At 40.4% G+C, this 72,089-nt stretch overlaps 2 protein-coding genes and 1 pseudogene across 3 annotated transcripts; all 3 read right to left on the bottom strand.

Moving 5' to 3' along the window:
* Positions 1-6,580, bottom strand: part of LOC105499134 (melanoma-associated antigen B10-like) — a 7,512-nt pseudogene extending 932 nt beyond the window's left edge.
* Positions 6,581-22,410: 15,830 nt separating this feature from the next.
* On the bottom strand, positions 22,411-37,794 carry LOC105499120 (melanoma-associated antigen B10-like). Its single transcript, XM_011771585.2, has 7 exons — positions 37,723-37,794; positions 34,014-34,142; positions 32,998-33,112; positions 31,109-31,217; positions 30,399-30,590; positions 30,101-30,283; positions 22,411-23,896 (listed from the first exon to the last, which is right to left on the bottom strand). Exons 1-7 carry the CDS (start codon positions 37,792-37,794, stop codon positions 22,813-22,815), a joined length of 1,884 nt encoding a protein of 627 aa, XP_011769887.2. The 3' UTR covers positions 22,411-22,812.
* On the bottom strand, positions 37,343-57,555 carry LOC105499117 (MAGE family member B10). Of its 2 annotated transcripts, none has more exons than XM_071088806.1 (3): positions 57,477-57,555; positions 42,618-42,766; positions 37,343-39,046 (listed from the first exon to the last, which is right to left on the bottom strand). In XM_071088806.1, the coding sequence occupies exons 1-3, from the start codon at positions 57,525-57,527 to the stop codon at positions 37,954-37,956; spliced, it is 1,293 nt and encodes a 430-aa protein (XP_070944907.1). In that variant the 5' UTR covers positions 57,528-57,555; the 3' UTR covers positions 37,343-37,953. The 2 variants fall into 2 exon arrangements, with proteins under 2 accessions (XP_070944907.1, XP_070944908.1); XM_071088807.1 differs by lacking the exon at positions 57,477-57,555 and adding an exon at positions 50,287-50,368.
* Positions 57,556-72,089: the final 14,534 nt, after the last annotated feature.

Consider the following 72,089-nt stretch of genomic DNA (forward strand, 5'->3'; position numbering starts at 1 on the left):
CTCACTTGCCCTTTGATCCAAACCACTCCTATTTTCATTCATTTAACTCCTATCAAAATATAGCCTTCACTTAATTTTCCAAATTATAGTGAAATTAACCTAGTTAAAATGCCCTTCAAATGGACTCTCCAACCCAAGGCAAAAAGTGCCAGCACAATGGCCTCTGGGTATCCCACCTCCCTTGAGGGTATCACCCTTATTTCTCAGAAACTGGCTGGAGATGAAATACGTAGAACACCTAGTTTTTGCACTGGGACAATAGCACAGGGCATTTTCCATCCCTGCACTAGGTGGAGAACTAAAAGCCAAAAGCTAAAGGCAGTTCTCCATTCCAGACTGTGTCTTAACTCTGAGACACACCACCAAGGATCCTGCCCCTCTCACCACTCCCATACCCTCCTCTGATCCACCACCCAGCTTAATTTAAAACTATCTCCCATTGAGGGACTTAAGGTTTTCCAAAGTCCCAAATTGCCTTGCCTCAGCGTGTTTACACTTGACTACTCTCCTGTGGACCTCCCCTTTTCCAGCCCCCTCCACCATATATTTTTTTCACTTGTCTTTTATGTCTTACACGGTATCTCACTGTCTTCCTTATAGGATAGCGCTACTGACTCTAAAATTTCATGGACAGTGGCTTGGACTTCTTTTTCTTACCATCCCTGGTATTACCGTTGAGCTTTCCAAAGAGCAGATGTTCAACTAATGTTTGAGGAATAAAAAAGCTAGTGAACAAGAGGTCAAATTTATTAACTCTTTAATGCTTTCTACATTCTTGAATAAGCAAAGCAAATCTGGGTATATAACTTTTATTTTACAGAACAACAGAATAGAAGAAACAAGGAAATACAAGAGTTTACCACCTTTTACTTTTTTCTCTATTTCTTAATCCCAACTATTTTACTGCTGATTATTTCACATTTCTAAGGAAATGCCTATTTCCGTGTCATGTTTTTTCATTCCAGATCAGTAAATAAGATGAAAGATTTCTCAATTTGTTTTAACAGATTTAAAAAAAAGCCTCTTAACTCTAAAGTTTCATGAACAACATTAAATATGTAACCAATATTATTCATACAGCTAGATTCTAAAGCTAATTAACGTTTTTATAAAATAAATAACATTTGAAAACTTTCAACAAAAACAAAAGATAAGTGTACAAGTTACTCATGTAGAACAGGAATACAGATATGATATGTACTATGGTCCCTCTAACACTGCCTGGGCCTCCCACTACTTAAAAGATTGAGTGTTCTCTTCAAAGTGAGGAAAGTGCTTCATACTTCTCTAAGGGTGAAGCTGCTGGAATTGACCCTGTAACGTGCACTGGCCGGGGCACTAGTAGGAGGCATAGCTGCAAATCTGCCTCGGACTCTCTCTTCTTCATCTCACAAAGCTTCTTCATACAAAGATGGAAAGGAACTGGGGACAGTATCATGAATCTTGGCCAAAAACTCAAGGGCTCTCATCTTACCGGTTTCTGCATGGGCTCTGGGACCCCACAGAAATTCATACCACACAGGATTGCTGTTGAGTACCTGCTGGCGCTCCAGGTATCTTTCCTTTATGAAATCTTGGGTGATAAGCTTCTTGGGCTCCCCATAGAAATAGTGGTTCTTTCTGGCATCTATCCCCATTACCTTAAGCACCTGCAAGATATCTTCCTCAGTGGCACAGTTGCCCTTCATAAAGGTCACACATAGGATAGTCATCAGGAGGCCAGTCTTGGGCATGATCTCCTCATCACTCAGCCTTGCATCACAGGAGCGATTCAGTTTGTTGATAAGAGCATAGTAGTGCCTGGTTGGATCGACTTCCTTCACAACAATGCCAAAGGCCAGCACCATGAGCTCAGAGGCCTTCTTGAGGATCTCATGGAAGTGCGCCTTCTCCTTTTTGATGACATACTTTAGCATGTCATGCTTTGTTGTGGGCTCCTTCATGTTGTACTTGTGCAGCAGGAACTGCACCAACAACATTGCCTTCTGGTCTAGAGGGGTTGTGCTCAAAAGATCAGTGGTCGGTGGTGCCTGGGAGGTGCTTGTTTTTTCCTCATCTTGGCTCTCGGCACCTTCATCAAATTTTGTGCATGAAACACTTGCAGAAGTACTGGTAGTGGATGGGGCCCTCTGAGGGCCCGGAGATTTGCTACTTGGCCCAGTACCAGGGCAGCTCTGGCGATTAACACCATAAAGAGGAGGGGAGGAAGTGGAGGGCCTTTCTTCCTCCGAATCATGTCTCTCCTCTGAACAGCCTAGGCTGGCTTCCTCAGACTACGGGTCTCATCTTCCTGAGACCCTTGAGGTGGAAGTCAGAGGGTATCTCATGCTGATAGCTCTGCCCTGGGCCTCCCAGGAGTGAAAGTAGGGCTGGGGCTCAGCACAAGCTGGGCTCCTTGCCTCTGGGGTAGGTTGTCCTGTCAGATTTCCACCTTGGGTGTTGCGGGAGGGGAGGAGTAGGGAGTTTTCCTGGCTTTTTCATTAAAGGCTTTGTGGGAAATACCAACTCCGTGAAAGTTCTGGGTCATTTCCATACTGAAAACCTTGAGAATGGGTTAAAGTCTCAGGCTAGATACATATGGGGAAGCTGCATCACAAAACAGCATCCCAGTTTTGGGTAGTTATTAAGCACAGCTTCTAGAATCATGCTGTTTCAGCCAACCCAAACTTTTGTGCTGTCATGATATTACCATATGGTACTGGCACACAGGGTCTGAGGTGCCATCTCAGATTGCACTATTCAGTGAAGCAGTATAAATTCATTGTCTCAAGGCACACTGGGAAGAAGCAAGGGCCACACTTCAAAATATTTCATCCAACTAATTCTGTCATCTGCTTCTATTTCTGGCTACGGACCCTGTTTCCACTTGAGGGTATGCCCCCACTTGTTTCCCACACATAAGTAATGGTTCAACCCAATCTTATTGTCCCTCAAGAATTTCTCATTTTTGCTTCTTTGCTGTTGTTGATACTGTTCTCTCATTCTTTCTATAGTTTCTCCAGGGTTGATTTTGGAAAATATTAGCCAAATTCTGGTTGCCATCTTGAATGCTACATGTAAGATAGTGTATTGGTCTGCTCAGGTTACCATGACAAAATAACATAGACTGTGTGGCTTAAACAACATAATTTTTTTTAACCTAGAAATTTATTTACCTCCAGGTTCTGGAGGCTAGAAGTCCAAGATTAAGGTGTCCTCAGGGTTGGTTTCTGCTGTGGATTCTCTTCTTGGATAGCAGACAGCTGTCTTCTTCTTGTGTCCTCACATGGATTCTTCTCTATGTCCTTGCAAAAAGAGAACTTTGGTTTCTCTGCCTTTTCTTAAAAAACATTCTTTTTGGATTAGGGCCCCACCCTTATGACCTCATTTAAACTTAATTATCTCCCTAAAGGTCCTATTTCCAAAAAATGTCACATTGGGCATTAGGGCTTCAACATACAAATTTTGAGGAGGATACATTCAGTCCACAGCTGGCAGTGAATCTGTAAATAATTTAAGGAGGATTGGCATCTTTATAATATTCTTTTCCCCATAAGTGAACACAGGGCACTGATCTATTTATTTGGGATTTTTATAGTTGCCTCCAAAAAGATGGTGTACATTTTTGTTAGGTTTCTTTTTAGGCAAATTTGGATATTTGCTGCTATTATGGTTGAGATATTTTTCTATTATTTGTTCTTATTACTTATTGATTTTGTATGGCAAGGCTCCTGAGTTTGCCATAGTGACACATACAACAGCTTTCTGAAGTCTGTTTGTTGAGTATTTTGTGCACTGGTTCCTGTGGATTTTCTAATTAGAAGAACATATTGTCACCATTTATTATCTCTGTCCTTTCAATATTCATACCTTTTATTTTAGTATTTTTATTGCTCTGGTTATGTATTTCAGTTCACTTTAAAACAGTAGAGATGCTACCATACATTTGTGTCCTGGTCCCCATTTTAATGGGGATGCTTTTAACATTTCTCATTCCTGTAAGCTTTTTGTAGATTTTAGGAAATGGAAATCCTATTTTAATGTTATTTTGCTTTTTTTTTTTTTAACCATGAAACAGTGTTAAATATTTTTTTCCAAAGGCTTTTTCTGTACCCCAGGAAATGATCAAATGCCATTCTCCTCTAATCTATCAATGTAGATAAATCGCAATCAACCATTTTTTTAATGTTATATTATTTTTGCATTTCTTGGATACAATCTACTTATTCACTCTTACATTAAACATGTTATGAATGTATTTAGGATAGATGCCTATGTGTGAGTGAAACTGGCTCATGTGATCTCTTCTTGGGTTGTCCTTATTTAGTCTTTGTATTCAATAAAACTATACACCAAACAAAAGAACATGAAACAAAACAACATAAGCAATGATTACATGTTAAAAATGTTTAAATCCAAGTTAGACTTTAGATTAGTTAATCATATTATACCAATGTCATTTTCTGCATTTCCATAATTGGACTATTATTACGTAAGTTGATATCTTCAGAGGGAAGTGGGAGAAAGGTGCATAGTAACTCTCTGTACTATGGTTGCAATTTCCACTAGTCTAAAATAATATCAAAATAAAGAGTTTAAGGATTTTTGGTTTTAGCACCAACATACAAAGGGCTTAGGAGTTATCTCTTTCATCTTTACAACGAGAAATAGCTGGGAAAATTGAAAACCAATGACTTTCCTTGGACCCAACAGAGAACTGAGGTCAAAGGAATCACAGAGCAACTTGCTACCCTGAAATCTGAAGAGACAGGCACATTCAAATAATTACAGTTGTTTGCTTACCTGGAGCAGAAGCTACTGAAAGCCGTAACAGTGGAACCAATTAGTTCATTAGTAATATTGACAAATTGATATAGGCTGAATGAAGACTAGTGTGAGATTGCAAAAACATCTAGGAGTTGCTATCACAGAAGGGACCACACTAATGCAGCCTTTCTCCAGGAACTCCACCAGGTTCTCACAATGAGGACCTGAGAGAAATCCTCTGGTGGTTCTGGCAGGGGGAAGGAGAAGAATAACCATTATGTAATCTTTCCAGATCCTTCCATATTACAGACATCTATTCTCCAGAGTAACACAGAAGTCTTATCCCACCTAAAGGAATTAATTTCCACCCCACTATAGCTCCTTTCAGCCTTCCTGTCTTATTTAATAAAAAAAAAAACATAGTCAACATGGGACAAGGATTAAAAAAAAAAATAGATTGGTAATGATGCAGCCAGGAAAAGAAGCAAAGGGCTGGAATGGGTGGGTGGGGTGTTATACTCTTGGAAGAGGGACAGAAATGTTTGTGATCATTCCCCCTAAAAGCAGGATTACTAAAATAATAAGATTTAATGTTTTAAAAAATTATAGAACACTTTCTTTTTCCCACATCCTACCACCACAGAAACAAGCCTCTAATATAGTAACAGTGGATTACAGCTGAAATATCTGCATACAGCTGCTCTCTGAGGACCAATACAAAGAGAAACCCTAAAGCAAAGAGAGGATAAAAAAATCAAAGACACTAGAGGAATGTGAAGCCTCTAGTACCTGTACTGTAACAAACATTAAACACAAGCCAACTCCTAACCATGTTAATATCAATCATCACACTAAAAACATATGTTCCCTAGTACCTAACACTGACATATGTCTGGCTTTCAACAAAAAATTATAAAGCATACCAAAAAGCAAGGAAGAAAACAATCTAAAGAGACAAAGCAGGTATCAGAACCAGACTTGAACATGATACAGATGTTTAAATTATCAAACAAGAAAATTTAAATAGGTATGATTAGAATTTTGAGGGCTCTAATTGAAAAAACAGATAACATGCAAGACCAAACAGGGATTATGTTGGCAGAGAGATGGAGACTATAGGAAAGAATCAAAACTAAATGCTAGCAATCAAAAACACAATAAGAGAAATGCAGAATGCTATTAACAGGCTTATTAGTTAACATGGCACAGCTGAAGAAATAATTACTAAACTTGAAAATAGGTTAGTAAAAACCTCACCAAATGAAACACAAAGGGGGAATAAAAAGAATTAAAAATTAACAGGATATCCAAGAACCATGGGAAAATATAAAAAGGTATAAATACAGGTAATTAGAATGTCAGAAGGAAAATAAAGAAAGAATGGGGCAGAAAAAAATACTTGTCATGATAGTGTTGAAGGATTTTCTAACATTAGTGACAGACAACAAAGCATGGACGACCCAGTCAGCTCAGAGAACACCAAGCAAGATAAATAGCAACTCTAACAGATTATACCTAGGATATCATACTTTAACTGCAGAAAACAAAGACAGAAAAAATTATGAAGAAAGTGGACTGGAATTACTTTCCTACAGAAAACAAAGATTAAAATTATAGCAAAATTCTCATCAGAAGCCAGGCAAGCAAGAAGAGAATAACATGAAATCCTGAAATCCTTAAAGTGTTAAAAGAAATAAAAGTTCAAACCAAGAATTCTGTATCTAACATAATTATCTTTCAAAGGAGAAGAAAAAGTAAAGGCTTTCTTAGACAGACAAAAGCTGGAGCAATTCATTGCCAGCATACCTGCTCTGCAAGATGTTAACTTCGTCATGCAGAAGGAAACTGATATAGGCCAGAAATGTGGATGAACATAAATGAGCATCAGAGAAGGGATAAATGGGGGTAAAATGAAATATTTATTTTTTGTCATTCTTAACTTTAAAAATTATTGCTTTAAATCATTAATAGTAGCAATGTATGGGCTGATTATAGCATATGGATAAGTGAAATGAATGACAACAATGTTACAAGGGATGGAGGGAGAAATTGGAAACATACTGTTATAAGGAATGTATACTACATGTTAAACAGTGTAGTGTTATTTGAGTGTAGGCTTAAATTATTTAAAAATGTATATTGCAAACAGTAGGAAAACCACCGGAAAAATTTTAAGTATGAGGTGTTTATCAGGAGAAGAGATTAAATAAAGTCATATAAAATGCTCAAGTATAACCAGACAATGGAAAAAAAAAAAAAAGCAGATAGAAAAACGCCCCAGATGCAACAGACAGAAAACAGTTATAAAAGAATAGATTTTAAGGCTGGGTGTGGTGGCTCACGCCTGTAATCCTAACACTTTGGAAGGCTGAGGCAGGCAGATCACTTGACCTCAGGAGTTTGAGACCAGCCTGGGAAACATGGTAAAACCCTATCTCTACAAAAAATAGAAAAATTAGCTGGGAGTGGTAGTTTGCACCTGTAGTCCCAGCTACTTGTGGGGCTAAGGCAGGAGAATAACTTGAGTCCAGGAAGCAGAGGTTGCAGTGGGCCAAGATCACATCACTACACTCCAGCCTGGGTGATAGAGTGAGACCCTTTTAATACAACTATATTAATAATCACTTTAAATGTGAATGCTCTAAACACAATAGCTAAAAGGAAAAATGTGTCAGATTGGATACAAAAATATAAAAGATTCAACCATATGCTGTTGATAAATCTACTTTGTATATTCACACTCAGGTTAAAAGAAAAGGGGTAAGGAATTTTTAGGGCAGTGAAACTATTCTATATGATACGTTAATGGTGGATACATGACATTATGCATTTGTCAAAACCTGTAGGACTGTACAACACAAATAATGGATCCTAATGTAAATGATGGACTTTCGTTCATAATAATGTATCAATATTCATTCATTCATTATATCAAATGTGCCACACTAATGCAAGGTGTCAATAATAGGAAAAACTGTGTGTGACAGGGGAAGGGGTAAATAAATGGAAACCATATTTCTGGCTCAGTTTTTCTGTAAACCTAAAACTGCTCTAAATGTAAAATGTATAAGTTTTTAAAAAGCAAAGAAAATTCACATATATGTAAATAACCAGCTTACAGTATTTGAACTAAACTTGTACTATAATTGAACTAAAACACATTGGATTCACTAATTCCTTGTCTTATTTTTAGCACAGAGTCCCTGTACAATGGTTATCGCCCACAACCTAACAGCTCCAGATCATCTGCCACACCTTCCTTGTCCAACATTCAAGGGTTACCTTAGAACACCCAAGATCAGGCCAACAATTTAGAGGTGATGACTAGTGACATCTATTTAATGTTCCACAATGCTATCTCCTTCAAGAAAGTATCCAATGACCTCCTCACTTCAAAAAAGGGTCACCTGTAGAAAAGGAAGGGATTTTGAGATGATGTGATAGATTATGTTGTTAACAACATATCTCTCAACTGGCTGGTAGGTTCCCTTTATTCTCAGCTGATTTGAGTCTCAGAATGCTCAAGACCAAGGTGCAGGGAAGAAAAGGACAAGCCAGGAAATATACCAAGCTGAACATAAAACACAGCAAACTTGTCCCTTTAGCCAATGCATGGTACAGTCAGCCAGATGACTTTCTTTGATGTTGAAATTAACCTGCTAGGCAAATATGGTAGGTAGTTGGAAATGGGTCTTCAATTGTAGTCATTTCCAGCTAGATAAAGATCTTTAACGTTTTTGGATTAAGCAGTTAAGTTCTGTTGCTTATCCGGCTGTCAAGAAAAGAATGACAGACTTGTCATTCTGTTGCTACTGTTACTGTATGACTCTAATAAATAGAAAAACATTCATGTAGGCTATGGTATGAATTGATGTCTGTTCCACTGTTGTTCATGGTTTGTCTTGTAATGCATGCTTGTGAAACTTGATTTTAGCTTTAAAAAAATTTCTCATGTAGGAATACTACTTTGAAATTCAATAAAATATATTTTACAGTAAGTCAGTTTAAAAAAAGTAAGGGGATGGAGACAGACATACCATAACAACACTAATCAAATAAAAGCTAAAATAGCTACACAAATTTTAGACAAAACAGATTTCAAAACAAGGGAAATTATCAGGGACAAAGAGGGAAATTATGTAATGATAAAGGGGTCAGTTCCCCAAAAGGACACACTAAGTCTAAATGTGCATGCGTCTAACAGAGCATCAAAATACATGGAGCAAAAATTGATTGAAGTAAAAAGATATAGTATTACAGTATATTTAATACATTTTCAGTAATTTATAGACAGCAGACAGAAAATCAGCAAGGATATAGATGACATGAAGAGTACTAATAACCAACTTGACTTAACTGACATGATAGAGTATTCCAACCAACAGCAGCAGAATATACATTATTCTCAAGCTCACCTGTGACATTCACCAAGTAGACCACATTCTAGGCCATAAAACACACAGTAACAACTTTTTAAAAAATATATAAATTGCACAAAGTATGTTCTCAGATAACAGTATAATTATATCAGAAATCAATAACAGAAAGATAGCTGGAAAGTTCCCAAATATTTGTAAATTAAACAACGCACTTCTCCACAACTCAAAGGTCAAAGGAGTTTCAAAAGGAATTTAAAAATATTTTGAACTAAATAAAAATGAAAATCCAAATAACCAAATATTGTGGATTGCTGCTAACGTAGTTTTTTAGAGAAATTTAGAAGATCAAATTCATGTATCAGAAAAGAAGAGATATCTAAAGTAAATAACCTAAACTTCTACCATAGGAAACCATAAAAAAGAGAAGCAAATGAAAAATAAATAGAAGAAAGGGGATAACTTTTAAAAGAAGTAGAAGTAAAAGAAATAAAAATACAGATCAGAAATAAAACAAGAAAACAATAGAGAAAAGCAATAACATCATCAAAATAATCAAATAAACTATTGGCCTCTAGCCAGGATGATCAAGAAAGAGAGAGAAGACATAAACTACCAATATCAGGAATAAAAGGGGGTCATCACAACTCACAACTGATCTTATAAACATTGAAAAAGTAATAATGGAATACTACAAACAACTCTGCTTACGTATTTGATAACTTAAATGAAATGGGTCAGTCCCTTGAAAGACACAAACTACCCAAATTCACATGGGTTGAAATAAATAACCTGAACAGTATTGTATCTATTCAAGATATTTAATCAGTAGTTTAAAACTTTCTTTAAAAAGAATCACCAGATGCAGATGGTTTTCTTGGATGAATTCTACCAAGCATTTAAGGAAGAGAAAGTACCAATAATCCACAATATCTTCTAGTAAATACAAGAGACAAAATTCTCAGTTCTTTTTATGAGGCTATCATCACTCTAATACCAAAGCCAAATAAATACATTACTAGAAAAATAACAATACTCCAATATCACTCATGAATATAAAAATATCTTTCATAAAATATTAGGAAATAGAATACAGAAATATGTAAAAAGAATGAAACACATCATGACCAAGAAGGGCTCATTCCAGAATGCAAGACTGAGTCCATATTTGTAAATCAATCAATGTAATTCATATTAACAGATTGAATATAAAATAAATGTAATTACATCAATAGATGCAAAACAATAATTTGAAAAATTTAATACCAATTTATACTTAACACATCTAAAAATTAATAATAGAAGGGAACTCCCTTAATTTGATAAAGGGTATATAAGAGAACTTATCACTAACACCATACCTAATGATGAGAAAATGAATATTTTCCACCTAAGATTGGGAATGAGATGAGGTTGATTTTTCATTATTCCTATTCAATATAATAATAAAAGCTCTATTTAGCATAAGACAAGCAAAATAAGTAAATAAAAATTATACATATAGGAGAAGGATAAATAAAAATTGTCTTTTTTGCAGAGGAAATGATTGTCTATGTAGAAAACCCAAAGAATCTAAAAAAAACCCTTTCTGAAACAAGTAATTATAATCACTTTACCATTTACCAACAATAAAGAATTGGAATCAGAAATTAAAAAGCAAAAATACTTACAATGACACAAAAATACTTAGGTATAAGTCTAATAAGGTATGTACGGAATCCATATGCAGAAAACTACAAAACTCTGATTAAGGGAGATTTAAATAAATGGAGCAGTACTTTCTGTTCCTGGAATGGAAGACTCACTATTGTTAAGATGTCAATTATTTCTAACTTGATTTATAGACTCAATGCAATTCCAATAAAAATCTCAGCAAGTTTTTTGTAGACAGCGACATACTAACTCTGATATGGTGTAACAAAGATCTTAGAATAGCCAACACAATACTGAATAAGAGCAAAGTTTGAGTACTCATACTACGGTATTTAAAGGCTTAATATAAATCTATAGTAATCAAGACAGTGTAGTGTTAGTGAAAGAAAGAACAAATAGAATGGAGAATAGGATGCCCAGAAATAGGGTCACACAAATACAGCAAACTGATTTTTCACAAAGGTGCAAAGGAAAAGAAATGGAAAATGATCATTTTTTTCTCAGCAAATAGTGCTAGAACAGTTGGATATTCATAAGGAAAAAATTTAACTTAGACACTAAACTGAGACCTTACACAAAAAATTAACTCAAAATGGATTATAGTCCTAAAACAAAAAGCAAAACTCTAAAACTTCCAGAAGAAAACATAGGAGAAAATCTATATGACTTTGGGTTTGGGAATGAGTTTTATTAATATATACAATACCAAAAGCATAATTAATAAAAGAAAAAAACACTGATAAGTTGAACTCTATTAAAAAATTTTGCTTCATGAAAGACACTGTTAAGGGAATAAAAAGACAATACTGGGAGGAAATACTTGCAAATCACATAACTGATAAATGATTGGTATCCAGAATGCATAAAGAACTCTAAAACTTCAAAAATAATGAAACAAGCAACCAGTAGTGGGTTGAATGGTGATTTCAAACAGATATGTCTATCTCCTAACTCCTGGAACTTGTGAAAGTGACCTTCTTTGGAAAGTTTGCAACTGTAATTAGGTTAAGGATCTCAAGAAGACATTGTTTTTGATTTAGGTTGGACCATAAATCCAATGACAAGTGTCGTAGAAGAAAGGTCAAAGGAGATTTGAAACACAGACACACAGAAGGGAAGGCTATATGAAGATAAAGACAGATTGAAGTGATTGGTTTATAAGCCAGGAATGTGAAGAATTGCTGGGTAGCCATCAGAAGGTAGGAGAAAGGCATTAAATGGATTCTTTCTGAGAGCCTCCAGAAAGAATAAACATTTCTGACACCTTGATTTCAGACTTCCGGCCTCTGCATCTGTGGGAGAATAGATTTATTTCGTTGTAAGTCACTCAGTTTGTTATAGTTGTCCTAGGATATTGATACACAACCTTATTTTTTAAACAGGTAAAATATGTGAAAACATATTTCACAAAAGATTTTTCTATGGCAAACAGGCGTATGAAAGGATTCACAACATAAGTTTTCATTAAGGAAATACAAACTAAGACAATTATTTACTATACTAGTACACACATATTAGCAGGGCTAAAATATCATCTACGGGTGAGGATGATACTAGATCTTTCACACAATAATAGTAGGGATGCAAAATGGTGCAGCCACTTTGGAAACAGTTTGGCAATTTCTTATAAAATTAAACAGTCTTACACGGTCCGGCTGACCAAATATGTGAAAACTTAACATCAACACAAATAATTGCACAAAAATGTTTTTATCAGCATTATTCATAATTACCAGAACCCAAGATATCCTTCATAGGTGAATGAATAAACTGTGATACATGCATACAATGGAATACTATTCAGCAATAAAAAGCAAACAACTATAAATCCATACAATAACATAGATGAATCTTAAATGCATATTGGTAAGCGAAAGGAGCCAATCTGAAAATACTACATGTTGTAAGTTTTATGTGACATTCTAGGAAGACACAACTACAGAGACAATAACAGGTTCAGTAGCTTTCAAGGTATTGTGGGGAGTGGTTGAATAGATGAAGTACAGGGAATCTTTTATGATAGTGAAACTATTCTGTATGATACTGTAATGATGGATATGAGACGGATTGCATTTTTCAAAGCCTATGGAACATTATAATACAAAGAGTGAAAATTAATGTATACAAATAAAAATCAATTCAAAAATCTGGGTATATGAGCGTGGAATGCAGACTGCAACAAAAGAATCTAGCTGTATTAAAAGTGTATAAAATGATGTCACTGAAAATAATAGGGAAAAAGAAGTGCTGACCTAAGTAACTTTGAAAATGAGTGGAGACTGTAAGACTAAAGAAAAAGAAAGGAACTGTACAAAGACATTATAATTGTTTCTCACAAGGCCAACAATCTGAAATCAATATTCTAGTACTATATAAATAATTATGTATACAGATGCTGGACAGTGGGAGCCAATTTTGTTATGGAGGTAAGTAGAGGGGATGGCTAAAATGAATTATGTGATACTAGAATAGAGCTAGAAACATCAGTAAGAGTAATGTTCAGCTTAATATAGGTACAGATGGATAAATATCGAAATAATTACATCTATGTTCATATACGTTTAGTATACAGAATTTTTCCAATATCTAGCTGCTAAGAAGGCTTAGAAGTAAGACTGTAGTACCAATGAAACAGTTTGATCTAATAAAGTAACCTAATACTGGATTATAACCTGGAGTATAAGATAAAAATCCACAAGTTCATACTGATACAAATAAATGATTGAATGAATAAGTAAATCAAGGAGAATATGCAATTTTTTTTTTTTTTTGAGACAAAGTCTTGCTCTGTCGTCAGGCTGGACTGCAGTGGTGCGATCTCAGTTCACTGCAACCTCCACCTCCTGGGTTCAAGCGATTCTCCTGTCTCAGCCTCCCAAGTAGCTGGGAATACAGGCGCGTGCCACCACACCCAACTGATTTGTGTATTTTTAGTAGAGATGGGGTTTCACCATGTTGGCCAGGATGGTCTTGATCTCTTTACCTCGTGATCCGCCCCCCTCAGCATCCCAAAGTACTGGGATTACAGGTGTGAGCCACCTCACCTGCCCGCAAATCTTTTATAAAGAATTCCAGATAATTTGTGTGGATATTCCACCCTCAACGACAATAGGGGAAAGTGAATACTAAGTGTAAGAGAGCTCTGTCTTATCTTTGCAACTTTTCTCTAAATAGTGCAGCACAGCAACATGGCACAAGTATACATATGTAACAAACCTGCACGTTATGCACATGTACCCTAGAACTTAAAGTATAATAATAATAAAATAAATAAATAAATAAAAGGAACTCAAAAAAAAAACAATTTTAATTTTATTTTAAAGAAAGGGTTTAAACATTGCATGAATATTGCAACTTGTGGCACGTTTAACTAGTGTTCACCAGTGCCCAGTTCTTCCACTCTGCCCCCTCTCCTTGGGGGCCTCCCACGACTGACAGCAGGGGCAGAGTTCTGTGGAGTTTCCTGTTCTGACGTGGGAAGTTCCTTCGGACCTTACCCAGAATCCTTACCTTAACATGTGGCAGAGCCTGGACGCCTCCATTTGCTGACTCTCAGCTCCCAGAGTCCTCACTGAGGGAATTCAAAAGGTGCTAAATCAAATGATCCCTGTCTGGGGTCTAACAGGGCTGAAATCAGGGGTTGGACTCTGTGGGAGTCCCTCCAATTTGTGGTGGGTGGTTCCCTCAAACTTCACACAGAGTACTTATCTTGCCTAGAACAGGGCCTGGACTCCTCCATCTGCTGACCTAATGCCTCCTCACACATATCAAAGCCTTCACTGCCCTGAAGTGTCAGAGGCAAGGCAGAAGAAACGAGAAACTATTTCCTGTGTCCCCTGCTTAGTGCCTCCCAGAGCTGACAGAAGGGGTGATCCTCTAAGCTGACCCCCTCTGTTCTAGACGAGGAAGTACCTGTAGTACTCAGGTTTTGAAAGAACTACTGGACAGTGCTGTGGTCTCTCTGCTGAATTGAATCAGCCAGCCTTAGACAAAGGCTAACTCCCTGTCCTTCTCTTCATTGCCATCTCCCAACTCCCAATTGCAACAGGGTTTAGTTAAGGGGTCCCTGTACCTAACAATCATGCCTGGAGCTCCTGAGGCTGATGCCAGGGACTCAGAGATGGGGGGGTTTGGGGGGGCCTGTGGGTGGGGCAGTATGTTCCAGTGTTAAGTGGTTCCTACAGACCTTCCTCAGGGTCCTCATGTTTATTTCTGCTGAGGCTTTGAATTCTTCTCTTTGCTGACCTGAAGCTGATACCCTGGCCCAATGCTTTCACTTTACAGTAAAAGGTAATAAAATTTACTACAGATCTTTTGAAAATGTTGAGAACGCCTGGTAGATGTTTTTTACATTTTAATTCAATCAACTCAACAGAACTCTGCCCCTGCTGTCAGCTGTGGGAGGCCCCCAAGCAGAGGGGGCTGAGTGGGAGAACTGGGCACTGGTGAACACACATATCACCATCACCCCCAGTCAATTTGACGATAAACTGCATCATCTGCAGTAATTCCCCACCCATCCTGCAAGATGTTTATGCCTGGGGCCAGCCTCCTATCCTAGGCAGTATCTGGTGGCAACACAGACCCCTTAACGGAGCCACAGGACATTTACCCTGTAGCAGCAAATAACTCAGGAACCAAGGGAGACAGTCAGAGGTAGGGAGAGCATCAGGATCTTTTTCTCAAGACATATCCATATTGAAACCTTTATTTGCAGAGTCACTGAGGTATATAGCCTCAGGGAATTCCCCCTCCAATTTTCCACTGCTTGCAGCTACACTCTCTCTCCCATTATTCTGGTACTCCCTGGCCTGTTTCAACTGTCATTTGCCATCTTTCCCATACACATAGCACCAACCTCAATGGTGAAAGGGCACTGTGTACAAGAGAAGAAATGCCCTTCTTCAGCAGGAATCAAGACAGCTCACAGCTGCAGTACAATGGCAAAGAAGTACAGCCCACCAGAATAGTGAAGAGCTCTCCCAGTTTCCATCAAAAACATTATTCAGTGACACAGGGGAGCTAGCTATACTTTGCCTGGCAGTGAGTAGGGAGATTCTAAGTTAAGGTAAGGTATCAGGCATGCCTGTGGTGATGTTCCGCAATAGATCTTCCCACTCAGATCACTCAGATCACTCTACAACTTCAGATGGGTAAAAATGATTCAGAAATTCCTCAAACTGCTCGTGTGAGTTGTTCAGGACCCTCCAAGATTCCACACCTTTTCTTTTTCTGATTCGTTCTCAACGAAATGCTGAACTCTGCATACAGATCCTTGACTGTCAGTCTGCCCTAGGCTCCCTGAACTTGGTTTAGCATGTGGTCTCTCTCATGGACTCTGGAAATTATTGTCTCCCTCCTGATGTTTCTCACTTACTGAAAGTGCTCTCTCTGGACAATTTCCTGGGACTTAGTCATTCTGACCAAAACCGTGCTTCTCAAAGTAAAAGGAAATTTTCATTGACATTTCAGAATTTTAAAGCATGCCCAGAGGTATCCTGGTACAGAAGACATCACTGCAGAAACCCTGCTTTGTAAAGATAGGGGGTTGAATTAATTTTGGATTACCATAATTAGAAAACACGGAAATACAAAATAACAGTGAGAACGTATTTTCACCCAAGAGAATGAATAAATTTAAAATTGATCAAGTAAAATTCCTATGAGAGTATAAGATATTCACATACATTAATACGTGAGAATATAAATTGGTATAGCATTATCAGAATGGAATTTCAGCAATATTCGTAAAAGCTTACAATCATCACACTATTTCCACTTTAATTCAATTCTCAGTTTTCCATGTCTTTCCTACAAGAAAACACCCACATTTGCCCAATAATTTATGTTCAGTGATGTTGATATCAATGATATTAGTCATAGCAAAAAATGGAAGACAACTTACATGTCCATCAGGAGGAGAATTTTTAAATCAATTATGACACATACATATTTTAGAATTCTAGGAAGTAGTTAAAAGAATGAGACATATCTATAGGTGCTCTCACAGAATGACTCAGCATTTATTTCATTAAGTGACAAGTGCAAGAGGCAAAAGAATATGTACCTCATTGTCCAGGTATATTAAAAACATACAATGTATTTTTCTGGTATATCTATTTAAGGAAAAGCCCAAAATATATTTTAAAATAATATGCACAAGAACTTGAATTGTGGTTATTTCTGAGGAGGGTTGAATTTTGGAGGAATGAAGTAAGGAAAGGGGTTGTGATTTGTCCATATTGTCAGATTTTTTTGCATCATGAATGTATGCACTATTATTTTTGTAATTAAAATGTTTCAATAAGACAAAATAGAAATAGTATCTGTGTATTGTTCATATACGGTAACTGCAAAAGGATTTAATGGAAGAAGCCTAAAATCTGAAAGGCGTAGCACAACAAAAGTTTTTGTCTCATGCACTTAAAATCTGATGTGGGTTAACAGGGGGGCTCCACTGTTAGGCAACCCCGGGATGCAGGCTGTTTTTATTGTCCTTTCGCCAATGCACTACAATGTAGCAGCACTGTTTCTTTTTATACGTCAGTTGCAAGGGTAGTCAAATAACTCTTCTTAATTATAAGTGAACTTGGAATGTAGTCTTCCCCTCCCAGGAAGGACAGCACTTGCAAACTTTCCATAAACTTTCCATAAACAGTTACACAGGGGGTGATCAGCGAGGTGTAATTTTCACAATTTGTATAAAAGTCTTCTTCATTCATGGAGAAGTTTCTGAGAAGGTCAAAATTGCCCTGCAACTGGCTAAGTTTTTCTACTGCCTACTATGTAATAGATGTTACACTATTACACTATTACACTATTACACTATTACACTATTACACTATTACGTTAACTTTCTTTTCTATTTTTTTGAGACAGAGTCTTGCTCTGTTGCCCAGGCTGGAGTGCAGTGGCCTGATCTCGGCTCACTACAACCTCTGCTTCCCAGATTCGAGCGATTCTCTTCCCTCATCCTCCCAAGTAGCTGGGATTACAGGCACACAGCATCACACCCAGTTAATTTATGTATTTTTAGTAGAGGCAGGGTTTCTCCATGTTGGCCAGGCTGGTCTCGAACTCCTGACCTCAGGTGATCCGCCTGCCTCGTCTTCCCAAAGTGCTGGGATTAAAGGCGTGAGCCACCGTGCCCTGCCACAATTATGCTAACTTTCTAATGGACTCTTTAAGAATTGCCGGCAACTATGGTTTACCCTTCTTTATTCAATAGCACCATTCTCCACTTACAATAGTCGCAGTATACCGAGCATTTCTTTCTTCCTTTCACTACCTGATCAAAATCATAATTTCTGAGTGTCTTCTATCAATCACTTGATGAATATGCCTGAACACTTACACAGGTGTCTTTACACACAATGAAAACCAAGATTTTCCCTTGGGGTGGATGCAGACAAGAGTTAGCTGAAACGTGGAGATTATTTTTACATTTCTCATAAACTCTAGAAGGCTAGGGAAACATTTTCTACAGTGTTGGCAGACTGAATAATTGCTACAAAAGTATATACATGCACTTATCCCTGAAAACCATGTGTATGTCATGCTACGTGGCCAAAGGCATTTTGCAGATCTATTAAGATTATGAAACCACTTTTTATTTTATTTTTTAACTTTTATTTTAAGTTCAGGGATATAAGTGCAGATTTGTTACATAGGTAAACTTGTGTCAAGGGGGTTTGTTGTACAGATTATTTCATCACCCAGGTATTAAGTCTAGTACCCATTAATTACTTTTCCTGATCCTCTCCCTCCTCCCACCCTCCACTCTCCAAAGGCCCCAATGTGTATTGTTCTTCTTTATGTGTCCATGTGTTCTTATCATTTAGCTCCCACTTGTGAGAACATGTGGCATTTGGTTTTGTTCCTGTGTTACTTGGCTAAGGATAATGACCTCCAACTCCACCCATGTCCCTGCAAAGGATATTATCTCATTCTTTTTCATGGCTGCATAGTATTCCATGGTGTATATGTACCACATTTTCTTTATCCAATTTATCATTGATGGGCATTTAGGTTGATTCCATGTCTTTATTTTTGTGAATAGTGCTGCAATGAACATATACGTGCATGTGTCTTTATAATAGAATGATTTATATTCCTTTGGGAAACCACTATTAAATTAGGTAGATTATATTGAATTATCAAGGTGGGCTCAATCTAATGACATGGGCTCTTACACACAGAGGATGTTCTCCGGATAGAAGTAGAAAAGAGATACAGCAGAGGAGGAAGTTAGAAAGATTGCAAGTGTAGTAAGGATTCAACCTGCAATTGCTGACACAAGATAAATGCAAAGACTAGAGAAAGGTCTCAAGAAATTATGGTTGCTACAGACAAATGCAGTCAGAAAATAGGGCCTTTGTCTTACAAGTGCAGAAAATTGAAATATGCCAACAACCTGAATGAGTTCTAAAGGGGGTTCATCCCAGAACCTTACAACAAGAGTACAGGCTCTGAGAGTTTGGTATGGGCCTTGTGAAACCCAGAGCGGAGAAACCAGCAAAGCCAACCTGGATTTCTCACCCAGAGATGTGACATAATAAATGTATGTTGTTGTAAAATGCTAAATTTGCAATAATTTGTTACTGCATTGAGAGACATCTACCACAACTTCCTGGAAGGACTACAGGGTTTGTTAGAGTCCAGTCTTTTTAGATGGTTGCTAGACAGTGACTTCCTTGATCCTTCCTCATTTACCACTTCTATGGGGGGGGTTTGGGTTTTGGCCACTTAGTTAAGCTCATTCATCAGTGACTAGTCTCAAAGAGGTCACCAGATTAAATTCTCCTGTCTTTCTCATCCAATTTTCTGTTTAAAATCTTTAGCTTCAGAGTTGTATGCCAAGAACTAGCAGATTCTGTTTCAAATCTGACTCAACTCACAAGCAAATTCAGAAAAAATTTTGGTTGGAGTGGAAGCACCCAGAACAGATAAGCAGGTACATAACGTTCACTGCCTAAGTAAACAATTACATGGAAGGAGCTGTTGTTATCAGAGAAGTTGCAAGCTGAGTGATGTGGCAAACAGAGGACATCTGCAGGGAGTTGGAGTGCTCTAAGTCAGGAGAAAGGAAGGAAGGTTATTCTGGGTTTTCTTTCCCATAGGGAGCAGGGTGCAGCCTTCATGGAAGGAAGCAGGGAAGAGCTGGACAGCAGGTAAGGATCCAGATTTGGGCACAAGGACTCACAGGGGCTGACTCAAGGAAAGAACAGTGTAATTTGGGAAGTGCTGGATCTGGTCCCATGTGCCAGCACCTGGGCAAAATCAGCTCCCAAAGAACTCTAGAGCTAGGGGTGGATGGGCCCTATGAAATGAGGCCCACAGGCAGTCCCCAAAAGGTATTCAATTCTCGTTTTCTCCATTATTTATTACATCTGGATTTAGTACATTGACCCCAGGTTCCTTGTTTTCATTGCCCAGAGACACAGTGCAGTAGTGAGAAGAGAAACGAATTAAGAGACACAAGTCAGCTTAGTCAAGGAGGAGAGGGAACAATGTGGATTCTAGACTGATTCAGAATAGGGGTGTAGTCCCAGTATTATCACTTACAAGTCAGGGAAACTCAGGAAAAGTGCAGAGTTCTATGAGCCTCTTCATCTGTGAAGCTGGTTTGATAAACAGTCCTCTTGCTCCCTGGCTCACGTATTTGGCATCTCAGCATACCCTACTGTAAAGTAGGAATGTTGGGCCGGGCGTGGTGGCTCACACCTGTAATCCTAGCACTTTGGGAGGCTAAGGCGGGCGGACCACGAGGTCAGGAGATCGAGACCATCCTGGCTAACACGGTGAAACCCCGTCTCTACTAAAAATACAAAAAAAAAAAGAAAAAGAAAAAAGAAAAAAATTAGCCGGGTGTGGTGGCAGGCACCTGTAGCCCCAGCTACTCGGGAGGCCGAGGCAGGAGAATGGCGTGAACCCAGGAGGCAGAGCTTGCAGTGAGCCGAAATCATGCCACTGCACTCCAGCCTGGGTGACAGAGTGAGACTCTATCTCAAAAAAAAAAAAAAAAAAAAAAAAAGTAGGAATGTTGGAATGTATCTACCTTATGCAAGGCATCTGGCGCATTACCTTATATTGGGTTTTAATAAATTACAGTTATTATTATATTTATATTGACCCCCAAATCTACCAATTTTCCCTCTTTTTGTTTGCTTTGCTTTGTTTTATCCAGGAATTGTCAGATAATTTGCAGTCCACTAGCATACAACACAACAAATCAGCCAAAATGTTGCTTAAACTAAGTTATGCGCTATACAACTTTTTTGAGGACATGTTATTTATTGTTGATATGGAGGCGTCTTATCCAGTTTGATGCAACTCAGAACTCTTAGAAATTGTGTCAAGGTCTACCTCAGTCCCTCCCTTCCAACTGTCCTTCGCTCCAAACCACATGTATTTGCAATTATTTCACCCCCAAAAAATCTAGTTTTAGTTTATAGTTTGCCAAAGTATATACAAGATAACCTAGTTGAAATGCCCATTTAATGGATGGGCTGTCCCTCTCCCAAATCACTGCAGATTGCCAGCACAGTGGCTTCTGAGCTTCTTATATGAGTATCACCATTATTCCTGAGATACTCCCTTGTGGTAATAGGTATAAATCACATTTTCGTGCACCTTGTTAAATCATCTTTTTGTGCACTGCGTTCACCCACACTGAGGTAAGCATACAGGACGTCTTCCAATTGTGCACTAGGTGGAGATTTCTCTCTGGTTTATTTGTGACCTGAAGGTGACTACTAAAAGCAATTTTCCATTCCAGCCTTCTCAAGTCTGAGACACAGCATCTGAGGTGTTGGCCTCTGCCCACCACTCCCAGAGGTTCATCTGACCCACAACTCAGCTTAATTTAAAATTATGTCACATTGAAGGACTTGCAGTTTCCCAACCCCAACCTTTTGCCAGAGGGCATTTACACGCAGCTGCTCATCTGAAACCCCAAAGTCCTCACACCTTCTTTTGACTTCTCCTTTTGGTTAGATTGTCTTACTGCTATGGATGGAATTACTGTGCCCCCCCAAAATTCACATGTTGAACCCTAAATCCCCAATGTGATGGTATTTGGAGGTGGGGCCTTGGGGAGGTAATTAGGTTATGAGGGTGGAACCTTCATGAATTGAATTAGTGCTTTTATAAGGGGATGAAGAGACCACAGCTTTCTCTACCATGTGAGGATACAAGGAGAAGATTGTTAAGCATTGAGAGAGCCTTTACCGAGAACCTGACCTGGAAACTCGATCTCAGACTTCCAACTACCAGAACTATGGGAAATAAATGTTTGATCTTTAAGCCACCCAATCTATAATTTGTGATAGCAATCTGAACTAAGCCATTCACCGTCTTTCTTTCATGTTAGCTACTCCAAGGCTTTTCATTTCTATGGGTATAGATGATTCTTGTTTACCTTAGCATTGCAAGTACTAACACAAGCCATCCAGAGTAGATGCTCAGTTATTATTTGGGGGAAAAAATAAACCCCTGAGAAAGAGGTCTAATTTATTATGATTTAATTTCTCCTACATTCTTGAATAAACTAAATATATCCAGGTATGTATATACAAATGGGTTTTACAAAAAACAAAACAAAACAAAACAAAAAGACTAAAAGTGGTAACTGAAACCAACAATTTACAGTCTTTTATTTTTTCTCCACTTTTGATTCCAACTATTACAATTCTGTGTCCTTTCACATTTCCAAAAAAAAAAAAAACCAAATTTACTGTCATAATATCTTGTTTCAAACAAGTAAAATGGAATGTTTCTAATTTGTTTCACAAAATAATAAAACTCTTACATTCACAGCAATGTTTAAGTAATGTCATTCATAAACTTAGTTTCTAAAGTTACTCAAACCTTCTGATAATAGGAACAATATTTTGAAAAAACTATCCAGGAACTTATTACAGAACAAGAAAACAAACATGTTATACACTGTGTTGCCTCCAATCCCACCCTGACCTTCTACAGCTTAGAATGTGGACTTTTCCTTTCAACCACAAGGCAAAGAATGCCTTGAGTTCTACTAGGGGTGGGAGAATCTGCTAAGTATGGCCTGGGAACGTGCATTGGCCACAGCCTTAATGCGAGCCCTTGCTGCAAGTCTGGCTTGAGCTCGCTCTTCCTCATCTTTCAAAGCCTCTTCATACCAGGTTGGGAAGGCACTGGGGACAGTATCGTGGATCTTCGCTAAAAACTCTAGGACTTTCATCTTGGTGGTTTCTACATGAGCTCGTGGACCCCATAGAAACTGATAGCGTGGAGGATCACTGTTGGGCACTTGCTGATACTGCAGGTAATTTTCTCTCACAAAATCTTGAGTGATGATCTTCTTGGGCTCCCCAAAAATGAAGTGCCTCCTCCCCTCATATAACCCCATCACATTCAATACTTGCCAGATTTGTTCCTCAGTGGCACAATTACCATTTGTGAAGATCACACCCAGGATAGTCATCAGCAGGCCCGTCCGGGGCACACGTCTGTCATCACTCAACTTTGCATCATAGGTTGGTACCAGTTTGTTGATGAGGAAATAGATGTGCCTATCTGGATCCACTTCCTTCAAGTCAAGTCCAAAGACCATCTCCAGGTGATCTGAAACTTTCCGTAGGATCTCACTGAAGTATCTCCTGGGAATTTGGACTATATCCCTCAGCATAGCTGCCTTTATAATAAGCTCTTTCATTTGATACTTGTACAGAAGGTAATGCACCAAAATAAACACCTTCTCATCTACAGGGCTTCTGGTCATGTGCTCATTGGCAGCCAGGGCCTGTGAGGATCTTGGCCTTTCCTCCGTTTGGTTGTTGATGCTTTCATTAGATCTTAAATATGAAACAGCTGCAGCAGTAGTAGTGGTGGATGTGGCTCTCTGAGGCCCGTGGGGATTGCTGGTTGTCTTGGGAGCAGTTGAGCTCTGGATGGCACTACTGAAATGAGCAGAGGAAGAGGAGGAAAATTCTATTCCCACTCTTGCAGTGGCTTGAGCATCCATCAGAGGCTCTGGCTCTTCTCGAGCCTGACGGCGTTTCTCACGGGCACGAAGCTTACTCTTTTGACCCCGAGGCATGATGACTTTAGACACAGTAGACACAAGTGAGCTCTGTGACCTAGAGGAAAGAGGATGAGATGGTTGGGTCACTTCAACTGGGAGACACCTCCGTGACTTTATTGAAGGCCGCCTCAGCAGTTTTCCTTGAAGTCACTGCTCTAGGAATCCCATAATGCTCCTATTCCCTGATCTGCTTGTTCCCTAGGAACCCTGTGGAATTAACTAAGGTATGACTTAGGTTGTCACTACTTGCCAGATATGCCTGGGACCTACTGGGATTTAGAGAACTGGCTCTGTTCTGGGGCAGGAGGTCTTTCTCTCAGTTCACATTAAGGATCATTATCTCACTTCTGTTATGACCTGGGGTCCCTCTGATCTACTACTTTGATGCTGACCCCTCACTTCTGTGATCCCAGAAGGTGAATTCAGGGAAACCTCATCTGACCACAAGTGCCTGGAGACACAGAGACAGATGAAAGCACAGGCCAAGCTCTGTGGGACTCTCTATCCTGGGGTAATTAGTGTTCTCAGTCCTCACTTAGTGATTTCACCTTTGCTTTTGCTAAGGCCTGGGACTCCTCCCTCTGCTGACCTTAGAGTGATCTCCTCTGGGCAAAGCCTTCATATCCTTGAAAGCCCTAATGAGAATATTTGGCAGACCACAGCCTAATATATCTGCTCCAGGTTCACTCAGGTGTGAAGGTCTGAATAGGGCTCTGTGACCCCCTACTGTTCCGGGGTGGGTAGTCCTTTCAGTCCTTACTTAGTGTCCACACACAGACTTCTAGAAGACTATGGGTCTCTTCCCTCTAATGCCACCAAACTGCCCCTCTCAGACTAAAGACCTCATCTCCCTGATCACCCTCCCACCTAGCCCCTCACAAGTATAATGTGAGGGAGGGCCTTGCCCAAAGCCTCTCTGGGCTGACAGCAGGGGTGGGGCTTTGTGAAGTTCCCTTTGTTAGGGGTGGGTGGTTCCCTGAGACCTCACTCAATATTCTCACTTTAACCCCTAACAGGGTCTGGGAATCATCCTGCTACTGACTGGACATCACTCTGCTCCCATTCCAAGGCATTCACTTCCCTGAGACACCAGAGGCAGAAGTCAGGGTTCCTTGCATCAATCCACCTTCATTCACCTTAGCTTTTCAGGACTGAGAGTATGACGAGGGCTCTGTGAGACCCCTCTGTGCTCAGGGCTTCGGAGGTCCGCTCAGACCTCATTCAGGGTCTTCCCCTTCACTCCTATTAGAGCCTGGGAACTCGCCCTCTGCTGGTCTGAAGCCCGCATCCTGGTCCAATACCCTCACTGGCTCAGTCTCCTCTGGGGGGGGGGGGGGCATTTAGAAGGTACTCAGAGGTCGCTACATCCCACGATTCCTGTCTTTGCTCTATCAGAGCTGAAAGCAGGGGAATAACTCTCTGGGAGCGCCTCTAGTCTGGGGTGGGTGGTCCTCTCACACCTAACACCGGGTCTTTACCTTAATTCTAGACAGGGCTCAAAGCTCCTACCTCGACTGATATGAGTGATGCTACCCGCCCTCACCCCAACACTTCCCTCAAACACCGCAGGAGAAAGTCCGTGTGCCTCAGGTCCTTCCGCCCCCATCTGGGGCCTTCCCAAGGTCGACCGCAAGGGCTGGACTCTGCAAAGCCCCTCTGTTCTGAAAACCGGGCGGAAGAGGGGGACTCCCTTTATTCCCGTTCTTTCAGGGTCTTTGCCTTTACTCCTGCTACGGCCTGGGAACTCTCCCTCTGCTGGTCTGAAGCCCACCCTCTAGTCCAATACCCTCACTCGCCCAGTCTCCTCAGTCCGATACCCTTACCCGCCCAGTATCCTCAGTCCGATACCCTCACCCGCCCAGTCTCCTGAGTCAGACACCCTCACCCGCCCAGTCTCCTCAGTACCATACCCTCACCCGCCCAGTCTCCTCAGTCAGACACGCTCACGCGTCCAGTCTCCTCAGTCCGACATCCTCACCCGCCCAGTCTCCTCAGTCAGACACCCTCACCCGCCCAGTCTCCTCAGTCCGACACCCTCACCCGCCCAGTCTCCTCAGTCAGACACGCTCACCCGTCCAGTCTCCTCAGTCCGATACCCTCACCCGCCCAGTCTCCTCAGTCAGACACTCTCACCCGCCCAGTCTCCTCAGTCCGATACCCTCACCCGCCCAGTCTCCTCAGTCCGATACCCTCACCCGCCCAGTCTCCTCAGTCCGACATCTTCACCCGCCCAGTCTCCTCAGTCCCATACCCTCACCCGTCCAGTCGTCTCCTCAGTCCGATACCCTCACCCATCCAGTCTCATCAGCCAGACACCCTCACCCGTCCAGTCTCCTCAGTCGGACACCCTCACCCGCCCAGTCTCCTCAGTCCGATACCCTCACCCGCCCAGTCTCCTCAGTCCCATACCCTCACCCGCCCAGTCTCCTCAGTCCGATACCCTCACCCGCCCAGTCTCCTCAGCCAGACACCCTCACCCGCCCAGTCTCCTTAGTCCGATACCCTCACCCGTCCAGTCTCCTCAGTCAGACACGCTCCCGCGTCCAGTCTCCTCAGTCCGACATCCTCACCCGCCCAGTCTCCTCAGTCTGACATCCTCACCCGCCCAGTCTCCTCGTCAGTCAACCTCACCTGTCCAGTCTCCTCAGTCCGACACCCTCACCTGCCCAGTCTCCTCAGTCCGATACCCTTACCCGCCCAGTCTCCTCAGTCAGACACTCTCACCCGCCCAGTCTCCTCAGTCCGATACCCTCACCCACCCAGTCTCCTCAGTGCGATACCCTCACCCGCCCAGTCTCCTCAGTCCGATACCCTCACCCGCCCAGTCTCCTCAGTCAGACACCCTCACTCGCCCAGTCTCCTTAGTCAGACACGCTCACGCGTCCAGTCTCTTCAGTCCGACATCCTCACCCGCCCAGTCTCCTCAGTCCGATACCCTCACCCGCCCAGTCTCCTCAGTCCGATACCCTCACCGGCCCAGTCTCCTCAGTCAGACACGCTCACCCGTCCAGTCTCCTCAGTCCGACATCCTCACCCGCCATTCTCCTCAGTCAGACACCCACACCCGCCCAGTCTCCTCAGTCCGATACCCTCACCCGCCCAGTCTCCTCAGTCCGACATCCTCACCCGCCCAGTCTCCTCAGTCAAACACCCACACCCACCCAGTCTCCTCAGTCCGATACCCTCACCCGCCCAGTCTCCTCAGTCCGATACCCTCACCCGCCCAGTCTACTCAGTCCGATACCCTCACCCGCCCAGTCTCCTCAGTCCGATACCCTCACCCGCCCAGTCTCCTCAGTCCGATACCCTCAACCGACCAGTCTCCTCAGTCAGACACCCTCACCTGCCCCGTCTCCTCAGTCCGAAACCCTCACCCGCCCAGTCTCCTCAGTCAGACACTCTCACCCGCCCAGTCTCCTTAGTCCAATACCCTCACCCATCCAGTCTCCTCAGTCAGACACGCTCCCGCGTCCAGTCTCCTCAGTCCCACACCCTCACCCGCCCAGTCTCCTCAGTCCCACACCCTCACCTGCCCAGTCTACTCAGTCAGACACCCTCACCCGTCCAGTCTCCTCAGTCCGATACCCTCACCCGCCCAGTCTCCTCAGTCAGACACTCTCACCCGCCCAGTCTCCTCAGTCCGATACCCTCACCCGCCCAGTCTCCTCAGTCCGATACCCTCACCCGCCCAGTCTCCTCAGTCCGACATCTTCACCCGCCCAGTCTCCTCAGTCCCATACCCTCACCCGTCCAGTCGTCTCCTCAGTCCGATACCCTCACCCATCCAGTCTCATCAGCCAGACACCCTCACCCGTCCAGTCTCCTCAGTCGGACACCCTCACCCGCCCAGTCTCCTCAGTCCGATACCCTCACCCGCCCAGTCTCCTCAGTCCCATACCCTCACCCGCCCAGTCTCCTCAGTCCGATACCCTCACCCGCCCAGTCTCCTCAGCCAGACACCCTCACCCGCCCAGTCTCCTTAGTCCGATACCCTCACCCGTCCAGTCTCCTCAGTCAGACACGCTCCCGCGTCCAGTCTCCTCAGTCCGACATCCTCACCCGCCCAGTCTCCTCAGTCTGACATCCTCACCCGCCCAGTCTCCTCGTCAGTCAACCTCACCTGTCCAGTCTCCTCAGTCCGACACCCTCACCTGCCCAGTCTCCTCAGTCCGATACCCTTACCCGCCCAGTCTCCTCAGTCAGACACTCTCACCCGCCCAGTCTCCTCAGTCCGATACCCTCACCCACCCAGTCTCCTCAGTGCGATACCCTCACCCGCCCAGTCTCCTCAGTCCGATACCCTCACCCGCCCAGTCTCCTCAGTCAGACACCCTCACTCGCCCAGTCTCCTTAGTCAGACACGCTCACGCGTCCAGTCTCTTCAGTCCGACATCCTCACCCGCCCAGTCTCCTCAGTCCGATACCCTCACCCGCCCAGTCTCCTCAGTCCGATACCCTCACCCGCCCAGTCTCCTCAGTCCGATACCCTCACCGGCCCAGTCTCCTCAGTCAGACACGCTCACCCGTCCAGTCTCCTCAGTCCGACATCCTCACCCGCCATTCTCCTCAGTCCGACATCCTCACCCGCCCAGTCTCCTCAGTCAAACACCCACACCCACCCAGTCTCCTCAGTCCGATACCCTCACCCGCCCAGTCTCCTCAGTCAGACACCCACACCCGCCCAGTCTCCTCAGTCCGATACCCTCACCCGCCCAGTCTCCTCAGTCCGATACCCTCACCCGCCCAGTCTCCTCAGTCCGATACCCTCAACCGACCAGTCTCCTCAGTCAGACACCCTCACCTGCCCAGTCTCCTCAGTCCGAAACCCTCACCCGCCCAGTCTCCTCAGTCAGACACTCTCACCCGCCCAGTCTCCTTAGTCCAATATCCTCACCCATCCAGTCTCCTCGGTCAGACACGCTCCCGCGTCCAGTCTCCTCAGTCCCACACCCTCACCCGCCCAGTCTCCTCAGTCCCACACCCTCACCCGCCCAGTCTACTCAGTCAGACACCCTCACCCGCCCAGTCTCCTCAGTCCGATACCCTCACCCGCCCAGTCTCCTCAGTCCGATACCCTCAACAGCTCAGTCTCCTCAGTCAGACACCCTCACCTGCCCAGTCTCCTCAGTCCGATACCCTCACCCGCCCAGTCTCCTCAGTCAGACATCCTCATCCGCACAGTCTCCTCAGTCAGACATCCTCATCCGCACAGTCTCCTCAGACACCCACACCCGCCCAGTCTCCTCAGTCAGACACGCTCACGCGTCCAGTCTCCTCAGTCCGACATCCTCACCCGCCCAGTCTCCTCAGTCCGATACCCTCACCCGCCCAGTCTCCTCAGTCCGACATCCTCACCCGCCCAGTCTCCTCAGTCAGACACCCTCACCCGCCCAGTCTCCTCAGTCCGATACCCTCGCCCTTCCAGTCTCCTCAGCCAGACACCCTCACGCGTCCAGTCTCCTCAGTCACACACCCTCACCCACCCAGTCTCGTCAGTCCGATACCCTCATCCGCCCAGTCTCCTCAGTCCCATACCCTCACCCGCCCAGTCTCCTCAGTCAGACACGCTCAGGCGTCCAGTCTCCTCAGTCCGACATCCTCACCCGCCCAGTCTCCTCAGTCCGACATCCTCACCCGCCCAGTCTCCTCAGTCGGATACCCTCACCTGCCCAGTCTCGTCAGTCCGATACCCTCACCCGCCCAGTCTCCTCAGTCCCATACCCTCACCCGCCCAGTCTCCTCAGTCAGACAGCCTCACCCGCCCAGTCTCCTCAGTCCCATACCCTCACCCGCCCAGTCTCCTCAGTCAGACAGCCTCACCCGCCCAGTCTCCTCAGTCCCATACCCTCACCCGCCCAGTCTCCTCAGTCAGACAGCCTCATCCGCCCAGTCTCCTCAGTCCTATACCCTCACCCGCCCAGTCTCCTCAGTCAGACACCCTCACCCGCCCAGTCTCCTCAGTCCGATACCGTCACCTGCCCAGTCTCCTCAGTCAGACACCCTCACCCGCCCAGTCTCCTCAGTCCGATACCCTCACCCGTCCAGTCTCCTCAGTCCGATAACCTCACCCGCCCAGTTTCCTCACTCAGACACCCTCACCCGCCCAGTCTCCTCAGGGACTATTTAAAAGGTATTCGGGGGTCGCTACATCGGAGATTCCTGTCTGGGCTTTATCGGAGCTGAAAGCAGGGGCGGAATTCTGTCAGAGCCCCTTTAGTCTGGAGTGGGTGGTCCCCCACACCTAACTCAGGGTCCTTACTTAATTTCAGCCACGGTCTGGAACTCCTCCCTCAGGCGACTGGACACCAGCGCTCTCAGACAGACGCTTTCACTTCCTGCGACCCCACGGCCGGATATCGGGGTGCAAACACTTCCGGGAAAGATTATTTGGGGGTTTCCGGGGCTGGCACTTAGGCTAGGCCCTGTGGGATTGATAACTGTTCTGTGTTTCGCGGTTCACTTAGAACTCACATAGGGGCTTTTTAGTGACTCCAGGCCAGGTCGCCTTCTGGTTACCAAGTTAACCAGCCTTAAAACCAGCGTCTTACTCACATCACCCTCGTTTCCAGAAGGCTAAGTGAAGGGGTTCCTGAGCCTCACAGCCATACCAGAGCCTCCCAGAACTGACAGCAGAAGCCAGCCACTGTGCTGTCAGTCTGTTTTCAGTGGGCAGTTTCCTCAGAAACATACACAGAATCCTCGCCGTTACTTCTGTTAGGTTTAGGATTCCTCCTTCTGCTGGCCTGGATCTGACACAGCGATCCACAGTTTTCACTTCACAGTTTTAGATTTTATTACATTTACTACAGATCAGAGACTTTTTTCTTTGTTTTGTTTTGTTTTGAGACGGAGTCTCGCTGTGTCCTCCAGGCTGGGCGCAGTGGCGTGATCTTGGCTCACCGCAACCTCCTCCTCCAGGGTTCAAGTGATTCTCCCGCCTCAGCCTCCCGAGTGGCTGGGATTACAGGCACGTGCCACCACGCCCGGTCAATTTTTGTATTTTTGTAGATATGGGGTTTCACTATGTTGGCCTAGCCAGTCTCGAGCTCCTGACCTCAGGTGATCCGCCCACCCTGGCTTCCCAAGGTGCTAGTATTACAGGTGTGAGTCACCTTGCCTGGCCCAGGTGATGACATTTTGAGAGTGGCTAGTACAGAAAGTATTTGTTTGTTTTCGATTTATTCAGGTTGGGGTAATTACAATAACAAAGAGATATCTTTGTGTCTCACATATACTTGTCACCCCCAGTCAATTTAACATCATTTACACTGCTTCTCCATTCACCCTGGAAATGTTTGCATAGCAGATCAGCCCCCTACACCACTTGGTATCTGGTGGGAAAAGGCCACCAAACACAGCTGAAGGATATATTTCTTCTGGTGTAAAAAGAAGGCAGGAAAAGTGAGAGGCAATCTGAGCTAGGGATAACATGTGGATCCTTTTTCAAGACATGTCCACATTCAACCTTTTACTTATAGAGGCAGTGAAGTCTCAGAGAACTCCCCCTCCAGTTTCTTTTTCCTTGCAGTGACACACTCTGTGCCACTACTTATTGGTACTACTCGCCCTGTTTTAACTGTCTAATCGCCAATCCCACCCACTTGTACAGCTTCCTATCCACTTGTAGCAGGGTTGAGAGCTGCCTTGATGACTGATAAGAGATTGTAGCTTCCCTTACAAGATATAATCTTTCTTATTCTCACTGGAAGGGGTGCACTGAACCACCATAGTAGTGAAGAGAGCTTTCCTAGAATCAATTAATATAATCACTGGGTGATGCAAGGGAGTAAGTCATACCCTGCCTGAGAAGTGGGAAGGGGAAAGTCTAATAGAGCATACCTCTTGGCCTTTCATCCAATAGATCTGCCTACTCAGATCACCCTACAATTTCATGCTGGTAATGATTCAGAGATTGCCAAGCCTATTCATAAAAGTTGTCCAACACACCACCAGTTTCCTCACCTTCACTCCTTCTGGTCCCATTGCTATCCCATGCTGAACTCTGGATACAGATCCCAGACCACTCCCTACCCTGAGTTCTCTGGACTTGGTTTAGCTTGTGATCTCTCTCATGGGTTCTGAAAATTGTTCTAGTCCCCGGTTTTCTTGATGTTCTTCACTAACTGAGGTTTTTCTGTCAGGGCACATTTTCTGGACCCTGGTCATACTAACCAAGTTCTTTCTTCTCAAAGTGAAGACAAAAGTTTTCTTGACATATGAGAATTTTAAAGCAAATGCCCAGAGAAATCTCAGTGCTCAAGACATCACTACCGATGTCTCACTTTGGATGAGGGATTAAGTTCATTTTCTGTTCAACCTACTTAGAAAATGGAAATTAAAATTGAAATAGCAGTGAAACAATACAACTTGGCTAAACATTTATCCCAAGTTTAAAATTTATCAAATAAAATACCCATGAGAGTATACAACATTTTTGGAATGAAAGTTTAGTAGTATTCAAAAAATTGACAATCATCACATTCTTTACACTTTAACTGAATTTATACTTTTCTACGTCTTTCCTGTAATAAAATATTTACATTTACCCAAGAAGTCATGTTCAGTAATGTTTATTTCAATCTTATTAGTCATAGCAATAAATGGAAAACACCTTATACATCCATCAGTAGAAGAATTGTTAATTATGATACATATGTCCTTTGAAATTCTTGGTAGTAGCTTAAACAGTGAGGTGGATCTATATGTGCTCTCATGGAAAGTTCCTGCATCCATTTTATTTAGTGACAAATGCAACAGGTACAACAAAATGTACATCAGTATATATATATGTTAAAAGTTCACAATATATTTTCCTACCACATGTATGTAAGAAAAAAGCCTAGAATATACATAAAAATAAAAGAGTCAAGGTTTTTAATGGTGGTTACTTCTGGTAGGGAATAGATTTTGGAGGAACAGAGTAAGGGAGCAGAATTGTGATTTATCCATAGTGTTAGAATTTTCTTAAGCATCAAGAATATTTGAGTAATTAATATATTTGAGTAAAACTAACAACAGAAATAGGAGCTGTGCAATATTCTAATAGTCACTGCTAGTGGATGTAATGGAAGAAGCCTGAAATTCTAAAGTCTTAGCACAACAAAAGTTAATTTTCACACCCATAAAATCTGATGTGAGTTAACAGGGGGTCTTCACTGTCAGAGGACCCAGGAATCCAGGCTACTTCCATCATGTGGCACCACATCTCATCATGAGAGCTCCACGTTTGCTGCTGAATAGAACTGACATACCGACTCTCAAATGCCTTGGCCTGAAAATGACAAGCATAGCTTCTGTTTATATTTCAGTGGCCCTTTCTAACAACAAATGGACTGGGGAATACAGTCTCCCCATGTGCCCAGGAAGGACAGCAAAACAAGTGGATGGAAACTTGGAGTCTCTCCCACAATCTATTACCTATTAGATGCTCAATAAAAAGCAAATACGAAACTTTGTTTTGACAACAACCTCTATTCTTGGAAAAGTTTCTAAGAAGGCCAAAATTGCCTTGCAATTTGGGAAATTTTTCTAGTGTGTACCATGTGACAGTCATTTTCAAACGTAGGATCACACCAATTTTCTAAAGAGCCATGAAAATCTCAGCAAGGATGATCCTTTGTCTCTCATCACTAAATAGTACCTTTCTCTACTGACCTTTGCAATAATCTCAAAATATGGAGGATGTTATTCTTCCTTTTAGTGCATGGTCTAAATAATACCTTGGGAGTCTCTGCTACCACCTGATTAACACACCTAAACACTTGTGCAGTGTGTCTTTACACACACTGAAAAGTAGGATTTTCCTCTGGGGCAGATAGAAACAAAAGTCAGGAGAATTATGGTGAATTAATTTTATTCTTTTCTTATCAAAGCACTGCCAAAGACACATTGTCTACATTAATAGTAGGCTGAATAATTGCTCCACAAAGATGGTTATACCCTTATCCTTGAAAAATGAATGTGCTTTGTTATATGACCAAAGGCACTTTGCAGAAGCATTAAGGTTATGCAACTGAACTTAAAATAAAAATATTACACTAGGTTATTCAGGTAAGTCTGATATCATGACATGAGAATTCACAAGCAGAGAACTTTCTCTGGCTGGAGGCAGAAGAGAGATGCAGCAGAGGGGAAGTTAGAGAGATTACAAGTGTGAAAAGAATTCAACCTACAAGTGTTGACTCAAAATGTATGAGCCCACATTCAAGGACTGGAGAGAGGCCTGCCAGCTCCAGCTGACGGTCAGCTAGGAAACAGGACCTCAATCTTATTACCACAAAGAACTGGATTCTGTCAACAACCTGAATGAGTTCAGAAGAAGAATCTTCTCAGAGTCTCATAAGAAGACTGCCAGCTGAAAACTTGATTTGAACCTTGTGAAAATTTGAGTACAGAATCTAGCAGAACCATTCCATCCTTCACACGTACAGAAACGCAGACAATAAACCCTACAAAGATAATAAACGTGTGCTGTTGTAAACCACTACATTTGTGGTAATCTGTTACAGCTACCATAGAAAACTATTACAACTTTCTGGAAAGACTACAGAATTTATAAGAATTCACTCTCTTCAGATGGTTGCTACACAGTTATTTCCTTGGTCTTTCTTCACTGAACACCTAGGAGGGAAGCTTTGAGTTTTGGCGCTTAGTTGAGCTCATTCATCAGTGTATAGATTCAGTAGCAACATTCAAAAAGTCACCAGATTAAAACCTCTTCTTTTTCTAATCTCACCTGCTTTCTAAAACCTCTTCTCTACTTCAGGATTATATCTCTGCTTCAGGATAAAGTATCAGTTGATTCTATCCCAAATCAAACTCTCCTCACCAGCAGATTTGAAAGCACTTTGAGTGTGGTGGAGGCACCCAGGGATGAATAGGTGTCTAAGCTTCACTATTTGAAGTGAACAATTACATAGAATGGGCTGTTGCTGTTAGGGGGAATTCAAGGTGAGGGGTGGGGTTTCTAGGGAGTTGGAAGTCTCTATGTCCAGGAGAAGGCAGGCAAGTCTGGGCTGTCTATTCCTCTGGAGCAAGTGCAGGCTCCAGAGAAGGACACAGTAAAGCTGGCCAGCAGATCAGTTCCAGTTCAGACAGAAGGGCACAGTGGGGAAGATCCAGGGGAAAGGCATGGTAATGTGGGAAAGTGCTGGACTGAACCCATGTGAAGGGACCAGGGCAGAGTCAGCTCCGGAACAATCTGGGCTAAAGGTGGGAGGACTCCAGGCCAATGAACCCCACAGACAGTCCCAGATTGTGTCTCATTCTCATTCTGCCTTCCATTTTAGGGCCTGCTTTTAGTGCTTTGGCGACAGGGTCTTTCTTTTCTTTGTCTGAGAGACATTGTGGAGTAGTGAGAAGTGAAAAGAATTAATAGGCCTAAGATCTGCTTCAGGCTGAGAGGAGTGGAATAGTGTGGGCTGTAGAGGAATTCAGACTAGGAGGTCTCAACTCAGCCTTGTCACTTATATGTGAACTCGAAAATTCTATGAGCCTCAAGTTCTTTGTGAAGTGGGCTTGATGAAGTCATTTTGTTCTTTGGCTAGCATATACCTTGTGAAGTCTGACTTTTAGAATGTAAGTTATTTGTGTAGGGCAGCTGGCACAGTGTTAGTGTGTGCTGGGTTTTTGATAACTAACAGTTGTTTCTATTATGTTTTAGATTGCTAACACTACCAACCTTCCCCTCTTGGAAATTTTTAATTTATTTTTCATCCTGGAGATGTTAATATGCAGCCCTCTAGGACATGGAAAACCAAAGCAATCAAAATGCTTCTTACCAAGAGAACGTTACTTACTTGATAAGAAACTTTTTGAGGATATACATTTTTTATATTGTGTGTTGGGAGAATCTTCCCCAGCTAGATGCAGCTCAACTAGATGCTCCTAGAAAATGTGTCAAGGACTTCCTCATTCACTCCCATCAAAACACCTATCCCTTGCTTTGAGTTTGCCAAATTACACTCAAGATAACCTAGTCTAAACACCCTATTAATGGAATGGACTCTGCCATGATATGAATGTGTCTCCCAAAAAGGCAACTGTTAGACACTTAATCCCCAATCCAATAGTATCGTGAGGTAGGGTCTGATGAGAAGTAATCAGGCCGTGAGAGATCTGCCCTTATAAATGGATTAATACCTTTATCACAAGAGTGGGTTTGTTTCGAAAAGTATGTTTGGTCCCTTTTTCTCTTGCTTTCCCTTTCTTACTACCTCACTTTCTGCCATGGGATGGCCCAGCAAGACATCCCTCCCTTGATGCCACCAAACGCCTTGATCTTGGAACTTCCCAGCCTCCACTACTGTGAAAAAAATTCTTTTCCTTAAAAGTAACCCAGTCTCTGGCATTCTATTATAGCAACACAAAATAAAATAACACAGGCTCTGTCTTTCCAAGGCCAGAGCAAAGAGTGCCAGTAAAGTGGCTTCTGAGCATCCCATGTTAAGACAGTATTTTTCTCAGAAACTTGCTGGAGATGATGTGCATAGAACACGTGGTTTGTGGTCAATTGCACTGGAGTTAGGAGAGCACAGGAAACCTTTCATTCCTGCCCCAGGTGAAGATTTCTTTCTGGTTTATCCATGAGCCCAAGCAACTGCTATAATTACTTGTCCATTCCAGACCTTAAGTCTTTCAACCCTGAACATGTCTTCAGAGAGGATGGCCACTGCTCACCACTCTCAGAGCCTCATCTTACCAACCAAGCACAGTGGCTCACACCTGTAATCCCAGCACTTTGGGAGGCAGAGGCAGGCAGATTGCTTGAGTCCAGGAGTTGGAGAACAGCCTGGGCCACATGGCGAAACCCTATCTCTACTAAAAATGTAAAAAAATTAACCAGGCACAATGGCGTGCACGTGTAGTCTCAGCTACTCTGGAGGCTGAGGTAGGAGAATCACCTGAGCCTAGGAAGTTGAGGCTGCAGTGAGTTGTGATCCCATCACTGCACTTCAGCCTGGGTGACAAGAGTGAGGAAAAAAAAAAAAAAAAACCACAACTGATTCACACTGAAAGACTTTCAATTTCCCAAACCTCCAATCCCACTTGCCTTAAGATATTTACATTTGATGCTCTCATCTAGATAACCCTCCCCCTACATTCTCACTTTCTTTGACTTGTCCTTTAGGTCTTAGTAGGTATCTCACCATATTCCTTATGTAATATCTACCCCTAGATTCTAAAATCCAGTGGGCACAGGTAGATCTTCCTTATCCTGACATCCTAGCACAAGGCCTTCCAAAGAGCAGATGCTCAATTAATGTTTGAGGAATAAATGAACCAGTGGGCAAAAGGCCTAATTTATTACAATGTAATTATATGAATAATGTAAGCATATCCTGGCATATATATCTTAATTTTACATAACAACAGAATAAAAGTCAATAGGGAATGTAATAATAGCCATCTTTTACTCTTTTCTCTATTTCTTTTCTTTTTTTTTTTGAGATGGAGTCTCACTCTGTCACCCAGGCTGGAGTGCAGTGGCGTGATCTCAGCTCACTGCAAGCTCCGCCTCCCGGGTTCACGTCATTTTCCTGCCTCAGCCTCCTGAGTAGATGGGACTACAGGAGCCCGCCACCACGCCTGGCTAATTTTTTGTATTTTTAGTAGAGACGGGGTTTCACTGTGTTAGCCAAGATGGTCTCGATCTCCTGACCTCGTGATCTGCCTGCCTCGGCTTCCCAAAGTGCTGGGATTACAGGTGTGAGCCACCGCACCTGGCCCTCCTTTCTCTATTTCTTGATCCCATTTATTACACTCCTAAATTATTTCACATTGAATTAGGAAACGCCCAATTTACTACCATGCTATCATGTTTCGATCACTAAATAAATGGAGAGTTTCCCAATTTGATTTGTAAAGCAATACATCGCTTACCCTTAATCTCACATACAGCAAAATTTGAGCAATGTCATTCACAAACTTAGATAATGAAGCTACTTTAACCATCTATTAAAGGAACATCATCTTTAAAAAATTCCAAGTCATCACATAGAACATTAACACAAACATGTTATTCACCTTGTTGTCTCCAGTCCCACCCTGACCTCCCACAGCTCAGAATGTGGATTTCTTTTCAAACACAAAGTGAAGAATCTGCCTCAGACTTTACTGCAGTTGGGAGGAGTTGCTGGACTTAACCTTGGAACGTGCACCGGCCGTGGCACTAATGCGAGCCTTGGCTGCAACTCTGGCTCTGGCTCTCTCTTCCTCATCTTGCAAAGCCTCTGTATACCAGGTTGAGAATTCACTGGGAACTGTATTATTTACCTTGGCCAAAAACTCAAGAACTTTCATCTTGCTGGTTTCGGCATGGGCTCTTGGGCCCCATAGGAATTGATAGCGTGGAGGATCACTGTTGGGCACTTGCTGGTACTCCAGGTAATTTTCTTTCACCAAATCTTTGGTAAGGAGCTTCCTGGGCTCCCCAAAAATGAAGTGCTCAATTCCATCATATAACCCCATCATATTAAACACTTTCCAGATTTCCTCCTCAGCAGCACAATTACCCTTTGTGAAGATAATACCCAGGACAGTCATCAGCAGGCCAGTCTTGGGCACGCTTGTTTCATCACTCAGCCTTGCATCACAGTCTAGATCTAGTTTGTTGATCAGGACATAGATGTGCTTATTAGGCTCCACTTCCTTCAGGTCAAGACCAAAGATCAGCTCTAGGTGCTCAGAAGCTCTCCTCAGGATTACGGGGAACTGGCTCTTGCACATATGGGTCACATTTCTCAGCATATCTGCCTTTGTAATGGGCTCTTTCATTTGGTACTTGTACAGCAAGTAATGCACCAACATAATTACTTTCTCACCTAGAGGGCCTCTGGGAAAGTTATCAGTGGCTGCTAGATCTTGTGTGCATCTTGGTCTTTCTTCCATTTGGTCGTTGACTCCTTCGGTATGTCTTGTGTGTGAAGCAGCTGTAGCAGATGTGCTGATGGATAGGGCTTCCCAAAGTCCATGGGGATTGTTGGCTGTCCCATCAAGTGAACTCTGGGAAACATCCTTCAAACAAGAAGAAGGGGAGGGGGGGTATTCTTCCTCCTCTTCTAAAATGGCCAGAGCATCTATCAAATCTTCCAGCCCTCCTCGGGCCTGACGGCGTTTTTCCCTGGCACGGAGTTTACTCTTCTGACCTCGAGGCATGATGACTCCGTTCAGGTGCAGCAGCCAAAAGGGCAGGTGATCCCGTGACCTGAAGGAGAGAAGATAAAATGGGGTGTGCCCATTCAGCAGAGAGATACAATTTTAGCTTTACTGATGGCCACCTCTGCAAGTTTTCTTGGTGCATTACTCAAGGAAAAACAAGGCCCCTATTCTTTGATTTCCCTGCCCCCTGAGTACTCTGTGAAATAACTAGGGTGTGTTTTAGGTTGCCACTTGCCAGACCTGCCTGGGGCTTACTGGGTGATGACAGCCAGGCCTGGCAGGTCCAGGCTTTGTGGAGGCCCCTTTGTTCTTGGGTAGGGACTCTTTTCTCAGTTCACATTCAGAACTGTCCTCTTGATTTCTGGTAGGTTCTGGGATCCCTCTACTTGACTGACCCCTCATTTCAGTCCCCTCATTTCCCTGCTACCCTGGTGGAGAAACTGAAAGAGAAACTCATCTGATCACACCTGCCTGAGGACATCTAGGATGACTACAACAGAAAAACTCTGAGGGACCTTCTGTATTCTGGGATCCTTAGTGTTCTCATTCTTCACTCAGGGTTTTCACCTTGGCTTCTACTAGGGTCTGGGACTTCACCCTGTGATGACCTGAGACCTATCCCCTCAGAGCAAGGCCCTCAGATCTCTGAGTTACGAAAGGATAAAGTCAGCCTAACATATCTACCCCACAGTCCCTCAGGGTTGACAGCACAGATGGAACTCTGTGCTGTCCCCTTTTGATCTGGGGTGGATGGCTCCCTCAGAACTCTGGATTCTTTTTAGTCTTCTTAGGGCTTGGGACTCCTCCTCTGCTGACCAGAAGCTGGCACTCTGGTCCAGTGCCCTCCTCTCCCTGAGTTCTCACCAGAATTCAGAAGGTGTTTCATCAGGCCCTGTCCTGGACCTGTCATGAATCCATGGGGCCCCAGTCTTTTGGAGTGGAAGTCCCCCTCAAACTTCACTCAAGATCTTTGTATCCCCTTTTGGCAAGGCCTGGAAATAGCTCCTCTGACAACCTAAACCTCTTTACTTCTTTGAGAAAGCAGTAATGGAATTCAGAAAGTGTCACAATAGCCACTCCTACCTGGGCCTCCCTGGGCTGAGAGCAGGGGCTGACTCTGTTATGAACCCCTCTCTTTTGTGGTGGGTGGTTCCTTCTGATCTCACTCAGTTTCCTCACCTTTACTTCTGTTGGGGCCTGGGACTCTTCCATCTGCTGGCCTGAGGCCATAACCTTGGTCCAATGCTGTCCTCTCCTTGAATTTCCAAAGAGGGAATTCAGAGGGTGCTATATAAGAGGTTTTTGCCCAAGGTTGGCTACCACTAACAGCAAGAGCATGGCTATTACCCTTACACCTCACAAAGGGTTTTTATCTTAACTCCTAGGAGGGCCTGGGACTCCTCCTTCTGCTGATTTAACACCTCCCTCTGGCACCAGTTTTTTAACTTCCCTAAAACTCCAGAGGTGGAACTCAGAGAATGTTATATCTGGCCACTCCATTCATGGGCTTCTCAGGCCTGACAGCAGGAGCCTAGATGTTGTGGGGCCCTTCTGATCTGGTGTGAATAGTTGCCTCAAATATTAGGGTCTTCACCATCACTGTTGGAAGGTCTGGAACCCTGCTCTCTACTGGTCTGATGCCAAAGCGTGGTTCAATGCTGTCACCTCCCAGGATCCTGGGAATTCAAAGGGCACTACATCAGAGGATCCCTGTCCAGGGCCTCCCAGGGCTTACACAGGGCTGGGATTCTGTTGGCCCTTCTCTCTTCTGGTATAAATAGTGTCCTCAGATCTCACTTAAGGTTGTTAACTCCTGACAGGACCTGGAAATCTCTGGAACTCTCTTTTCTGCTGATTTGAGGCTACCCTGCTCAGACTAATGCCTTCATTCTTCTGAGAAGTTAGAGTCAGAAGTTGGGGAAGCCAATTCTAGCCACCCCCATATGGGACCTAGTGTTGAGAGCAGGGGTGCAGCTCTTAGAAGTAAGGGGGTGGCTTGTGTTTTGTGGGAATGGGGAATTCTGACAGAAGTTGCATAGTGGTCTTTCATTGACTCCGGGGGACGTATGACTCCTCCTCCTCCTGTTCTGAGTTATTCGGCTTTAAAAAAAAAGCCTCGTCCCCAACCACCTCACCCCACAGTCCTATATCCCTGGACTACAGAGGGTGAACTGAGGAGGCTTCTGGGCCTAACATCAAGGCATTGGCTTAGAAACATTAACAGCAGGGGTGGTCTCTGTGCTGAGCAGTCTGTTATGGAGTGGGTGACTCTTTCAAAACTTCATCAGGGTCTTCATTTTTATTCCTTTTAGTCTGGGACTCCTCCCTCTGTGGATCTGAGAATAACACCTGGCCCAATGCCCCTACCTCACAGTGAGAAGTGATGTAAATATTACTACAGATCATCTGATAACTTTGCAAATGGCTAGTGCAGAATCACCTTTATAAAAATTTTCAGTTGATTGGAATCAAGTCAGGGTTATAACAGTAATGAAGATAGAGATTTGGACTCAACCTATACTTGTTACCTGCAGTCAATTCAATAAGGAACTGCAGCATCTACAATGGTTCTCCATCTACTCTGGAAATACTTGCCTTGAAAACCAGCACCCTACAACAGTGTTTGGTGGCAACAAAGGCCACCAGACACAGCAACAAAAAATCCACTCTCTGTTCTGCAAAGAAGTCAGTGATGGTAGGAAGTATTTGGAGCTGAGGATAATATCTGGACCCTTTTTTAAAGACATATGCACACTCAGCCTTTTAGTTACAGAGTCATTGAGGTAGTTAGTCTCAGGAAATCCCTCCTCCAATTCCCCCCTCCTTGAATCTACACTATGCCACTACTCATTGGTACTACTTGCCCTGTTTTAAATGTCATTAATCATCAATCACATCCATTTGCACAGCTTCAACCTCAGTGGTGGGAGCACCACATACTCAAGGGGGCCACATACCCAAGGGCCACATACACTCTTTCTTATCAGGCATCAAGACAACTCTCAACCCTGCTACACTGGAAAGGGTGCAATGAACCACCAGAGTATTGAAGAGATGTAGCTCTCCCAGAATCAATTAATATCATAACTGGGTGATGCAGGGGAGCAAGCCACACTCTGCCTGAGAAGTGGGAAGGGAAGACTCTAGCAGAGCATGCCTCTGGGCAGCTCAGCCTACAACTTCATGCTGATAATGATGATTCAGAGATTGCCAAGCCTATTCAGAAAAGTTGTCCAAGACACCACCAGTTTCCTCACCTTTACTCCTTCTGGTCCCATTGCTACCCCATGGCTGAACTCTGGATACAGATCCCTGACTACCTCATGCCCTGAATTCTCTGGACTTTATTCAGCTTATGATCTCTCTTGTGGATTCTGGAAATTGTTCTAGTACCTAGTTTTCCTAATGTCCTTTACTAATTGAGGTTTTCTTGTTAAGGCACATTTCCTAGAACCTTGTCATTCCGAGTAAATCCTTTCTTCTCAAAGTAAAAAGAAATGTGTTATTGAAATATCAAAATTCTAAGGCATATCGTGGAGCAATATGTAAACAGTTATCCTTAGGTGCATATTGTGGAGCAATATGTAAACAGTTATCAATGTATATTTAAAACTCACAATGAACAGGCACGGTGGCTCCCAACTGTACTCCTAGCTACTTGAAAGGCTGAGGCGGGAGGATTGCTTGAGTTCAGGACTTCTAGGCTGTACTGAGTTATGATCACACCACTGCACTCCAGTCTGGGCAACAGAGCGAGGCACCGTCTCTAAAAAAAAAAAAAATAAATAAGTAAATAAAAATTAAGAAGAAAAAAGAGCAAACAAACAAAAAAACCCTCACAGTGTATTTTTGTTGCACATGTATATAAGAAAAAGCCTATAATACATTTAGAAATACTACATGCAGGATTTTAAAAATGTGGTTACATTTGAGGAGGGATTGAATTTTGGAGGGACATAGTAAGGAAGTGAAATTTTGATTTATCCGTATTAGAATTTTTGGCAACAAGAATACATGCACTATTTTCTTGGTAGTTAAAATATTTAAATAATAATAACAATGGAATTAGTAGTTGTGTATTATACAGAAAAAGTATGTATGAGATGCAATGGGAAAAGGCTGAAATCTGAATGGCTTAACACACTAAAAGTTTATCTCTTATGCAAATAAATTTTGACATGAATTAATAGGGGTTTTTTGCTGTCAGGTGTCCCAGGGATCCATGCTGCTTCTATACTGTGGCTCCATATCTCAGCATGGAAGAGAAATCATGGAGGTGGCAGACTGGCTCTCAAACACTTTGATCTGAAAGGGAAAAAGCATGCTACTGTTCATATTTCAGTGTCAAGGGGGGGTAGTCACATGACCTTTCCAAACTACAAGTGGACTGGCAATGTAGTCTCCATATGAACCAAGGATGGAAAGCAAGACACAAAGTGGATGAGCACTTGCAGTCTGTCCAATTAACTATTACAACAGTACATGCTCAATAAAAGCTACTAATATAAATTTGTTATGACAACAGCCTTCTTAAGTCTTGGAGGAGTTTCTGAGAATATCAAATATCTTTGCTAAACAACATTTCCTAATGTCTATATGTGACAGGTAATTTCAAATCCAGAATCACACTAATTTTCAAAACAATCCTGTAAATCTCAGCAAGGAGGGTTCACCCCGCTGCACTCAACAACACCTTTCTGCACTGACCTTTTCAATGACCTCTATGATCTCAAGAGACTGAAAAATTTCTTCTTTCTTTTGATGAAAACATAACTTGTGAGTCTCTGCTACCCACCACCTGATGAACATATACACTTAAGCACATGTACAGGTGCCTTTAGGTGCAATGAAAAACCAGGATTTTCCCTTGGGGCAGATACAGACAAGAATCAAGAGAATGATAGCGAATTATGTTTTTTCTTTTCTTATCAAAGCTGGCATGTCTGCCAGAGAGACATATTCTACCTCTGTGGGAGACTGAATAATTGCTCCACGAAGCTTCACGTATCCTCATTCCTGAAACCCATGAATATGTTATGTTACATGGCCAAAGGCACTTTGCAAATATAATTAAAATTATGAAACCAACCTGAAAATAGGGAGATTACACTGGATTGCCTACATGGGCCAAATCTAATTATACGAGCCCTTACAAGCAGAGATGTTTCTCCATCTGGAGGCAGAGAGAGAAGTTAGAGAAATTCCAAGAATGAGACAGGTTCAATGTCCCAAGTCTGACTCAAAAGTAGAGGCCCACACGCAAAGACCAGAGACAGGCCTGGAGAAAATATAGCAGCTCCAACTGATAGCCAGAAAGAGGACTTACTCCTCACTCTTCTTACAACCACTAAGAACTGGGTTCCTAATAGAATGACCTGAATAAGCCTGAAATGGGATTCTTCATAGTGTGTCCCAATAAGACACACTTATTGTCAGGCTTTGACAGCTTGATTTGGGCCTGTGTAACCCGGAGCAAAGAAACCAGCAGAACCAACCCATACTTCTCACCTACAGAAGGGTGTTATAATCAATATGTTATTTAAAGTGTCTTACTGTATGGCATTTGTTATGTCAGCATAGAAATCTACTATATGCTCCTAGTATACCAGGATTTATAGGAATCCAATTTCTGGACATGGTTGATACACAGTCATTTCCTAGGTCTTTCCTTATCCACCACTTGAGACAGAGGCTTTGATACTTTACCATTCAGTTAAGCTCACTTATTAGTGTATAGATTCAGTGCCAGTCTCAAATAAGTCACCAGATTACATTCTCCTCTCTTTCTAACTTCATCTGCTTTCTAAACCTCCTCTCTAACTTCAGAGTTATCTTTCAAGGTTAGATTCTGTTCCAAGTCTGACTTGACTCACAGGTAGACTCGGAAAAAATCTTGAGTGTGGCGGAATTACCCAGAGCAGATGAGTAGGTATGTAGTGTTCACTGCCAAAGTAAACAATTACATGGAAGGGGCTGTTATCAGAGAAGTTCCAAGTGAGCAATGTGACAAAACAGAGGACATCTGCAGGGAGTTGGAATGCTCTGAGTCAGGAGAAGGGAAGGAAGGTTATTCTGGGCTTCCTTTCCCATAGGGAGCAGGGTGCAGCCTTCATGGAAGGAAGCAGGGAAGAGCTGGACAGCAGGTAAGGATCCAGATTTGGGCACAAGGACTCACAGGGGCTGACTCAAGGAAAGAACAGTGTAATTTGGGAAGTGCTGGATCTGGTCCCATGTGCCAGCACCTGGGCAAAATCAGCTCCCAAAGAACCCTGGAGCTAGGGGTGGATGGACCCTACGAAAATGAGGCCCACAGGCAGTCTCCAAATGGTGTTCAATTCTCATTTTCTCCATTATTTATTATATCTGGATTTAGTACACTGGCCACAGGTTCCTTCTTTTTATTGCCTAGAGAGACGGTGCAGTAGTGAGAAGAGAAATGAATTAAAAGACAGAACATCTGCTTCATGCAGGAAGGAGTGGAACAATGTGGGTTCTAAACAAATTCAGACTATGGTTCTAATTTTGACACTTATGAACCACATGAAGTCAGGAAAATTGCAAAGCTCTATGAGGCTCAGGCTTTACGTGAAGTGACCCTGATAAGCCTTGCCTTGTAGGATTTCTGGGTTATATGTAATGTATGAAAACTCTGGGCACAGTGCCTAGAATTTACTGCATATTTAATAACTAGCATTTGTTACTATTATTAGTTTGACCCCAGGTCCTATCAAAATCTCTGTGATTGTTTTTAAAGCAAGAGATGTCTGAAAATATGCAGCACTCTATGATACAGCACACAAATCAGCCAAAAATGCCGCTTAGCAAGTAAAACTCAGTTATTTACTATGCAAATTTGAGGATTTCTTATTTATTGTGGGTGTGGGGTAGTCCTCCCCAGTTGGATTCAATTTAAGACTCCTATAATTTATGTCAAAGACTAATTTCTTCCATCCCTTCAACTATCCTTCCATCCAAACCACCCCTATTTTCATTTCTTTCACTCGCATCAAAAATCTAGCCCTCACTTGAGTTTGCCAAATGATACTAAAGACAACCTAATAAAAATGCCCTTTTAGGAACAACACACACCAGGTCCTGTTGGGGTGTGAGGGGCAGGAAGAGGGAACCTAGATGATGGGTCAATAGGTGCAGCAAACCACCATGGCACACGAGTACCTATGTAACAAACCTGCACATTCTGCACATGTATCCAGGAACTTAAAGTACAATTTTTTAAAAAAGCCCTTTTAATTAAGTGGGTTTAGTGGGCTTTGTTTCCCCAGGCCAGAGCAAATAATGCCAGCACAATGGCTTTTGAGCACATTCATGTCAAGTAATATCACTCTTGTTTCTCAGAAGGTCCCTGGAGTTGATGTGCATAAAACATAGTTTGTGGACTGTGCCCAACTGCACTGGAAAAATGACACTGGAAAAGGATGCAAGACGCCTTCCATTCCCGTCTTACAATTACTTCTGGTTTATCTATTACCTCAAAATAACTGCTAAAAGCAGTTCTTCATTCCAGGCATTAGTCTTTTTGAGGATCTGGCCCCTGCTCACTACTCCCACAGCCTCAACCAACCCACCATCCAGACTAACAAAATTGACTGACACTGAAGGGTTTGCAGTTTCCTAAGGCCCCAAACCCACTTGCCTCAGGATACTTTCACTTGACTGCTCTGATCTGGATCTTCCCACCTTCTCTTACTCATCCTTTACTTAGGGTATATCTCACCATCTTCCTTACATGACAGCTGCTCTTAGATTTTAAAATTCAGTGCGTGTGCTTGGGTCTTATTTATCCTGACATTCCCAGTACCCTCCAAAGAACAAATGCCCAAGTAATGTTTGAGAAATAAGTGAGCCAGTGTGCAAGAAGTCAGTTTTATTATGATGTAGCTTCTCCTACATGGTTGAATAAACTAATAATATCTAAGTATCTATCTCTTAATTTTACAGAGCAGACTAAACATAAGGGAATGCAAGCATTTATCATCTTCTACATTTTCCCTCTATTTCTTCATTCCAACTATTTTACTGCTTTTTAAAAAAATATTTCCAAGGAAATGACTAATCCACTACTATGTTATCTTGTTGGAGATCACTAAATAGGATGGAACTTTTCCTGTTTTTTTTCTATAAAATAGTAAAACTCTACTCTAAAACCTCACAAACATCAATAAATGTATGACTTATTATCACTAATAATCTTGGATTCTTAAGCTACTTTAACCTTCTATTAAAACGAACAACGTTTAAACAAATATCCAAGTTACCCAGAACACGTTATGTACTGTGTTATAACGAGACACAGCCAACCCTCCACTAGTGAAACACTGACTGTCCTCTTCAAAAACACAGTAAAGCATTTTCCTCAGCCTTCACTTGGGGCAGGCAAGGCTGCTGGACATGGCCTTGGAACGCACACTGGCCATGGCAGCAGTACAGGTCCTGGCTGCAATTCTGGCTTGGGATCTCTCTTCCACATTTTTCCAAAGCCTCTTCATAATGGGATGGGAAGGCACTGGGGACTGTACCATGGATCTTGGCCAAAAACTCTAGGACTTTCATCTTGCTGGTTTCAGCAAAGGCTTGTGGACCCCACAGGAATTCATAGCTTGGAGAACTGCTGTTGGGCACTTCCCGATACTCCAGCTACTGCTCTTGCACTAAATCTTTGGTGAGGAGGTTGGTGAGGAGGTTCCTGGGCTCTCCATAGATGAAGTGCTCCTGCCTCTAGTATACCCCCATCATATTTAGCACCTTCCAGACTTCCTCTTCAGGGGCACAATTCCCCTGGCTGAAGATCACACTCAGGATGGTCATCAGCAGGCCAGTCTTGGGCAAACTTCTGTTAGGATTCAGTCTTGTATCATGGCCTAATTCTAATTTGTTGACAAGGACATAGACGCTCTTGTTGGGATCCACTTCTTTCACGTCAAGGCCAAAGACCAACTCCAGGTGATCAGAAGCTCTCCTCAGCATCTCAGGGAAGTGGCTCTTGTATGTCTGGATTACATTTTTCAGCATATTTGCCTTTGTAACAGGCTCTTGTATTTTATACTTGTACAGCAGGTAATGCATTAACATAGCGATCTTCTTATCTATAGGGCCTCTGGGCCACTGCCCAGTGGTAGCCTGGGCCTGTGAGGCATTTGACCTTTCCTCAACTTGGCTGTCGATGCCTTCAATAGATGCTGTGCATGAAACAGCTGCAGCAGTGGTGGTGGCTAGAGCTCTCCCAGGCTCTTGCTCATTGCTGGGTGTTTTGACAGCAGATGACCTCTCAGGACTATCTTTGAAATGAGGAGATGAAGTGAGGGACTCTTCTTCCTCTGCTACAGTGACTTGAGCGCCTTCCACATCCTTGGGCTCTTCTCGGGCCTGGCAGCATTTCTCATGGGCACAGAGCTTACTTTTCTGACCCCGAGCCATGATGACTCTGCTCAGAGACAAGTAGTAGTGTGAGACAGATGGCAGGTGATGAAGTGACCTCAAGGAAAGACAGTGTGATCCTCCAGCAGGAAGATATCACTTTGACTTTATGGAAGTTGTTTCTGTAGGTTTCTTTGAGAGCATGGTTCAAGGATCCTATGAGGCAACTCTTCTCTGATGGGCCCTTCCCCTGAGGAATCAGTGGAAGTAACTAGACTGAAGCCTGCCAGTCTTACCTGCATCTTACTGGGACTGATACAGTGACTGGCAGGTCCAGACTCCATGGAGCTTCCTTTTTTTCTGGGGTAGATGATGTTTCTTTCAATTCACATTCAGGGCCATCACCTTGACTTCTGGCAGGACCTGTTATCTCACTGCTTAACTGTTTTGATGCTGACTCCCTCATTCCAAAGCGCTCACATCCTTGACTCCCCAGACAAGGAATTGAGGGGGTATCTCATGTGACCACATTTGCAGAGGGACATTGTAGAATGGCAGCAATGCAGAGATCGGTGAGACCCTCTTTATCTTGAGGTAATTAGTTTTCAGCCCTCACTCAGTCTTTACTTTTGCTTCTTGGAGGGTCTGATTGCCCTCCTTTTGCTTACCTGAAACCTATCCCATCCAAGCAAGGCCTTCACATCCCTGACACTCCTGATAAAGATATTAGGGAGGCCTCAGATGTATCTTCCTCAGGGACCCCTATCAGGAATGACAGCACTCTTAGGACTCTATGAATCCTCTTTTCTTCGGAAATTCAGGTTCCTCCTAATGACTCCTCACCTTGACAGCCTCATACCTTCCCCTCTGAGGACTTGAGGCCTATACCAATCAGAGAAAGGCCCTCTTTCACCTGATATCCCAGAGTATGCAGTTGGAGGGAGGAGGTGGGGTGCATTCAGAATGACAAATCTGCCCAGGCCTTCCCAAGGCTGACCACAGAGGCAGTGCCTAGCCCCATCAGTCCTCACTTTGACTTCCATAAGGGCCTGAGTCACCTCCCTCTAATGACCTGCCATCGACTGCCCTGTCAAATCTATGTCCTCATCATCCTGTGACCACTAAGGATAAAATGAGGGATATCTTAGCCTGAGAGTCATGCTGAAAGGCTACCAAGGCTCATAGTACTGGTATTCTGTTGGGTCCCCTTTGTTCTGGGGAAGAAAGTCCCCTCAGTCTTTGCTCTGGATTCTAAACTAAACTCCTGGTTACCCCTGAAGACTCTTCCCACTGCTGACCTGAATGTGCTAGCCTTAGTTTGTACCCTTCCCCAGGACCACCACCAGAATATGAAGCAAGGGGTCACGGGGGCCTTACAGCCACGCCAGGGATCTCCCAGAACTTACATGAAGGGCAGGATTCTGTAAGGCCGCCGTATTTATGGGAGGCTAGCTTCCCTCACAGCCCACACTGGGGCATTTCATTAACATGTGGCAGAGCATAGGGCTCCTTCCCCTGCTGCCCGAGGCAGACACCGTGGTCCAATACCTTCACCTCCCCGAGAGGTTAAAGGTGGAAATTCCAGCTACTCCTACTTAGGATCACCCAGGCCTGAGAGCAGAGGCTGAGTTCTGTGGGCACCCGTCCGCTATGGCAGAAAGGGAGTTTTACGGAACTCACCCTTTATTGACTCCTGGAGGGTTCTAAGACCCTAATCTCGGGTGGCTTGATGCCAACACCTTAGTCCAATGCTATCACTTCCTTGACTCTCCAGAAGAATAACCAGAGTGCCGTACCTAAGAGGATCCCTGCCCACGGCTTTTGCGGCTTAAGGCAGAGGCCGGACGGCATGGCATTCTTTCTTTTGTGGTAGGGGGTCCCCTCAAATGTTATTCAATGTCTTTGCCTTACCTCCTGGCAGGACCTGGATGCCTTCCTCTGCTGACCAGATATCAACCGCCTCAATGCAAGGCCTCACCTCCCACGGACGGCAGAAGCGGAAGTGTGTATGACATCCGGGCATCCTGCCCACGGCCCGAAGGGCTGCCAGCAAGGGCGGCGTGGTGTGACTTTCTGTGGCGCGACTTTCTGTGGCGCCCCCTTTGTTATGGAGTAGTAGTAATATTAACTCCTCCTCTCGGAAGTAAATCCATATTTTCACTCCTAGTTCATTCATTAAAGGCTCCTCAGGGAAATAATCACCCTTTATTGACTCCTGGAGGGTTCTAAGACCCCAATCTCGGGTGGCTTGATGCCAACACCTTAGTCCAATGCTATCACTTCCCCGACTCTCCAGAAAAATAATGCAGAGTGCGGTACCTAAGAGGATCCCTGCCCACGGCTTTTGCGGCTTAAGGCCGAGGCCGGACGGCATGGCGTTCTTTCTTTTGCGGTAGGAGGTCCCCTCAAATGTTATTCAATGTCTTTGCCTTACCTCCCGGCAGGACCTGGATGCCTTCCTCTGCTGACCAGATACCAACCGCCGCACTGCAAGACCTCACCTCCCACGGACGGCAGAAGCGGAAGTGTACGTGACATCCGGGCATCCTGCCCACGGCCCGCAGGGCTGCCAGCAACGGCGGCGTGGCGTGACTTTTCTGTGGCGCCCTCTTTGTTATGGAGTAGTAGTAATATTAAGTCCTCCTCTCGGAAGTAGATTCGTATTTTCGCTCCTAGTTCATTGACTAAAAGCTCCTTAGGGGAAAAAATCACCAAACAGGCCCTGGACAGTTTCGCAACATAAACCCTTACGGACAATGGGTTTGCGTACCAGGGTTGACGGGAGAAGAGAGGCTGCAGCAAAAAGGTAGGGTGCCCAAGACAGATTCTGAGATGTCAGAGTAAGTGCATATGACCATGGGGTCTCTTCACTGGCCAAATGTAGACATTGGGAACTTTCTGTTCTAAAGGATCTACTTTCTATAGAGAAGCCACAGGTGTACACAGGTTTTTGAGACCCGGATCTCTTGACTTTATCTAACTTTGCATTGTATTGTGCAGTGAAATTCATTTTAATTGTGATCTCATTTGTTCCACCAAATATGTTATATGCATGTTCTAATACTACTGCTTTGTGCGGCAAGGTTTTTGATTTTGCTACAGTGATTTATACACCACTTTTCAGAAGTCATTTATTCATTTGGAACGGGTGTGGTTTTTCCTTTGGATTTTCTAAAATGATCACATTTTCACCAAATAATTTCTATTTTTATTAAATATTTCCAAGTTACATTTGTTTTTATAGTCTTATCCTCTGGCCATGTATTCAGCATACATTTATGTCTGGTTCCTTGCTTTAATGAGAATGCGTCCAACATTTAGCATTTCACATTTAAGTTTGTTTGCCACAGGTTTTAGGAAATAAAAATTATCTTCTGATGTTAGTTTGTGGAATGTTATCAGGCATTTGTGTTGAATTTTTGTTTTGAAAAATTTTTCTGTACCTCAGTACATGATCAAATGCCCATTAAAAAAAAATCTAACGGCCGAGCACAGCTACTTGGGAGGCTGACACATGACGATTGCTGGAGCCCAAGAGATCGACACCAGCCTGGGCAACATAGTGGGAGTCGGTCACTATAAAAAATTAAAAAAAAAAAAAATTAGACGGGCAAGGTGGCGTGCGCCTGTAGTCCCAGCCACTCTGGAGGCTGAAGCCCAAGGATCTCTTGAGTCTAAGGAGGTCGAGGTTGCTCCAGTCTGGGCGACAGAGGAAGACCCATCTCAAAAAAAAAAAAAAATTAATTAATAATCTAATCTGTTAGTGTGGGAATATTTTAGGCAGTTTTTCCTAATGTTGTATTTTCTTTACATTTCATGGATGCAGACTTTTTTTTTCCATTGAATTAACTGCAATATTGGACCTGCTATGTGTTTATTGAGGATCTTTGCCTCTGTGTGGGTGGACTTGGCTCAATTATTCCCCTCCCCTTACCCAGGGTATCCTCAGCTTTTTTTTTTTTTTTTAATCAAAGAAAGCTAGCCTGGGAAAATGAGTTGAACATCATAAGATGGTGGTTATTTTTGTGTTTACATAAGATGGTCAGTTTTTCACTGATTATTTGGTAGAACTGGTCCCAAAATATTTGAGGGTGGCTGGATCTTTGATCAGTTTCATTTTGCATTTCTCAATTACAGATTTTTATTTCTATTTGGATTAATTGGGCCATTCATATTTTCCTAAATAATGGTCTGTTTTCATTTGGGGTTTCAAATTTAATGGTTATATATATTCTTTTTATTGTAGAAATTCTCAAATATATTCAACTGTAGAGAGAATATACCTGGAACTCAGAATCATCAACACATGTACAATCTGGCTTCATCTATACTCACACAAAACACCATGTCTGCCACTGGAATAATGTGAAACAAATCCCAGACATCACATCATTTTATCTTTAAATATTTCAGTATGTGTTTTTAAAGGCAGAAATATCAACCGATAACACTATCCCACCTTAAAAAGTTAGCTCCTTCATGTAATTAACTGTCCAGTTATTTTCACATTTACCCACTGACATCATTTAAGTGTGTTCTTTCTTGAACCCGGGTTCAAATAAATCTAATCATTATCATTGCATTTTATGACCATTAATTTATACATTCTTCCCCCCAACACACATACATTACTTCTTTATCCCTGCAATCTTGGTTTTTACAAAAAAACAGATCTTGTGCTCTGTTCAGTTTCACATGGTCTAGCTTTTGCTTTGTGCAACATTAATGTCATTCTTCTCTGTATTTCTTTGAATTGGTAGAGGTTTTATCATATTAAAATTTAATTTTTATTCTCTCTCTTGTTTTATTTGGAAAGATCACTTCATAGGTGATGTGAACTTTCATTACAAGGAAGTAACTTCCATTATGTGGGAGACCGAATATTTGTCTCCCTTTTTGTTGATGTTGGCAGTCTTTGGAAAATTAGTATATTTATCCACTAATTAATTAGGGGTTGCAAAACGTTAATTTTTCTAATTCTACCATTCCTTCTGATTTCATTAGATGAAATACATCTTTATGTAGAAATCATCCCTTGTCTATCATTTGTTAATATTTACAGTGTTTTCTTATGGTATTCAAGTTCCTTCTGCACCTATATTTTGTACAGTATTTTAAAACTACTATCACTTAGTTTTCTTTTGTAATGAAGATGTCTATAAAATTGTCTCCTATATAAATCTTTTAAAAGAATAGGCTTTTGTTAGTAGGCTCCACTGTCTTAATTAGCCATTTCTGCATTTATCTTAGTTATTTCCTATGTTTTATTTCTTTGGGTAAAATATGGTTTTATTTCTCTAGCTTCTTGAAGTTTTGCATGTTTAAAATAATTCTGTTTTTTTCTAATCAATTTATTTAAGGCTGTAAATATCCCTTTGTGTACCACCTTATTAGTTTCCCACAGGTAATGCTATAGAGTTTTATGTGCAGTGCTTGACTATTTTACAAGCTGAATATATCTCTGTATTCCTTATGCTCTTAGAATTTTTTGAATATGTGTGTGCAAATGCTGGTGAGTGCAAAAATTATTTTGGTGAATGATGTGAAGAAGAGAGACATAGTTATTTAGAGGAGGTTTCAGTCTCCCAGGGGTGTTTTGTTTTGGTTACATATAATATAAAAGACTTGAACACATTTTACTGCTAGTGACTAGTTGAGTCGTTCCTATGAATGAAATGGTCTCACATTAGAAAAATCAATCAGTGTAATTAGCCGAGTATAACTGTTAAAGATTATCCAGGAAAACAGAAATTACTTTAAATACATAAGTCAGGTTGAATATGATGCACGAAATTGGTTACTCAAGTGATGGAGAAGCCAAACAGGGGAGAGGTGAGCAAGCCAATATTTGGCAGCTTAAGAAATTTTCTTCAGTCTCTAGGGTAGAAACAAATAAAGGAGATAATGTTAATGGAGCCTTGGAGTTGGGGTCAACAGGATCTGGAACTAAGGTGGAAAAGTATGATGAGGGTGAGAGCCATGGAGAAGACAGTTGAAGGCAACTAATGCAGAGAGAGAAAATAAAAAATAAATTTTAGCTGCTTCTGTCCTCCTGTACTGTACTAACCTCCTGCTGGTGCCTTATGTTACCCGAACCATGATGGCAGCCAAATATTTGAGAACATAGGAATTGCAGCCTGCAATCATCTCCTGAACACTGGAGAACAGAGCAAGGAAAGAGTGAGAAATGGATCTGAGGCCAATCAGGTCAAGGACTGGCATATTGCCTTGACATATTGTGAGAAAAATCATACCTAAATTGATACAGAAAAGTATTTTGTAAAAATCAGCATTAATTCATGATAAAAAGATATGTTATCAAAGTAGATAAAGGATATCTACCAACATCTATAACAAATATTACACTTAGTAGAAAAACATTGGCTATTGGAAAATAAATAAGAATAACTGCTATCACTCTTTTTATTCCACATTATAATGGGGGTTCCTGCCAATGCAGTAATGGGAAACAGATGAAATAAAGGATTGGAAAATAAGGTGATTTAGATGTCAGTTCTCAAATTATCTTTAATCAAAATCCCAGAAGGATTTTTGTAGAAGTTAATACACTGACTGTAAAGTTAATATGGACATGTAATCGACCAAGAATAGCCAAAACGACTTTGCAAAACAAGAGCAAAATAAGAGGACTAATACTACCCAATCTCAAGACTTATTATAAAATTAATCATGATAGTGTGGCATTTTTGTAAAGACAGGCAAATAGATCAGCGAAACAGAATAGAAATACCAAAATGTCAAAACTTATCAAATTGTATGTAGTTTATTGTATTCCAATTACATCTTTAAAAAGCCATTACAAATTCTGGAACAAGCAAATCTAATGTACAGTTGAAATCAAAACTGTAGAGGAGGGATGATGTGGAGGTGTTCTATTGTGAAAGACGTGATTGACCTTTATGATGCACTAAAATTTTACTCTATATTTTGATTGGGGATTGGTTACACAGATGTATGCATATGTACATTTAGGTTCTGGCATATGTCCTATTAATACTATTTCACAATAATAATAATACACATATTGTATCAGAATAGAACCACAAAGAACTTTAAGGAAAACAAATATCCAATAAGCTATATATGGGTTATGCTTAATTAGCCACTTTATTTAATTTGTTAATAAGCATAGGTCAAATATTACTTAATTATTTTTAGCTTTGTAGATGCCCAATATTTGAGTAATTTCACTAGATTTTCAATTTCCTATAACTGTGATAGTATTGTATATTATTCAACTGATTTTTGAAATCTCAGACGTTTTAAGACTCACTTTATTGCTTAGTCTATAAATGATTCCTAATATTGTTGGTCATAATTAAGCAAATTCCAAATTTCACAATAACAAAAATAACAATGTGATGGTGCTTTGTAATTAATGCTAAGTAAGTTCTAGGTGAGTAACTTTTTGAGGCCAGAGCTATTATAAGACAATCATATAGGTGGCATAACCATGTAATGTTACTAATAAACATCCATTCATATACCATAATGGGGCCGGGAGTGGTGGCTCACACCTGTAATCCTAGCACTTTGGGAGGCCGAGGCGGGTGGATCACAATGTCAGGAGTTCAAGACCAGCCTGGCCAAGACGGTCAAGCTCTGTCTCTACTGAAAATACAAAAATTAGTGGGGCATGGTGGCGGGCGCCTGTAATCCCAGCTACTCAAGAGGCTGAGGCAGAGAATTACTTGAACCCGGGAGGCGGAGGTTGTAGTGAGCCGAGATTGCGCCGCTGCATTCCAGCCTGGGCGACAGAGTGAGACTCCATCTCAAAACAAAACAAAACAAACAAACAAATAAAAAAAAAAAACCATAATGGAAGCCTATTACTGAATAATTACCACAAAAGTATAAGAAATATTCAATACGTTATTTTAAACAAAAATAATAATTAACTTGTCATGAATAAACACATTTCTGTGGGCTAAAATAATTATGCACAGCACTTACAAGGCATAAGCCCCAAAGAGAGTGAGATATAGTATGTGACCCATGTGTATATTGGCTAGGCCTTGCTTAGAAGGATTAGCTTTTTGGCTGTTCATATCACATATAAGTGATACTTTGCTCAAAATGGGCTATTCCTCTTTGAGAATGGCAACTAGATTGATAGCTGTGCTTTACTGTGCTTTACCTATGTATTTGATGTGGTTATTCTCATATAAATCATATTTTGATATTCACATTGATTTTACAATCACAAACCAGCTATTAAGATCTAAGATTATTTTGGCAAGTAATTTGTGCAGAAGGCATGCATCCTTTTACTCACTCTCTGATACTACCACCATTCCTGAAATCCTTATCTAATCAGTGCCTTTATGGACACTACTTCATTGACAGTGTCTCATGCCCTGATATTTACCACCTCCTTAATCTTTGTCCCATTATTTAAGCTTTAACCAATTACTGACCCAGTTTCTATATGTTTCCAAGAATTAGACTTGGGGATGAGTTGAGATATTTAGCAGTATAGAATTAGTTTTAAAAAGAAAGTAAATACTTTCATCATCTATAACTTAGATATTCCATCATCAACATTTTTGTTTTAATTTTTTTATTATTTATTATTTATTTATTTTTTAAAATTAATTAATTTTTTTATTATTATTATACTTTAAGTTCTAGGGTACATGTGCATAACGTGCAGGTTTGTTACATATGTATACTTGTGCCATGTTGTTGTGCTGCACCCATCTTAACATCCATATTTTTTTAGCATACTGCCTAGAAATTAAGTGCAAATGTTAGTTTTGCCTTTTCTGTGAATTTCTAGGTCTGAGAACAGGAGTAATACAAGAGGAAGCAAGGACATCAAACATCCTCAAACTAATAATCCTGTGGGGGAATGCCCAAACATTTCTTTTCTCATGTCTACTTATGTCTGGGTTTTTAGGGTCTAGTCCTAAGCGTGGAGTGATGCTGAGACTAAATCTGAAGGACGTTTAACAGTATTCATAGTGTACTGAGGTAGAAAAGTTTCTTAAAAGTTCAAAAATATAATCCAATTTTATCTTCCAAGATTACCATAAAGACATCAAGTGTAACTGCATAAAAATGATTGACTAAAACTATACCTGTTCTTCAGGCAAGTCCTTGTTCTTTGGTGATAGAAACAAATCTGTCATCTTGCCCAGAGCTCTAACTCCACCAGCATCAGCATTCTGATTAACATTGGGGCCAGCAAGTTAATCCTGATGATATTGAAATACAGAGAGATGGTATTCTAGCAAGCATTATAGTGGTAGATAACTGTGACATGGAATTAGTAAAACTACTTCCCATGTGCATGCAGAACTCAACGGTAATATTTGCAGTACCACACAGGCATGTAAAACTGTCCTCTCTTACAAGAGTAAATGTTTGAAATTGTGCAGTACCTGAAATTAAAAAACAAAATCATGGAGAAGAGAGTAGGACAAGAACCTATGACAGAAAGTCATGCAAATTTTCAGTAGTTAAGTACCTTTGTATTCCCCTATATTCTTGAATATAATCCAATGAAAAAGTTGCATGCAATTATCTTAGAGAATTTCATAAGATAATCAATGCAAATTATAAGTAGAATGAATTGTTCCCTACCTTTCTTAATTGTCTATGTTACGTACTCATAGAAGAAAGAAGACAAAAATTTATATAAGTAATTAACAAAGGAACTTAGAGTGATATGGATTAAATATTCACATATATTTCTCCAACTGTATATTTAAATATACAATTTAAATATACATAGTATAATAATTTATAAATTATACTATTTTTAACATTCTGACATTTAAAGTAAAAATGAACATAAACAAGTACAAATAATATATGTAACAATATAGAATTTATGTACGTATGTAGGTATGTATGTATTTATTTATTAGAGACAAGGTCTTGCTCTGTTGCCTGGGCTGGAGCTCAGTAGGAAAATCATAGCTCACTGGAATCATAGCCCACTGCTGGGCTCAAGTGATCATCCTGCCTCAGCCTCCTGAGTAGCTAGGATAACATGTGTGTGTCACCACACCCAGCTAATTAAAAAAAAGTTTTTGTAGAGATGAGGTGTCGCTATGTTGCCCAGACTTTTCTGGAACGCCTGGTCTCAAGGAATTCTCCTGCCTCAGCCTCCTAAAGTGGTAGGATTACAAGCATGAGCCAGTATACTGGGTCTAGAATTTACTTTTATCATGATTTCTTAACCTCAGTGAGCTTGGTGTTCTGTTAAAATGCAGTACTATAAGCAGACACGTTAAAATAGTTGTAAATTCACTTTGATAAATAACTGATGTCAAAACTGTATTCCTTGTTTTACTTCTACTCTTCACTGTATTACATATATCAAATTTTAATGGGCTATTTTAAGCCAGTTAATTGGCTTGAAGTTTGAACTGGTAATACACATTAAGTTTATCATAACGCAAAACAGGAGAAAAATGAAAAAAATTTAAATGTTATCTATGTTTACATCTCCTAAAGTCTATTAATAGGTTTTCATTTACAAACAGGAAAAACAGATATGTGGTTGCTGTCAAGAACTGTAAAGAGTCTGAGACTTTGCCCTTCTTGCCAACTAACAAGTTAGCCTGCCACTGTTTCATTTATGCTGGCAGAAGACGCAAAGCTCTTGGGTAAGAGACAAAAAAACTATTAACCATAGCAGTAGTACTAGCATTTTCTTCCACTGATCCCTTTACCCACAGTTCCCACAGGGTATCAGCATTTTTCAGAGTATCAGCATTTTCTTCCACTGATTCCTCAATCCACAGTTCCCACAGGGTGATGTGAAAAGGTCTGGGTGACACAGGCACATGCAGTGGATTGCATTACAGGAGAGGAATCCTGAGCCTAGGAAACTGATTTTGCATAATGGGCAGCAAATGTAGCTTCCCTGTGATCTGGAGATGCTATATGTGTTTTCAAGGCTGTTCCCTACACAAACTTCCTTGAAAAGATAGTCTAGAACAAAGGGCAACTAGTGTCTCACAAGATGTGCAGAAATGCACGTGACCCATAGAGAATTGTCTCCTAACAGTGGCATATTTAATAGTGTGGCTGATTTTCTCCTTCTTTCACTTAAACTTTTGGTAATATAAGTGGATTTACTTGGAGGGGGGGAACACCGCTACAAAGACGATTGTCTCACCTAATTCGTTTTCTAAGCATCCATATGAATATCATATGTTTGGGAGAAAAGAAACAGTAGGACATCAGTTAAAATTCACATAAAGAAATTGGTTTGAATTATTATATGTTTAAGTGACAAGTTGCAAAATGCATTTACTATTGTAAAACTTATTTCAGATGAGTTTCTTCAACAGAAAGTTATAGTTTAAGCAAATTGTAATAAGGTCCCTTTTTTCCATTTTATATATAAAATAAAATATTTTGTTAAAATATGAGTCACTAAATGAAATGAATTGAAGCTATAAAAGACAGATAGGTGAATATAATGGAAGTCGTAGGGTTGGGAAAACTCTTCATCTTACATTTTACATACAATTATCATTAGTGTATGACAGGTAGATGTTCTTAATTGTTCTTACCTCAAGGTTTTAAACTTCTCAATGGCACAATAGTAAGCATTCATTCTCCTCCACAATGAAATATATTGCATGGTTTCTAATATTCTATGAAAAAGTAATCAATTAGTTGTCATGATAAATGACTCCTTACCAGTTTTCTAATGGAAGTAACTTCTGGTTACAGGGAGATTTTTGAGGCATTAAATATAAAATTTGATGTAAAGATTTAAAGATTTACAATTTAACATTCTAAGCATTGTGATAACCTCCTTACAAAAAAAAAATCTGAGTGGTCTTCATTACTTAGGATTCAAAAGAAAATTTCTCTATTTGTATGTTTGAATCCACTAGTGACTTTCACAGATAAAATTTCTTGTTATGGAGGTTGAGGGGGTGCTTCTGGAGCAAATAGTCATCAGATCAACTCAAATCACAGATATACACAAAACTGCTAAAAATCTTCTGGTTATTATGTCACTTATCAGAATGTGTTGAAGCTATGTTTCAAAACCAAATATAGTAACATTAAAACTGCCTATAAAATTGTCCACAACATATCAGCTCTGCTTCTAAAAATTCAAAAGAGCATAAAAATAAACACTGCATATACCATGTTAGGTTGAAGATCCGTTATGATTACTTTTTATTTCTTGCTACAAGTTTGTAAACATGCCAGTAATTACTGCACTAAATGAAAAAAAATCTTTCTTATGAACTGACCATGATCAAACAAATACAAAAGTCTACATTTTAAAAATATCAAATCAAATTTCTTTTAACACTGACATAAAAACAGGCAGTGACTAGAGTTGCATCAATCCTTCCCAACTGTCTCAAAAAATATGTGCACTGTTACAATAAAAACAGTTCACCAGCTGTTTATGTAAAAATTATTTGATGAAAAACAAGCATGGCCATATGGTGCACTAGCTCTGCTGTGGGAGCATGAAGAATAATTTTGTAGGCTGTAGTACATAATGGTCATGCTAAGTAGGGTGTCAACTATTGCAGGCACATTACATTAATAGTTAATCTGTCCTTTTATCCTCTTAAGTACTTACATATCTTAATAGCTTGTAGTTTGGAAACAAGTTAACAACTCACTGATTAAGAATTAAAATTTTGGAGTTCGTGACCAGCCTGACCAACTTGGTGAAACCCCGTCTCTACTAAAAACACAAAAATTAGCCGGGCGTTTTGGCGCATGCCTGTAATCCCAGCTACTTAGGAGGCTGAAGCAGGAGAATCACTTGAACCCGGGAGGCTGAGGTTGCAGTGAGCGTGAGCTGAGATTGAACCATTGCACTCCAGCCTGGGTGATGGAGCAAGACTCCGTCTCAAAAATAAATAAAATAAAATAAAATAAAATAAAATTTTGGAAATGACAAAATATTTGATGTAATGTCGACATACATAGTATTCATTTGTTAATTAAATATATTGTTTAAATCATACATTAATGGAATGATATGAATGTGATAGGACAGCTGGTTCTCATTTCTGATGAGAAGTTCCAAAAATATGGAGGTACTACTCCACTGATTTAGAAGAAAAAAAAAACCTAGTTAGAAGAGGCACTTCACGTAAGAGCCAAATCAACATACACACTTGCATTCCTAGAGTGTTAAGAATTGTACCTTACGCACCTGTATATATCTATTGCTGTGTCTGCACATAGTAAACATGAAATAAATATTGGCTGAATAGAATCCTTTTAGAAATAATGAGTTATAAATGCCACCAGCAGACCCTCGAGTCTCATAAGTTTATTTTGAAGTTCTGGAATACATCCGAGAACAACTCTTATCCATTACTTACACTGCACACATGAGTATTTATTAGGTTTTGAAATTCCAGTATTTAACTCTCATATCAATGTTTCCTTCTTGAGTTGTTTACATATTGAGAGCTAGAGTCAATTGAAAAAAAACAAAAAAGACTGAACAGCCTAGCTCTCATTCAGCAAATCAGAGTGCTTGACTTAAGATCCTTTAAAAGAAGATGGAAACCAAAATGGAAAAGGAAAAAGTGAGGCTAGAATCCAGTCACTCACATTTGTATGCTTTGGTGGATACCCTGACAAAAAGTTCATTGACATGTGGCACTATCATTAATAATTTCAAAATGTCAGTTGAGTGTCATGATGACATTAATAACTGAGAAAGAAACCACAGCAGAGATAGTTCTGTAAGAAAAATGTTGCAGATGTGCCATCTATTTCTAAAATGCTTATTCTCTATGGTTTTCATGGTTCATTTGATACATGAATGTCTAGTTTAAACTCATGATCGATGTGATTTTTTTCACTTACACCAATTCCAAGCCAAATATATTACTTTTTAATTTCAGAGAATTGGAACGCCATATTAAAGAATTTCAGATTGGTAGTAATATCCTTGTTTACAAGTGGCAAACAAAACTAGTGTGTAGGTGATTAAGTCTCAAGACTCATGGTAAGAATGCTAGAAACTCTGGTATGGATACACACCTAGTTTTAGTTCATGGAATATAATAGTCATAATAAGGATGTATTAGGAAAATCACTTCAAAGAATATTTTAGGGAACAAAGTAATTAAGTTGATAGAGACACAGATAGGGAGCTCTCAAGGCTTAATATTTGAATGATGGGACAAATACTGGAATCACAGAAGTGTCAGTACTTTAGTAAATGACAGTAGCAGTGGAGCAAAGCTCACAAGATTAGAAGAGACTGTAAGATATAAAATTATTATCTATGATATTGATGTTTAAGGAAGATTAAAGTTTTTAGTTTAGTTTCTTTTACATATTACAAAAACCCTATTAAAAAGACAGTTTTCCTGGAGTGCACATCTTTTTATTGATTTTTACTATGGTATGTGATTAGAGTGATTTTTATCACTTTACAATATGTTTTTATAAAACAAGAAAACCTGCTGTTTATTTGTTGACTGTGACAAATAGTATCTTTAGTAAAATGTTAGATATGTATTTAAGATTTCAAGGGTACCCAGAAAAGTTGAGAAGGCAACAGTTTGAATGTTAAAATATGTATTCACCCAGAATGGAACAATATGGGTAGTGTGAGGTAATGGGTGATATTATATGGTGAAGTACAATTCTAATTAGTGAAATAAAAGTCATCTGGTATTAAGAAATAAAAATATGTTTGAAGTAGTGGTTGAGATATCTTGATTTATGAATATATATTTTTAAATATTCATTATATGCTATTCAGATATTTACACTCAGATGTTTATTTTTAAAAGTAAGGAATTGTTCGAAGAAGAAATAAAAATTATCATAATTTCCTAACAAGAGATAGCCAATATATGTATTTTAAAATGTATTAACAATATTTTAAATTTTCTGTAATATTAGTTGCAGATACTTTCCCACATATATTTTTACATATGGAATTATTATTATTATTATTATTATTATTTGAGATGGAGTCTCACTCTGTCACCCAGGCTGTGGTGCAATGGTACAATCTCGGCTCACTGCAACCTCTGCCTCCCGGGTTCAAACAATTTTCCTACCTCAGCTTCCCGAGTAGCTGGGATTACAGGTGCCTGCCACCACGCCTGGCTAATTTTTGTATTTTTAGTAGATCTTTTTTTTTTCTTTTCTTTTCTTTTTAGAGATGGGGTGTTGCATTGTTGCCACAGCTGGCCTGGAACTACTGGGCCCAAGCAATCTTCCTGCCTCAGCCTCCTGCGTAGCTGGGACTACAGGCGCACCACTGCACTCTGCTTCCTTTTTATATGATTTCTGTATTTGAAGTCATAAAGTTTGTTCTTTCTTCCAAATGTTCTTTACTATTATTTCAAGACTTTTTTAACCTTTAAATTTATAATACATTTACCAGGAAAAAAAAATCATAAACTGGTGGTCTGCAGGCTGGATTTGGCCAGGAATTTTTTTTTTAATTCACACAGTGAAGTTTTTGTGGTTGTTGTCATTAGTTTGCCTTAGTTTGTTAATGTGTCTGCTTATATACTTATTACTCAAATATAATATACACAGGAACAGAAATGTGAACAAATCACAAATATACAGCTTGATGAGTTTTCAGTTTCAGCTTGATGAGTTTTCATAAACTGAACACACTCATGTAACCATCATCCAGATCGGGAAAGAGAACCACATCACAGTACTGTAAAAAAAAAATTCTGCAGACATGCCATCTACGTCTAAAACTCAGGACCCCCCACATACCTTCCAGTTGCTACTGCTTCCCAAAGATAACTACTATCCAACTTCTTAAAGTTCTAAAAGATAAATATACCAGTTTTAAACCTTATGTAAATTGAAACGATGGAAATTACTGTGTTTTGTATGATTATTGGCCATTTTGATATCCTCTTTTGTGGAGTTCTTAAGTCTTTTGTTCATTATTTCTATAGGGTTGTCTCCCTTTTACTTATTGCTTTATAAAAGTTATCTATGTATTTTGGAAATAAGAACTTTGTTGGAAGTTTATAGTCAATCTATCTCCACTTATGCCAATCTTAATATATTCTAATTGATCAGTTTTTACCATTTTTGATTATTTTTTGTCCTGGTTAAAAAATTGTTGCCAACTCCATGGTTATGAAGCTGTTCTACCACATTTTCTTCTGAACACTATATTGTTTTACCTTTCACAGCTAGATAGGGAACTCATCTGGAAGTCTTTTTTTATTATGTTAATTAGAAGTCAAGGTTAATTTTTTCCTCATAAATATCTAGTTGATCCAGGACTATATACAAAAAAGACAGTCCTTTCCTTACTGCATTCCAATTTTCATAATTCAAGTGACTATATATGAAGGTTTATTTCAGAACTTTCTAGCCTTTTCCATTGGCCTACTTGTCTATTTTTCTGCAAATATTGTATTGTCTTAATTACTGTAGTTTGGTATGTAAAATAGTATCTGGTAATTAGTGACAATTCATAGCCATTTATTTTTTTCTTTTGAAACCTTATGTCTCAACTTATAGTATATAAGTAAGTATTTTTGCCTCATTGAACTGACTGGAACAGCTTTTAAAATGATAAATAGAAGTGATAGCAGTATTATTAACATGAGTATTTGTCTTGTTTCTGATCTAAAAAAGAAAACTTTCAATTATGTTTGCTCTGGTAATTTAGATGTTCTTCATTAAATTCAAGGCATTTTATTCCTTTTCTATATCAATAGCTTTTATCAGTAATGAGTACTAAATTTTGCAAATACATTTTCATCATTGATATATACGATTTTCTTCTTTTGTTCCTGTTCACTTTATGAATTAAAATGTTTGATATTTTTAACGTTAAATAAATCTTGTATTCCTGCAATAAAACCCTCTGCTCAGGACATATTATCTTTTTATTTATCTTTTAGTCTATATTTAAATTTTATTCATCTTTATTTATTTACATCCACTTGGTAATGATGTATTATCTATTTTCCTTGCTTTTTTATTATTTAATTTCTTCATTTATCACTAGATTTTAATTTGCTGATAATTTGTTTAGAATTGTTGTATCAGTGCTTATGAAAGGAATTAGTTTTAATACTTTTTCATAATGTCTTTTTCAGGGTTTGATGTTATAGTTATACTGCTATTATAAAATGAGATGGGATATGTTTTCCCTTTTTCTGCTCTTTAGAAGTACTTTTGTATAATGTTGGTTTTGTTGTTCCTTAATGAAGCCATCTAATTCTGGAGTGTGCTTTGAGGGAATTTAAGTTATGGATTCTGTTTCAGGATTTTAAACAACGAAATTACAAATTCATTATTACACATATTTTTTATTTCTTTTTTGTCAATTTTATTTAGACGTGCTTTTCTAGGAATTTGGCTTAATTTTTCAAGTTTTCCATAATATTGTTGTTGATGCTATCATATAGTATTTTATATGGGTGTTGGATTTGTAGTGATATTTCTTTTTCATTCTGACAGTGGCTTTTTCAGCATTTATTTTTCTTTTCTTTTTTTTTTTTGAGACGGAGTCTCGCTCTGTCGCCCGGGCTGGAGTGCAGTGGCTGGATCTCAGCTCACTGCAAGCTCCGCCTCCCGGGTTTACGCCATTCTCCTGCCTCAGCCTCCCGAGTAGCTGGGACTACAGGTGCCCGCCACCTCGCCCGGCTAGTTTTTTGTATTTTTTAGTAGAGACGGGGTTTCACCGTGTTAGCCAGGATGGTCTCGATCTCCTGACTTCGTGATCCGCCCGTCTCGGCCTCCCAAAGTGCTGGGATATTTTTCTTAATCATTCTTGCCGAGAGTTTATCTGTTGAATTTATCCTTTTAGAGAACTAACCTTTAGTTTGGTGATACTAAGTAATGAATTTGAACTCTATTTCATCAATTTTTGCTCTTATAACATTTTGTTTTATTTTCTTTTGCTATTTTCTTTTCTTTCTTTTTTTTTGTCGTCTTCTTCTTCTTTTTTTTTTTTTTTTGTTTGAAATGGAGTCTTGCTCTGTTGCCCAGGCTGGAGTGCAGTGGCTGAAATCTCAGCTCACTGCAACCTCAGCCTCCCGGGTTCAAGTGATTCTCATGCCTCAGCCTCTTGAATAGCTGGGATTACAGGCACGTGCCACCACGCCTGGCTAACTTTTCTATTTTTAGTAGAGACGGGGTTTCACCGTGTTGATCAGGCTGGTCTCGAACTCCTGACCTCGTGATCAGCCTGCCTCAGCCTCTCAAAGTGCTGGGATTACAGGTGTGAGCCATTGCGCCTGACCTGCTATTTTCCTAATATGGGTGTTATTTTGTTGTTAGTTCATCAATTTTTACCCTGTCTTATTCTCTAACATATGTCTTTTAAACTGTAAACTTTCCTCTAAGTACATGTTGAACATTATACTCTAAATGTTATGGTGTATTTTATTTTTCAGTCATTTCAAAATACATTCTAATTTCTGTTTTTTTTTCTTCTTTGTGGTTTATTTAAAGTTCATTTATCAATCTCCTCAGTTCTTAAGTTAGGAAGATTTTGAGGTTTTTATTATTGATATTTACATTTAATTACATTGTGATTAGTGACTGTAATTTATAATTTTCAATTCTTTCAAATTATCTTAAAGTTATTTTATGGCCCAGAATATACTCAATTATTTAAAGTGTTTGCTGTCCGAAAAAAAAAATGTGTGTTATGCATTTTTTGGACAAAGTGTTTTGTGTATATAGTTTGCCTCAAATTTGTTAAAACTATTAAAATATTCTCTATTTTGTGTTCTATTTGATCTGTGTGATCTACCAATTCAGGTAGGTATATTAAAATCTCTTGTTATTATTTTCTGAGATGGAGTCTCACTCTGTCACCCAGGCTGGAGTGCAGTGGCGTGATCTTGGCTCACTGCAGCCTTCACCTCCTGCGTTCAAGGGATTCTCCTGCCTCAGCCCCCTGAGTAGCTGGGATTACAGGCGCCAGACACCATGCCCAGCTAATTTTTGTTTTTTTAGTAGAGATGAGATTTCACCATATTGGCCAGGCTGGTATCATACTCCTAACCTCTGGTGATCCACCCTCCTTGGCCTCCCAAAGTGCTAGGATTACAGGCGTGAGCCACCGTGCCTGCCTCATTATGATTTTAAAATTTTCTATGTCTACTTGTAATTTTGTCAATTTTTGCCTGTCTATGTAGAGTCCATTTTATCTGAGGTATGATAATTTAGAATAGTTATGGCCTTCCAGAGAATTACATTTTTGATGATTCAGAAGTAATTTCTGTATATCTATTATTGCTTTTTGGCTTTAATATGTATTTTATCTGTTATTAAGGTAACTATACTAGATTTGCTTTGATTAGTGATTACATGATAAAACTTTTCCTATACTTTGTCAACCTTTTTGTACTTTTGATTTCACACAATTCTCCTGTAAATAGCATGTAGTTGATTTTAAAAATCAAGTCTGAATTGTTTTCTTTATTTTGTAAGAGTCATTCTATTTCCTTCATTAGCTAATGTGTTCAGTTTATAAATACTATTTATTATTTGCATTCTTATTGTCTCACTTGTTTTAGGAGTCCCTTTTTCTGCTTCCTTGCATTATTTTGAATTGCACATTTTTATTATTCCTTGTCCCTCTATGATGCTTTTAGTTTTATATTCTTTAATTCTTCTATTCATTTTTCTCTAGAAATTACAACATGCATGATAAAATCACCAAAATCTATTATTTGTTGATTATTTTATTTTCCTCTCAGAAAACAATGAAAATGTAGACTCTTCATTACAATTACTTCCTTTGTTGGTTTACATACTATTATTTTTGTGGATTTTAATTGGTTAGTAATGGATTTTTTTTTTTTTTTTGGTCAGTCTACGTCTATATTTCACATCCATCATTGAAGGATACTTTTGTGAGAAATAATTTGTGTTGGTAGTCATTTTAACACATTGAAGTTATAGTCCTTCAGCTTCTGGATTTTATTGTTGTTGTTGCAAAGGCAGCTGCCCTTTTGACTGTTGGTGCTTTAAATGTGATCCCTTCATTAGCTACTTTTAAGATGTCCTTTGTATTTCGTGTTGGTTTTCTGCAGGTATACCATAATATACCTATTTCTGATTTTCTTTTGTATATCTTTCATGCAATTTGTTGTGATTCTTGAATATGTGGATTGATATTTTCCATTAGTTTTGGAAAATTTGTAGCCCTTTTTTTGTTTCAATTTCTTTCTTTCCTTATAAACTTCAATTAAATGTGTTTTAGAACTTTTCATTATATTCTCTGTTTCTGTCTTTTTTTCTGTATTTTCTCCACTCTTTTGTCTTCGTGATTCATTCTGGGTAGTTTCTTCTGACCCATCTTTCCAAATCATAAATGTTTCAGCTGTATTAAATATGCTGTAAAATCCACCTTCCATGTTCTTAATTTTTGCCATTGTATCTTTCAGTTCTAAGATTTCTGGTTGGTTCTTTTAAAAATTGTATTGTCAGTTTTTACAGTTTCTTATTTCTTGGTAAATATTTTAAGTTCAGTACTTACCTCCATGATCATAGTTAACATAACTATGTCTGTTAATTATAATATCTATGTTCATTGTGAGTCTGTTTCAATTATCTTGTCCCCTCATGTGCTAGGTTATGATTATGTATTGATCATTTTTGTACACATTTTTAGATATTTTATTGTGTTCTGAATATGAATTTGATGCCTAGATTCAGGTATTTGTCCTAAATCCTCTAGGGAGGATTTTTTTCTGTATAGTGTTTGGAGGCACTAGCAATGTATTATCACCATAATCCAGTTTCAGGGTTTGAGATTTTCTAGAGACCAAATGACCTGAAACTGAGCTTCAGCTCATGCGAGGGCTTGTTTCCTTCTATTTCACGCTTACTCCTGTATGCAGGTTCGCAGGAACTATTCCAAATAAAGTATACCTTACAAGACTGCTCTCCATCTTGGCAGGACCTGGAATTCATCTTTTGATCACCTGCCCTTTGAACCTATCACAGGCATTACTTGGCCCCTCAGTAACCTGTGAAAAGTGGCATCAAATACTGCAAGTACTGCTTTCACTTCTGTGGGTTTCTGTCTTCCCCAAGATAGTGTCTCTTCACTTCCTCATCATTTTGCTACTTTCTGATTACATATTTTTCTTGTCCATATTTTTCAGTTATGTTTATTGGGGTGGAGGTTCTCGACTATGTAATCCATCATTTCAGTAAACTTTACTGGGCTTTTCTCAGTCATTATTTTATACTATTGATACACAAGGGTTGGAAATGAGTATATGTTCTGCCTCCAGTAAGATTTCCTCTGCCTCTAAATTTGATAGGGCAAAGACTATGTATGAAACTTTCTCTAGAAAATACAAAAATTGGCACATATTTAGCAATGGTTATATATAGAATATGCAAGAAAACTTTTTGTCACTTTCTGTTAGCCTTTAAATTCTGTCTTCTATTTTTAGGCTTGAAAAGATACATTATTGTCACATTAATTCTCTTTAATGTAAATCTTGAAATATGTAACAAAAACATAAGCACAAAGCTTAAACACATTTGGCTGCTGGCAGGATGGATGATTCTCCTTGTTTGCCTCTAGAAAATCATACTGGGACAAACTGCAATAAAAAATGCTGATATACTGGGCATCTTGAACCATGCTGAATTTCTCATCTGGGCATTTAATCACTTTATTTAACAACTTTTAATAATAGCTATCATGTGAGGGTATAGAACATGCAGTTCCTGTTTTCAAAGATGCCAGAGTCTCATGGTAGCAATTGTTCAGTAAAGAGATACGTGTAAAAGAATGTAGTGAGTTATCTGGTAGGGGCATTGACAATCAGTTCTCAGAGTCCTGATGATAAAAGTGTCAATTGACAACAGCACAGCTCTGAGAAACTGATGTATCTTTCCACTTATCCTAGCTAAGGATGTGCCTAAAAGCTTATTCCAAAGCCAATCCACCTTTATCCCCTCTCTTCTGCTTTCCAAGGGAGAATGGCATCATTTCTAGGCTTTCTTTGCTACTGCATGCCACATTCACAAGTAGAATACTAAAAATATTTAAATAAAAATCACGAGCAAAAATGGCATATAAAAATGTGGAAAAAGAGGTGACAGAAGTAAAACTAATCAAACACATCGTTTTTGAAAAATTATCAAAGAAAAACAATGCATTAAGGAAATACAGCGATTTTTTTCTTTGATGACTTTACAATCTTTAAAGTAAATTTTAAATACTTTTCTGAAATATTTCAGATCTTATTTCCTTTTATGCATTAATTTACTGGCAATTGTAATTGTAGATATTGAGTTTATTACCATACATAATATCATGAGTTTCAAATTCCTTCAAAAATGAACCTTCAAATAAAAGTGAGTTTTTTGAAATAAACTAACTCATGGCATCACTTCAACTCAGAGACTTATGAAGTGTGTGGAAAGAATTATTTTGATTACTTTTAATTAACTTTGGGCCTATGCAAGTTAAATATATTAACAAAAGGATTTGATTATTTTAACAAAGATAAAGGACCACCATTTGGAGGAAAGTACAGATTCAAAACAAATCTTCTTCAGTAAATAAAGGGATATGAAACCAAATTATTTGGACTCTACACTGAAATAGAAAACAAAAGAAAAGTAATAAAATGAATTAACTTAGATCAATGGTGATACTCCAGTTAGCCATGTATTCTTCCATATTAATTTCTTTCCATTATTCCAAAAATGTTAGCATATGAATCTCATTTTAAAATATACTTGCATATGTTAATTTCAGTCTGTCTTCCAAAAAATATGAAAATTTGCCTTTAAAAATGAACATGACTAATCTAAGAAAAGTATGTTAAAAATGTAGGTTCATATATTAAATAGTACAAAGACAATATGGTTGAGGATTGCTTCTTTTTCATCATATAACACTTCTGTGTTTACTTATATACCCTGATGACTTTTGATGAAAATATAGTTTTAAAGTAGGAAAGCTTTTCTAATACTCAGGCGCATGGCCTCATAAAATTTCCTTTTTGTACCACTGATTATATAATATTTATCAAATGTAGATAGAATTAAGCTCATTGATTTCATGAGTATGTGAGGAAATTCACTTTGTACATCTATGCTGAGAATTAACATACACAAATCTATACATATGAACTGTTGTACCCCTCTTTTGATAATGTTATTTCATTTAGTAGATATTGAAGTCCTTTTTAAATTGGATGATGGAGTTATTAGATAAAAGGAAGAGCAGAAAAAATGTTAAATATTTGTTTCAACCTACTTGGATGATATCTGCTTTTTCACCTATGTGTCTGATTATTAAGTAACAATTTTAATTAAAAATATATGTATCAGTCAGGGGCCAGACATAAAAAGATAATTTAAGCTATGGAGTTCAATAGAGGGAATTTAAATTGGGAATATTAATGTCGAAAAGTGTTAGAAGAACTGAAAGGGCAAAAAGAGGACCATGAGGCAATCTGGCTGTCAGCACTGAAGGAAACAGGTCCTAGTGCTAGAGAGGCAAGGATACAAGGTGGTGTTACCAGGTGATGTTACCAGGTAGTGAACAGAAGTGAGGGCCTTCTGGTAGGAGCCAGAACTTAAGAAGGGGGAGCGCCTCTGGAAGCTAGAACCACATAGGAGAAGCAACCATATCCCAGAAGGCCATCTGAAGCAGTGAGAGGTGGGAGAAACACCTTAGGTTCTCCTCTCCATTCATTCTCAAATATCTGGCCAGTAGCTTTCAGTGGCAGAACTCAGTC

The sequence above is a fragment of the Macaca nemestrina genome, chromosome X (genome assembly GCF_043159975.1).
Source record: "Macaca nemestrina isolate mMacNem1 chromosome X, mMacNem.hap1, whole genome shotgun sequence".
Lineage (NCBI taxonomy): Eukaryota > Metazoa > Chordata > Mammalia > Primates > Cercopithecidae > Macaca > Macaca nemestrina.

Bases quoted from the DNA above. Each gene is read 5' to 3' on its own strand.
- LOC105499120 (XM_011771585.2), bottom strand. From the start codon at position 37,794: ATGGTTAAAGTAGCTTCATTATCTAAGTTTGTGAATGACATTGCTCAA. The intron at 30,284-30,398 runs GTGATGTGAGTA...CGCGAAACACAG, and splicing joins TTAGCCTTCTGGAAACGAGG to AACAGTTATCAATCCCACAG. The intron at 23,897-30,100 runs GTAAGGACCCTG...TCTTTCCTCTAG, and splicing joins CAGACCGTGGCTGAAATTAA to GTCACAGAGCTCACTTGTGT.
- LOC105499117 (XM_071088806.1), bottom strand. From the start codon at position 57,527: ATGACAGATTTGTTTCTATCACCAAAGAACAAGGACTTGCCTGAAGAA. The intron at 42,767-57,476 runs GTATAGTTTTAG...TTTTTTTTTTAG, and splicing joins AGGACTTGCCTGAAGAACAG to AGACGGTGCCTCGCTCTGTT. The intron at 39,047-42,617 runs GTGAGTTTTAAA...TCTCTCCTTCAG, and splicing joins AGCCACCGTGCCTGTTCATT to GTCACGGGATCACCTGCCCT.